The sequence below is a fragment of the Platalea leucorodia genome, assembly GCF_965183815.1.
Source record: "Platalea leucorodia genome assembly, contig: HAP1_HAP1_SCAFFOLD_330, whole genome shotgun sequence".
Classification (NCBI taxonomy): domain Eukaryota; kingdom Metazoa; phylum Chordata; class Aves; order Pelecaniformes; family Threskiornithidae; genus Platalea; species Platalea leucorodia.
Genome location: NW_028121247.1, coordinates 1 through 64432, shown reverse-complemented (window position 1 = coordinate 64432; position 64432 = coordinate 1). Strand labels below are relative to the sequence as shown.

The window sequence follows — 64432 nt, the reverse complement described above, 5'->3', positions numbered from 1 at the left end:
GGCCCCTGCGCCCCCCTTCTCCCCACAGGCCCGGCGGGGGGGTAGCGGGGGGGGGGGGTCGCTCGCTGAACCGGGGACGGGGGGGACCCCAGCAGAAAGGGGGGCGTCTCACCTCTCGTTCTCGGCCCCCTCCTCCGCGGGGTGCTGCTCGGCGGCAGGGGGCTCCGGGGGGCAGAGGCCTCGCGGGGGGGGGTCTCCCAGCTCCGAGGAGCCCGGGGGGTCCGAGCCTACGGGGCGGGAGGGGGGGGGATGAGCCGGGGGAACGCTGAGGCCCCTCGCGCCCCAAACCGGCGGCCCCCCCCCCTCACCTGCGTCGCCCTCGGCGGCCTCCCCCGGCGGGGGGTTGATGGTGACGGCCACGCTGGGGGGGTCGGGGGTCCCGGCCGCCCCTGCCCTGGGCCGCGCGGCCCCCCCGTCCGTCCTCTCGGCGGCCTTCGGGCCCTTCCTCTCGGGGTGCGGCGCCTTCTCGGCTGGGGGGTGCCGGGGCAGGGGTCAGTAACACCCCTCACCCCCCGATCCCTCCCCCGAACCCTGCCCGCCCCCCCGAACGCGGCCCCCTCCGCCCCCCGAGGGCCCAGGCGGTGGGGAGGGGGTGTCGGCATGCGGGGCGGGGGGTACTGGGGCGAGGGGCTGCGCCCCCCGGGGCCGGGGGTCCCGGGCGGGGGGCGGGGGGGGGGTACCTTCGCCCTCGGGGACTTTGCTTTGCCTGAAATCAGCATCTGCAAGAGAGAAAACGGGGAGGGGGGAGCTGAGGGGGCAGGGGCGAGGGGGGGCGGGGCCAAGCCCCCCGGCGTCTCCCCCCAGGCTTGCAGCAGGGGCCTCCGGCGGGCGGCTGCGGGCAGAAATGGGGAGGGGGGCGTGAAGAAGGGGGAAGCGCCCCCCCCCCCCCCCGCGGCCCCCCACTTACTGTGGGCATCCCGGCCCCAGAGGGCCGCCCCCGGCAGGGTGAAGCCCTTGCGCGACTTCGCGGGCAGCTCGTCCGCCTTCTTGCTCCCCGAAATCTGCGGGGAGAAGGGGGGGTCAGCGGGAATCGGGGGGGGAGGGGGGTCAGCGGGAACTGGGGGGGGCCCTCCCTGCCCCGGAGGGGGCCTCACCTTTTTGCGGAAGAAGTTGGACTTGGATTTCTTGCCGTCGCCCAGTTTGGTTTTAACCCCCAGGTACTTCATGTAGGTGACGATGGCGCCGAAGATGGCGGAGCTGGGAGGGGGGCCGGGGGTGAGCGAGGCTGGGGTGGGCCGGGGGGCCGCCGTCCCACCCCGGCGGGGGACAAGTGTCGCCCCCCGTGACCCCACGCCTGCGGCCCCCACGGGGCTGGGGGGCAGAGAGCCCCCCCCGCTCTGTCAGGGACCCCCAGGAGCCCCCCCGAAAGACGCCCCCCCCCCCCAGCCCAACCGTCCCGAAAACGCTCCCCTCACCTCTTCTCCTCGTCGGAAGAAATGGTGAGGCTGGGGAAAGGAGGAGAGCGTGAACCCCGGCGTCCGGGGAGGCCGACCCCCCCCCAAACCGCGCCTCGGCCCCCCCGCGCCCCGCGGCAGCACCGGGGTCCCGCCGCCGGCCCCTCACCGGCAGGCCAGCCCCATGTCGGCGCGTCAGGGCCGGGCGCTGGAGCATGATCCGGTGAGGAGACGCGTGCGTGTGCTGGGACGGACTGGGACGGACTGGGCTGGGGTGGGGGGGCGCGGGGGGGGTTTATACCCAGCCGGGGCTGATGCAATCGGGAGCAATACCCGGGAAAAGCGGGGTGGGAGGGAAAAGGGGGGGTCTCCCCCCACCAGCCCGCCGCAGCTGGCTCCGGTCTGGGACCGGTGCCCGGCAGGGGAGGGCCGCCAGATGTGGCGGAGGGAAGGGACCGCCGAAAAGCCGGGATGGGGCTTCGGGGGGTTACCCGGCGTCGCGGGGGGGTTACCCGGCGTCGGGGGGGGTTACCCGGCGTCGGGGGGGGGTTACCCGGGGCGCCCCACTCACTGCATCTCCTCCAGGCGGGCCAGCAGCACCTCCGCCAGCTGCTTCTCCTTGGCCTCGCGGATGCCGTGGTCGCGGGTGCGGTAGGACTCCAGCTCCGTCAGCTCCTGCTCCCCCGGCGTCATCCCCATCAGCCGCTTGGACCTGCGGGAGGGGGCGTCAGCCGGCGGGGCCCCCCCGAGCCCCCCGCCCCTCCCGGGGCCTCCCCCCCACCTGAAGTCCTCCAGCTGCCGGGAGATCTCGGGCTCCTGGAAGGCCTGGATCTCCTGCAGGTACCGGCGCTGCACCTCGTCCGACAGCAGCTCGGGGCGCGTCCGGTCTGGCGGGGAGGGGGCGTCAGCCGGCGGCGCCCCCGGCCCCTCAGGGGGACCCCCGCGGCCCCCCGGGAGGCGGCGCTGCCTCGGCTGCCGGCCCCCCCCCCGGCCCTCGGAGCCGCGGCCCCGTGAGCTCACCCTGGCTGGGGCTTCCCAGGCGGCTTCCGGCCTCGGCCGCAGCCAGCTGGGTGCGGCAGGGAGGAAGGGCTGGGGCGGCGGGGGCCGGCGGGGGCCCCCCCAAAAGGAGGGGGGGGCTCTGGGGGGGGGGGGGGGAGCAGGCCGGCAGCAGGGTTTCACTCACCCAGTTCGAACTGCACCTGGTGGGGGACGGGCACCCGCAGCAGCTGCGAGAGAGGGGGGTGAGGACGGGGGTGCCCCCCCCCCCCCGCCGAGGCCCCTGTGGGGCGGGGGGCTGCGGGGGGGCTGCGGGGGTGTCGGGGGGGCTGCGGGGGTGTCGGGGGGACACACACACTCACCCCCGCCTTGTCCAGGAACATGTGGCAGAACTCCAGGAACTGCTTCTTGCCCTCCTTGGGGTTCATCCTGCGCAGCATGTCCACGTGCAGGTAGCAGAGCTGGGGGGCGGAGGGGGGGGCACGGGCAGGGGTGAAGGCGGGGCGACCCCCCCCTGCCCCCCCAAACCTTCCCCCTCCCCAATAGTTTACCTCAGCTCCAGCCCCTGCCAGCGGGGAGGGGGGAACAGAGAGAAGAGGTTACTCGAGGGGAGGCAGGGGCGCAGCCCCCGGGGGCGTTCGCACACTCGTGGGGGGCCCCCCCCGCGCCCCCCTCCCCGCCGTGACCCCCCCGGGCAGCAGTGGCCCCCCCGGCCGCGCTTACCACGGGGCAGGAGTCGAACTGGAGGACGACGTGCTGCAGGAAGGCCATGAGATAGGCCGGGTGCTGCCGGACCAGCTCCAGGCTCTGGAACAGGCTGTTCTGGTCGTCGGGGTTCTGGGGGGGGCGAGGGGGGGGGGGCGTCAGGCTCGGGGGACCCCCCAGCTCCGCCGGGGTGCCCGGTGCGCCCCCCCCCACCCCCCCCCAGCTCACCGGCTCGATGTCGTTCTCAAAGTCCTCGTCCTCGGCGCCGATGATGGCCACGACCGAGCCGCCGGCGCCGCGAGCGCCCGCCGCCGGGCTCTGGGGAGAGACGGGGCGCTGTGGGGCGCGGGGGGGGGTGCATGGCCCCCCCCCCCCCCCCCCCCCGGGAGAACGGCCTCTCGGGGGGCTCGGGGTCCCCCCCGGAGCACGGCAGCGGGACGGGGGCAACCGCTCACCCCGTTGAAGGCCTCCTCGGGCTCCATGCTGCCCCCGGGGCGCGGGGGGGTCCCGTCCTGCGGCTGGCGGGCTCAGAGCTGCGGGCGGAGGGGGGTCACACCTGAGATGAGTTTGTGGGGTCTCGGGCCGCCCCCCCCCCGGCAGCGGGCGGCCGGTTTGGGGGCACGGGCGGGCGCAGGCGCCGAGGCCTGGGGGGGGGGCCGGGGGGGGCGGCGCCCGCTCTCAAAGGGGCTCTGTGCCGCACAAAGGGCCCCATTGAGAGCCCCGCCGCGGGGGGGGGCCGCACCCCCCTGCTCCGCCGGCGCTTCAGGGGGCAGCCCCGGGGGGGGCGCGATCCACCGCTGCCCCCCCTCCCCAAAAACCACCCCCCACCCCCCCCCCCGCCCTCCCTCCTACCTGCTTCCGAGCTGGCGAAACGCTCCCGGCCGGGCAGGAAATGTGGCAACCCCCCCCGGCCCCCCCGAGGAGCGGGGGGCAGCAGCGGGGGGCCGGGCTCTTCGGGGTCCCCCCCGTCACCCCACGGCGGAAAGGCGTCTCCCCGGGCTGTAAAACAAAGCGGCGGCCCCCAGATTATTTACGGAGCGAGCGAGGCTTCCTGCAGGAAGTGATGTGCGGCGCGGCGGCAACAGCCCCCGGCCTCCCCCCCCCCCCCGCCCCACGGCGCCGTGGGGCCGCGCCGCGGCCCCCGCGCACCCCTCGCCCCACGGCGCCGTGGGGCCGTGCCGCGGCCCCCGCGCGCCCTTTGCCCCACGGCACCCGGTCCCACCCCACGGCGGCGGCAGGGCCTTGGCCCGCGGCGCGGCAGCGCCCCATGGCTGGTGGGACCCCCCCGGCCCGGTTCCTGCCCCACGGCCCCCCCCGGTCCTGCCCCATGGCCCGCCCGCCCCTCACCTCTGCCCCACAGCCCCGCGGCCCAGCTGGCAGCGGTGCCGGCCGCTGCCCTGTCCCCGTTGGCCACTGTCCAGCCGGGCCGCGGGGGGGCTGGCGGCGAGGGGCGGCGGGGGCCCCCCCTGCTTCTTGGGTGGGTGGGGGGCTCCCCGGGGGTGTGGGTGGCACTGGGGGGGCCAGGCCCATCCAAAGGCCTCTGGGACCCCCGGCTCGGCCAGGCTGCCGGGGAGGGCGAGAGCCGTGCCCCCAGCTCGGACCGGGGGGCGAGGCCCCGCTGCAGGGACCCCCCAGTCCCCACCGGCGACAGAGACGCCCCCCGCCACCCTCAGCCCGGCAGCCCCCGGCCCCACGCGTGCCCCCCCCGCAGCCCCACAGGAAGCGGCCACCTCCGCCCCCGCGGGGGCACTCACCGGGCGGGCCGGGCTCCGCTCCCCGCGCCGGGCCGGCCGTACCGGGCTGCACCGGGTCCGGTGGGGCCGTACCGGGTCCGGTGGGGCCGCACCGGGGAGCAGGAACCCGCGTCCCGTCGCGGGCGGGTCCCGCCGTCCGCCCCTTCCTGCGGGAGGAGCGAGGCCGAGACCGCCCCGCGCCCCGCCCGGGGCCACGCGCCCCGGGACCCCCGGGGACCCCCTGCGCCCCGGGACCCCCGAACCCCAAACTCCCGCGCCCCCAGACCCCTGCCCGCCGCACCCCCGGACCCCAACGTCTGCGGGGCGGGATGTGGGGCGACGCCCTGCGCCCCACCCTGCTGCGCGCCCCGCCCGCCGCAGCCCCCCGGGAGGGCGGGCGCGGGCGTCGGGGCGCATCTCCTGCGGCGAGGCCCGGCGCAGACGGCGGCGGCGGCATGGCGGGCGCTCCCCCAAAACGGGGCGCCCCGCTCCCCCTCCTCCTCTGCCTCCTCCCAGGTAGGGGCCGGCGGGGAGGGGGCGCGGGGCCGCGGCGGGACGGGGGTCTCGGGGTACGGGCGCACGGGCGGGGGCGTCCCGCGGCGGCGGCGGCGGCGTCCCACCTCGCGCCTCTAACAGGGGGAACCGCGCTGGCCCCAGCGCGCCCCGCGGCAGCGGTGACCCCCAACGGGCAGGGGGCTGGCGCAGCCCCCCGAAAGGCAGCGGCCCCCGCGGCCCCCCAGTTGCCAGCGTGTCCCCCGAGACGGCCGGGCCCGGCCCCGGCGCTTCCTGTCAACAGCGCCCGGCGGAGGAACCGAAACCGGCCCGGGGCTGGGGGTGTCGGGGCGGGGCCGGGCGGGACCCTCGCCCCCACGGCGGGGGCCCGGGGGGCGGCGGTGACCCCCCGTTGCCGCCCGCAGGGTACCTCTGCTGGACGTCCACCACGGCCTGCCGCGGGGGCAACTGCACGGCCACCCTGCCGCCGGCGCCGGCCCCCTCCCGGCTCTCCCCCAGCCCCCTGACCGTGGAGAGCGGCGGCAGGGCGGCGGCCCGCTGCGCCCCCGGGGCCGGCGCGGTGACGGTGGAGGCCGGCCCCACGTCCCGCACCGCCACCGTGGGGGACCACCTCAGCCTGGAGTGCCGGTTCCAGGCCCCCAAGGAGGCCCGGGTGAGCTGGTACCAGGTCTGCCCGCACCGCAACTGCAGCCAGCCCCGCGCCCCGGTGGAGGCCGGGCAGGCCGGCCGCCAGCTGCAGTACGAGGAAGGCCGCGTCACCCTCACCTTCCTCCACCTCACGCACAACGACAGCGGCCTCTACTACTGCCGGGTGGAGGCCGGCCGGGCCGCCGGGCAGTCCTGCGGCACCTTCCTGCGGGTGCGCGGTGAGTGCCGGGGGGCGTGGGGCGCGGCGGGGCGCGGCGGGGGGCCGGGGCTGACCCCCGCCCGCTCCCCCCTCCCCGCCGCAGACCCCACCGTCGTCCCCTTCCTCAACATGAAGGAGTCCACCAAGAACCGGATCATCACGGCCGAGGGCATCCTGCTGCTGCTCTGCGCCGTGGGGCCCAGCCTCTTCCTCCTCTTCAGGGTGAGGGGGCGCGCGGGGGGGCCGGGGGGGGCGGCGGGGGGGGGGGCCGGGGTGGCCCCCGCCCTCCCTAACTCTGACTCTGCCCCTGCTCGGCGGCGGCAGAAGCGCTGGGCCAACGAGCGGCTGCTGCAGAGCAAGAAGAGCGCCTACGAGGAGGAGAACCTCTACGAGGTGAGCCGGGACCCTGCGCCGCGGCGGGGGGCCGGGGAGGGGGCCGGCGCCCGCCGGCCTGACGCCCCCTCCCGCCCGCCCCCCTCCCCAGGGGCTGAACCTGGACGAGTGCTCCATGTACGAGGACATCTCGCGGGGGCTGCAGCCCACCTACCAGGACGTGGGCAGCCTCCACGCCGCCGACGCCCAGCTGGAGAAGCCCTGAGGGGCGGGGGTCCCGCCGGACCCTCCTCGCCCCCGCCGCCCGCGCGCGCCGCCCCGCCCCGCGCCCCTCGACGCTTCGCTTCGTGTGCGCGAGGCTCGCTCAGCACGCCCCGCCCCCGGGGGGGGGACGGGACACACACGACCCTCCCGCCCCAATAAAGCTAACGAGCTGCCAGCCGCGGCCCGCGCGGTGCTGGGGGGACGCGCGCGCGCCGCGCCCGGGGAAGCCGCCCCCCCCGCGGCGGCGGAGGCGTTAACGAACCACGCGTCGGGAGGGCGAAGGGAGCGTGGGAGGGAGGCGGCGAGCGCGAAGCTTCCGCCGCTTCCTGCCAGCCGGCCGCAGGCCGCGGCGCGGCACGGCGGCAGCCGGGGGGGCTGCTGCTGCCGGGCGGCGGGGAGCAGCGGCGGAGGCACCGGCTGCCCTCCCCTCTCGGCGCGGCTTGGCTGTCCTGGGGGGGGGGGGGGTCGGGGTCTCCCCGTCCTCTGCCCTTGTGCTGCACAAAGCCGTCTCCCTCCCACTGCAGCGCCTCACCTTCCCTCAGCCCCGGGTCCCTGGGGGCTCAGGGTCCCCTCGTCCCTGGGGGCTCACAGTACCCCCCAGCCCCGGGTCCCTGGGGGCTCACAGCCCCCCCAGCCCCGGGTCCCTGGGGGCTCACAGCCCCCCCCAGCCCCGGGTCCCTGGGGTCTCACAGCCCCCCCCCAGCCCCGGGTCCCTGGGGGCTCAGGGTCCCCTCGTCCCTGGGGGCTCACAGTACCCCCCAGCCCCGGGTCCCTGGGGTCTCACAGCCCCCCCCCAGCCCCGGGTCCCTGGGGGCTCACAGCCCCCCCCAGCCCCGGGTCCCTGGGGGCTCACAGCCCCCCCCAGCCCTGGGTCCCTGGGGGCTCACAGCCCCCCCAGCCCCGGGTCCCTGGGGGCTCACAGCCCCCCCCAGCCCCGGGTCCCTGGGCTCAGGGTTCCCTCAGCCCCGAGGTCCCCCCAGCCCCGGGTCCCTGGGGGCTCACAGCCCCCCCCCAGCCCCGGGTCCCTGGGGGCTCACAGCCCCCCCCAGACCCGGGTCCCTGGGGGCTCACAGCCCCCCCCCAGCCCCGGGTCCCTGGGGGCTCACAGCCCCCCCCAGCCCCGGGTCCCTGGGCTCAGGGTTCCCTCAGCCCCGAGGTCCCCCCAGACCCGGGTCCCTGGGGGCTCACAGCCCCCCCCCAGCCCCGGGTCCCTGGGGGCTCACAGCCCCCCCCAGACCCGGGTCCCTGGGGGCTCACAGCCCCCCCCCAGCCCCGGGTCCCTGGGCTCAGGGTTCCCTCAGCCCCGAGGTCCCCCCAGCCCCGGGTCCCTGGGGGCTCACAGCCCCCCCCAGCCCCGGGTCCCCGGGGACTCACAGCCCCCCCCCCCCCCAGCCCCGGGTCCCTGGGGGCTCACAGCCCCCCCCAGCCCTGGGTCCCTGGGGGCTCACAGCCCCCCCCCAGCCTCGGGTCCCTGGGGGCTCACAGCCCCCCCCCAGCCCCGGGTCCCTGGGGGCTCACAGCCCCCCCCAGCCCCGGGTCCCCGGGGACTCACAGCCCCCCCCCCCCCCAGCCCCGGGTCCCTGGGGGCTCACAGCCCCCCCCAGCCCTGGGTCCCTGGGGGCTCACAGCCCCCCCCCAGCCTCGGGTCCCTGGGGGCTCACAGCCCCCCCAGACCCGGGTCCCTGGGGGCTCACAGCCCCCCCCCAGCCCCGGGTCCCTGGGGGCTCACAGCCCCCCCCCAGCCCCGGGTCCCTGCGCTCAGGGTTCCCTCAGCCCCGAGGTCCCCCCAGCCCCGGGTCCCTGGGGGCTCACAGCCCCCCCCCAGCCCCGGGTCCCTGGGGGGCTCACAGCTCCCCCCAGCCCCGGGTCCCCGGGGTCTCACAGCCCCCCCCAGCCTCGGGTCCCTGGGGGCTCACAGCCCCGGGTCCCCGGGAGCTCACGACCCCCCCCGGCCCCGGGTCTCCGGGGGCTCGGGGTCCCCCCGGCCCCGGGTCCCTGGGGGCTCACAGCCCCGGGTCCCCGGGAGCTCACGACCCCCCGGGTCTCCGGGAGCTCGGGGTCCCCCCGGCCCCGGCCCCGGCCCAAGCCCGCCGCTCACCTCAAGGCCGCCGCGCCCTCTCCGCCTGCGCGTGCTCTTCCCGCCGGCGGGCCGCCAGCCAATCAGCGGCGGGCGCCTCGAGGCGGCGGGCCAATCCGCGGGCAGGGCGGGAAAGGCGAACTCGTCCCGGGGCTCCAACGGCCGAGGCGCGAGGAGCGGCCCCGCCGCGCGCCGCCCGCAGGCCCCGCCCCTCTCCGCTGGTGGGCGGGGCCTGTCGGGCCGTTGGCAGCGGGCGGAGGTGGGCGGGGGGCGCGGGGGGGGCGCTGGGGATACTGGGAATACTGGGGATACTGGGGGGAAACGGGGGGTCCTGGGGGGGAACGAGTGGGAAATGGGGGCGCTTGGGGGGGTCCTGAGGGGGAAAAGGGGCCCCGTGGGGGGGTCCTGGGGATATTGGGGGGGCTGAGGGGGAAATGGGGTCCCTTGGGGGGGTCCTGGGGATATTGGGGGGGCTGAGGGGGAAATGGGGGCCCTTGTGGGGGTCCTGGGGATATTGGGGGGGCTGAGGGGGAAATGGGGGCCCTTGTGGGGGTCCTGGGGATATTGGGGGGTCCTGAGGGGGAAATGGGGGCCCTTGGGGGGGGTCCTGTGGATATTGGGGGGGCTGAGGGGGAAATGGGGGCCCTTGGGGGGGTCCTGGGGATATTGGGGGTCCTGAGGGGGAAATGGGGGCCCTTGGGGGGCGTCCTGGGGATATTGGTGGGTCCTGAGGGGGAAATGGGGGCCCTTGTGGGGGGTCCTGGGGATATTGGGGGTCCTGAGGGGGAAATGGGGGCCCTTGTGGGGGGTCCTGGGGATATTGGGGGTCCTGAGGGGGAAATGGGGGCCCTTGTGGGGGGTTCTGTGGATATTGGGGGGTCCTGAGGGGGAAATGGGGGCCCTTGGGGGGGTCCTGTGGATATTGGGGGTCCTGAGGGGGAAATGGGGGCCCTTGTGGGGGTCCTGGGGATATTGAGGGATCCTGAGAGCGGAAAAAGGGGCCCTTGGGGGGGGTCCTGGGGATATTGGGGGTCCTGAGCGGGGAATGGGGGTCTGAGGGGGAAATGGGGGCCCTTGTGGGGGGTCCTGGGGATGTTGGTGGGTCCTGAGGGGAAAATGGGGGTCCGGGAGGGGGGTCCTGAGGGGGAAATGGGGGCCCTTGGGGGGGGGGTCCTGAGGATATTGGGGGGTCTGAGGGGGAAATGGGGGCCCTTGAGGGGGCCCTGGGGATATTGAGGGATCCTGAAGGGGGAAATGGGGGCCTTTGGGGGGGTCCTGGGGATATTGAGGGATCCTGAAGGGGGAAGTGGGGGCCTTTGGGGGGGTCCTGGGGATATTGGGGGGTCTGAGGGGGAAATGGGGGTCTGGGCAATACTGGGGGGGGGAATGAGGGGCCCTTGAAGGAGGACCTCAAGGAAAATGGGGGTCCTGGGCAGGGGGGGTCTGATGGGGAGACCTCGAGGGGGACTTGGGGGTATCGGGGGGTCCTGAGGGGGAAGTGGGGGGCCTGGTGGGGTTTGAGGGGGGAAACGGGGGCCCCTTGAGGGGAGCCTGAGGATATTGGGAGGGGTTGAGGGGGAAACGGGGGTGCTGGGGATACCAGAGGGGTCCCGGGGTGGAAATGGGGGCCCTTGAGGGGGGTCCTAGTTAACAGGGTGCCCCAAAACCTCCACCCTCGGCGCCTGCTGGGCACTTCTCCCCCTTCCGCCCACCCTTTGCTAAAAAAGAGCCTTTTTCTGTATTTTCCTAGTTGGCAGCCGGTGCCATGAGCCACCGCAGCGGCAGAGGGGACGTCGGGGATGCAGGGGGCCCCCGCCTGAGGGGGGGTCCTCACCCCCCCAGACCTGGACCTGGCCGCGTCAAGCGCCGGAAAACCAAGCGGGAGCGCGACACCGCCAAATTCGGCAGGAAGGTCCCCGGCGGGGGGTGGCGGGGGGCCAGACCCCCGCCCCACAGGCTGCCCCCCCTGTGGGGGCGACGCCCCGCTGCCAGCCCCCTCCCGGCCCCCAAAACCGTCGTTATCACCCAGAACCGCCTGTGCCAGCACCGGGGCATGTTCAACCGGGAGGTGAAGTCGGTCGACGTCGAGCGGCTGCTAAGCCCCGGGCAGGACGCGGCCCCCCGCAGCGAAACCCCCCTCCCGGGGGGCCCCTCCGCGGCGCCCGAGGGAGACCCCCGCCCCGCGGAGCGGCCGCCGCCGAGCCGCCCCGAGGCCCCCCGAAGCGAGGGGGAGAGGGGGGTCCCTGCGGAGCCGCCCCCGCGGGAGCTGGCCGGCCGGCTCTGCGCCCTCCTGGGGGGCACCCACGCTTTCCCGGGGCGCGATCTGGTGGGCGAGCGGCGCCGGGCCATCCTGGCCGCCCTGCTCCACCGCCACCGCGCCTTGCCCGACCTCTCCGTCCTCCTGGCCCACCGGACTCGGGGGGCGGACGCTGCGCCCCCAGGTACGGCAGCCCCACGGGGGGGGGTGTGTGTGTGTGTGGTTCCCCCCCCCCGAGTCTCAGCCGCGTTGCCCCTCGCAGGTCGCTGGAGCCCCCGGACCCCCGAGTGGGAGCTGAGCAGGAGTGCAGAGCGGGGCGATTTTGGGGAGCAGAAACGGAGCTGGGACCCAACGCCTCCCTACAGCAGCACCCCCGGCCCCCTGCAAGCCATCGTGGATAGGGTGAGTGCCCAAAAACCCGCCTTTGCTCCCCAAAACAGGGACGTCCTTTCCTTCCCGCCCCTTCACCGGCTGCAACCCCACGCTCTTCCCCGTCAGACCCCGACCTACGCTGCCAGGCCGGACACCCCCAGCCCCATTTTCAGAGGCGACGGAACGAAGAGGGAGGTGAGTCCGAAAGCGGGGTGACGGCCCCGGGGGTCCCCGGGGGGGTTTATTGACGCGCCGCCTCCCCGCAGACCCCCTTCTCCTGGACCTCGGGCGAGGAGGACGACCCGCGCCCCGGCAGCCCGGCCCCGCTGCTCCAGGCCTGGGGAGAGAGGACGCCGTCCTGGGGGGATCCCTGCCGGCGCGGGGGGCCCCTGCCCCACGGGGGGCTCCCGCCCGGCTCCCCCCCTGCCCGCGTCCCCCCCGGCTGCACCTGCGGGGGTCCCTCCTTCGGGCGGTCCCGCGCCATCCCGCAGCCCAACCCGGCGGCTTTGGAGGAGGACGCCGGCGAGGGCTGCAGCTGGAGCCGCCAGCCGCCCATCGCCCCGCCGGCTTTCAGCCCGGTCGCGCCGAGGCGTCGTCATCCGCCCCGCCGCTCCTTTGCGGCGCGGTTTGCTCCCCAGTGCCCAGACCCGTGCCGCAGGGCGAGCCCGGACCCCCAGACCCCCGACGCCTGGAGTCCAGAGGCTTCGTGCCGGCTGGGCTTCGCGCCGGGCTGGCCGTATGCCGAGCACCGAGTACCGCGCTGCCACCGCCACCACCCGCTCCAGCCCGACCCCTTCCAGCCCGACCCGCTCCGGCACGACCCGTTGCGGCACGACCCGCTCCAGCATGGCTCCCACCGCCTCAGGCGGCCGCCGGCACCCCCGAGCCCCGGCACCTGCTGCTGCCAGCCGTCGCTGGAGCACAGAGCCCCCCCCGAAAACCGCCGGCGCTGGGACCGGGAGGACTGGATGGCCGCGCCGGAGCCGGGGTGCCGGCGGGGCCACGGGGAGCCGGGCTGGCTGCGGGCGCTCCGGCGCCTGCCGCTCTCCTGCTTCGCCCCCTCGGAGGCGCGGGAGCGGGGCGGCTCCCCGCTGCCCGGCCCCGGGACCTGGGGCTGCCCCTGCGCGGGGCCGTACTGAGGCGGGGGGCCCTCGCGCTGGTGGGGCGCGGGTGGGGTCCCCCCTGCCCGGGCGCCCCGCGGATCAATAAAGGCTGTTTCTCCCGGCCGCGGCGTCACCGCTGTTCCCTCCGGGAGCCCCCCGCGGCGAGAGGAGCTGCCGGGTCGGCACCCAGATGGGCCCGGGAAGGGAAGCGCGGCCGGCGGTTTGGGGTGAGAAGAGCCCTTTCCAGGCCGTTTCCCGGCGCTCGGAGGGGAACCGGCGGTTTTGAGGGGCCCGGCAGAAAGCCATTTCCCCTTTCCAGCGCTTCCGCTCGCGGCCGGTCCCGGCGCCGCCGGAGCACCTGGAAGTGCTGCGGGGCGGGGTGTCCCCGGGGGTCGCCGGTCACACCGCGCGGGGGGGGGGGGGGGGCCGCCCTAGAGCAGCTTGCTGCCCTCCCCGCAGCCTTCCTCCTCCTTCTCCATCTCCTCCTCCTCGCCCTCGGCGTAGCCGCTCCGGAGGGCGCGCTTCAGCTTGGCCCAGAAGAGCTGCTGGGCCTGGGGCTCGGGGGGCCAGCGCAGGTAGGTCCGCTTGAGCAGCACCCGGCGCATGCGGTGGTAGGCGGAGAGCTCGGCGTCGGGGATGGCTTCCAGGAAGACGAGGACCAGGACGTCCTTGAGCTCGTCGAAGAGGCGGTAGCTGGCCAGCTGGATCTCCAGGGAGCACCACTCGCTGCGCAGGTAGCTGCGGCTGACCACGCAGACCGTCTTGCGGCTGTTGTAGATGCTGTCGACGATGTTGTCGATGATGGCCCTGCCCGGGCTGAAGTCGCGGTGGTGCAGGCAGAGGCGCAGGGAGCCCCGCTCCAGCTCGGGCACCAGCTCCCCCAGCACCCAGCCCTCGTCGGCCGAGTTGTAGGAGACGAAGCTGTCGTAGGCGTAGCGGCGCTCCTCCCGCCGCCAGCGCCCGTTGGCCCAGGCGCGCAGCAGGTAGAAGTGGTACCGGAGGCGCCAGTAGGCGCGGTGGTAGAGCAGCGGCAGCGCCAGCAGCAGCAGCACCGCCGGGGCGGTGCCGGCGAAGAGGTAGAGCCCCACGTCCAGGAAGCAGACGCGGGTGTCGAAGCTGTGCAGATAGGCGGGCGGCCCGCTGCCGCCGCCGCAGCTGTAGTTGTAGAGGTAGACCACCTGCACCCGGCTGCGGCCCAGCCAGCCCGGCAGCCAGGCGTTGGCGCAGGCGCAGCTCAGCGGGCACTTGCGCAGGTCGAGGTAGCGCAGGGCGGGCAGCTGGCCGTCCAGGCGCGGGTCGAGGGTGCGCAGCTCGTTCTTGGCCAGCTGCAGCCACTCCAGCCGGCTGAGGTTGCCGAAGACCTCGGGGCCCAGGCTGCGCAGCCCCGCGTTCTCCAGGTCCAGGCTGCGCAGGCTGCTCAGGTTCTTGAAGACGCCGGCGGGCAGGTCGCCCATCCCGCCGCTGCTGTCGGCCAGCGTCAGGTAGCGCAGCTGGGCCAGGTCGTCGAAGGCGTCGGCGGGGATGGCCAGTAGCCAGTTCTGGGCCAGGAAGAGGGAGCGGAGGGCGGTCAGGCCCTGGAAGAAGCGGTGGGGGATGATCCTCAGCCCGTAGGGCTGCTGCGCCTGCAGCTTCAGGTCGTAGAGGCGCCGGAGGTGCCGGAAGGGCGGCTGCTGGCGCGGGCGCCGGCTGATGTACCGCAGGGCGTTGGCGCGCAGGTCCAGCACGCCCAGGGAGCCCTGCACCGGGCGGAAGGCCTCGGCGCTCACCTCCTGCAGCCGGTTGCGGTCCAGGTAGAGGCGGCGCAGCTTCCCCAGCCCCTGCAGCGCGGCGGCCGCCAGGTGCCGCAGGTTGTTGCCCCCCAGGTCCAGCGTCTGCAGCCGGGCCAGCCCGGCGAAGGCGCCGGGGAAGAGGACGGAGACGCGGTTGTTGCGCAGGTTGAGGGTGCGCAGCTGGCCCAGGTCGGTGAAGGAGCCGGGGTAGAGGTCGGTCAGCAGGTTGTTGTCCAGCCGCAGCTCCCGCAGCTCCCGCAGCCCCCACAGCGCCCGCCGGTCCAGCCGCGCCAGCCCGTTGACGTCCAGGCGCAGCAGCCGCAGGCGGGGCGCGTCGGCGAAGGCCCGCGGCCCCACCACCAGGATACGGTTGAAGCGGAGCGAGACGTTGTGCAGGCGGTGCAGGGCCGGGGCCGCCTGGCAGGAGGACAGCCGGCGCAGCAGGTTGTGCTCCACCACCAGCCCCTCCAGCTCCTGCTGCTGCTCCGGCCCCAGCAGCCGCCCCGCGCAGCCCAGCCGCCGCAGCCGGTTCCCGGAGAGGTCCAGCGTGCCGATGGGCGGGCAGGCGGCCAGCGCCTCGTCCGGCAGCGTCTCGATGCCGTTGCGTTGCAGCCGCAGGCGTTGCAGCCGGGGGCCCGCCAGGCGCCGGCACACCTCGCCCACCCCGTCGGGCCCCAGCCACAGCCCCGAGAAGTCCAGGCTGCGCGGCCGCACGTCCGAGACCTCCAGCAGCGAGAAGACGTCCAGGGGGTTGCCGGCCAGCCGCAGCCGGCTGAGGTTGCGCAGGCAGAGCCGGGCGAAGGGCGCCGCCTCCGAGATGTTGTTGTAGGAGAGGTCGAGCGTCCGCAGGGCGGGCAGCAGCCCGGGGGTCCCGCCGGCCAGCCCCCGCAGCGAGTTGTTGCAGAGGCGCAGGTCGAGCAGCGAGGGGGGCAGCGGCGGCCCCGGCCCCAGCGCTGACATGTTGTTGCCGCAGAGGTCCAGCAGCCGCAGCCGCGGCAGGCGCCGGACGGCCAACGCCACCGGCCCCAGGGCGGGCAGGCGGCCGCTCCGCAGGGACAGGCAGCGCAGGTTGGCCAGCGGCAGGAGGGCGCCGGGTGCCAGGCTGGCCAGCGGGTTGTGGTCCAGCCGCAGCGAGGAGAGGTTGCCCAGCCCGGTGAAGGTGCCCTCGGCCAGCCCGGCCAGGCGGTTGTGGGACAGGTCGAGGGTGGCCAGTGCCCCCAGCCCGGCGAAGGCCCCCGGGGCGACGCTGGCCAGGCGGTTGTGGGCCAGGTCGAGGGTCTGCAGGAGGGGCAGGCGGGCGAAGGCGGCGGGCAGCAGGCAGCGGACGGTGTTGTGGGAGAGGTTGAGGGAGGTGGCGGCCGGCGGCAGGTCGTCCACCGCGCCGGCCACCGACTCCAGGAAGCGCTGGACGCAGCGGAAGATTCCGGGTTTGAAGGGCGACTGGATGCAGTTGCGGAAGCTGTAGGCTGAGCCCCCCGGCGCTGCCAGCAGCAGCAGCAGCAGCGGCAGCAGCGGCAGCAGCGGCAGCAACGGCGGCAGCCGGCGTGGCGGCGGGGCGGGGGGACGCATCCTGCCCCCTGCCCGGGGACGGCCGGACGCCCCGGTCCCCCTGGAGAGGAGGGGGGCGACGGGGACGGGGCTGCTCGGATGGGCGGGAGGTTGGGGACAGGGACCCCCGCGCAGGCAGGGCTGGGGGGGATTGGGGACAGGGACCCCCGCGCAGGCAGGGCAGGGGGGGACTGGGGAGAGGGACCCCCGCACAGGCAGGGCAGGGGGGATTGGGGACAGGGACCCCCGCGCAGGCAGGGCAGGGGGGATTGGGGACAGGGACCCCCGCGCAGGCAGGGCAGGGGGGGATTGGGGACAGGGACCCCCGCGCAGGCAGGGCAGGGGGGGATTGGGGACAGGGACCCCCGCGCAGGCAGGGCAGGGGGGGATTGGGGACAGGGACCCCCGCGCAGGCAGGGCAGGGGGGGACTGGGGAGAGGGACCCCCGCACAGGCAGGGCAGGGGGGATTGGGGACAGGGACCCCCGTGCAGGCAGGGCAGGGGGGGATTGGGGACAGGGACCCCCGCGCAGGCAGGGCAGGGGGGTTTGGGGGCCCTGTGCAGGCAGGGGGGTTTGGGGACCCTCTCCCCCCCCTTGGGGTCCTACCGTGCCGTCGCTGTGCCGGCTTCCCTCCTGTTCGGACGTTTTCACCGGTTTGGGGCAGAAAAGGGAAGTGTGGGGTATCGCTTCGCATCATCGCTGCCCCCCGTGACGTGGGCGGGGGGGGGGCTCTCCCAGGCCGGGCACGGGGGTCCCGGGGGGGCCGAGGCCGCACACCTGGGTCCCCTCCCCACGCGCTGGGGCCCGCAGACCCCTGGGGAGGGGGGCGTCCCCGTGCCCCCCGCCCCGCGCCCCCCCGTGCCGCCACGTGCTGCTCTCGCTTCCCCTTCCCCCCCCCCCCGGCTTTGCCGCCCGGTTTTGGTTCCCCCGGGGGGGCACTGGGGCTCCTACTGGGCTGAGCGGGTGGGCTGGGGCGTACTGGGCTGTGCTGGGAGGAAGAGCGCTGGGGTGCGGGGGGGTGGCACTGGGTTACACTGGGAGAAGGTGGTGTGTTGCACAGGGCTGTCCGTGTTGGTTATACTGGGTTATACTGGGAGAAGGCACTGGGTTATACTGGGAGAAGGTGGTGTGTTGCACAGGGCTGCCTGTGATGGTTATACTGGGTTATACTGGGAGAAGGCACTGGGTTACACTGGGAGAAGGTGGTGTGTTGCACAGGGCTGCCCGTGTTGGTTATACTGGGTTATACTGGGAGAAGGCACTGGGTTACACTGGGAGAAGGTGGTGTGTTGCACAGGGCTGCCTGTGATGGTTATACTGGGTTATACTGGGTTATACTGGGAGAAGGCACTGGGTTACACTGGGAGAAGGCACTGGGTTATACTGGGAGAAGGTGGTGTGTTGCACAGGGCTGCCCGTGATGGTTATACTGGGTTATACTGGGAGAAGGCACTGGGTTACACTGGGAGAAGGCACTGGGTTACACTGGGAGAAGGTGGTGTGTTGCACAGGGCTGCCCGTGATGGTTATACTGGGTTATACTGGGTTATACTGGGAGAAGGCACTGGGTTACACTGGGAGAAGGTGGTGTGTTGCACAGGGCTGCCCGTGTTGGTTATACTGGGTTATACTGGGAGAAGGCACTGGGTTACACTGGGAGAAGGTGGTGTGTTGCACAGGGCTGCCTGTGATGGTTATACTGGGTTATACTGGGTTATACTGGGAGAAGGCACTGGGTTACACTGGGAGAAGGCACTGGGTTATACTGGGAGAAGGTGGTGTGTTGCACAGGGCTGCCCGTGATGGTTATACTGGGTTATACTGGGAGAAGGCACTGGGTTACACTGGGAGAAGGTGGTGTGTTGCACAGGGCTGCCCGTGTTGGTTATACTGGGTTATACTGGGAGAAGGCACTGGGTTACACTGGGAGAAGGCACTGGGTTACACTGGGAGAAGGTGGTGTGTTGCACAGGGCTGCCTGTGATGGTTATACTGGGTTATACTGGGTTATACTGGGAGAAGGCACTGGGTTACACTGGGAGAAGGCACTGGGTTATACTGGGAGAAGGTGGTGCGTTGCACAGGGCTGCCCGTGTTGGTTATACTGGGTTACACTGGGAGAAGGCACTGGGTTATACTGGGAGAAGGCACTGGGTTGCACTGGGAGAAGGTGGTGTGTTGCACAGGGCTGCCTGTGATGGTTATACTGGGTTATACTGGGTTATACTGGGAGAAGGCACTGGGTTACACTGGGAGAAGGCACTGGGTTATACTGGGAGAAGGTGGTGCGTTGCACAGGGCTGCCTGTGTTGGTTATACTGGGTTATACTGGGTTATACTGGGAGAAGGCACTGGGTTACACTGGGAGAAGGCACTGGGTTACACTGGGAGAAGGTGGTGTGTTGCACAGGGCTGCCCGTGATGGTTATACTGGGTTATACTGGGTTATACTGGGAGAAGGCACTGGGTTATACTGGGAGAAGGTGGTGTGTTGCACAGGGCTGCCCGTGATGGTTATACTGGGTTATACTGGGTTACACTGGGTTGTACTGGGAGAAGGCACTGTGCGGTGCCGGGGGCGTGGCCTGTGCGGTGCCGGGGGCGTGGCCTGCTCGGGGGCGTGGCCTGGGCGGGGCCGGGGGCGGGGCCTGCGCCGGCGGCGGGGCCGCGCCCGGGAGCGCGCGGGGCCGGGGGCGATGGGGCGGCGGCGGCGGCGGGGGGGCGCGGGGGGGGCGCGGCCCGGGGGGGGGCGCGGGGGGGGGGCGCGGGGGGGCCCCGCCGCTGCTGCCGCTGCTGCCGCTGCTGCTGCTGCTGCTGCTGCCCGCGGGCGGCGGCGCCAAGTACGTGCGGGGCCGCATCAGCACCAAGGAGGTGAGCGGGGACCCCCCCGGGATGCACCGCGACCCCCCCTTTTGCACCGGGACCCCCCCCCGGGATGCACCGGGACCCCCCTTTTTGCACAGGGACCCCTCCCCTGTTTGCACCGGCATCTCCCCCCCCCCCCGCCCCGGTTTGCACCGGGACCCCCCCCCCCGGGATGCACCGGGACCCCCCCTTTTGCACCGCGACCCCCTCCCCCTTTTGCACCGGCACCCCATTTTGCATCGCGACCCCCCCCTCCCTTTTGCACAGCCCCCCCCCCCCCCCGTTTGCACCGGGACCCCCTTTTTGCACGGGGCCCCCTCCCCGGTTTGCATCAGGATCTCCCCCCCCCCCCCCCGGTTTGCACCGGGACCCCCCCCCCCCGTTTTGCACCCAGGCCCCTCATTTGCACCCGCCCCCCCGTTTCTCTTGGGGGGGTCCTGGGAGGCTGCGGGGCCGGGGGGGGCTCTGGGGACCCCCCCCTTCCAGCTCCCCCCCCGGGCCTGCGCGGCCGTTGCCGTGGAAACCCGGAGCAGGGCCGTTGCCGTGACAACGGCGGGGATGCGGGGGGTCCTGGGGATGGGGGTGCCCCCCCCCCCGTGTCCCCCCCGTCCCCCGTGGGGGCCCCAGGCCCTGCCGGGACGCGGCGTCCCCATGGCCGCGGCCGGTTCGGGTGGCCTGGGTCCCCTGGGGAGGGGGGGTCCCTGGGGTGCAGTGGGGGGTCCTAGGGGTCCCTGGGGGTCCCTGGGGTGCAGTGGGGGTCCCTGGGGTGCAATGGGGGGTCCTGGGTGCGGTGGGGTCCCTGGGGTGCAGTGGGGGGTGCAGTGGGGGTCCCTGGGGTGCAATGGGGGGTCCTGGGTGCGGTGGGGGTCCCTGGGGTGCAGTGGGGGTCCCTGGGGTGCAATGGGGGGTCCTGGGTGCAGTGGGGGGTCCTAGGGGTCCCTGGGGGTCCCTGGGGTGCAGTGGGGGTCCCTGGGGTGCAATGGGGGGTCCTGGGTGCGGTGGGGGTCCCTGGGGTGCAGTGGGGGGTGCAGTGGGGGTCCCTGGGGTGCAATGGGGGGTCCTGGGTGCGGTGGGGGTCCCTGGGGTGCAGTGGGGGTCCCTGGGGTGCAATGGGGGGTCCTGGGTGCAGTGGGGGGTCCTAGGGGTCCCTGGGGGTCCCTGGGGTGCAGTGGGGGTCCCTGGGGTGCAATGGGGGGTCCTGGGTGCGGTGGGGGTCCCTGGGGTGCAGTGGGGGGGTGCAGTGGGGGTCCCTGGGGTGCAATGGGGGGTCCTGGGTGCGGTGGGGGTCCCTGGGGTGCAGTGGGGGTCCCTGGGGTGCAATGGGGGGTCCTGGGTGCAGTGGGGGGTCCTAGGGGTCCCTGGGGGTCCCTGGGGTGCAGTGGGGGTCTCTGGGCTGCAGTGGGGGTCCTTGGGGTGCAATGGGGGGGTCCTGGGGGTCCCTGGGGTGCAGTGGGGGTCCCTGGGGTGCAATGGGGGGGTCCTGGGTGCGGTGGGGGTCCCTGGGGTGCAATGGGGGGGTCCTGGGGTCCCTGGGGACCCCTGGGGTGCAATAGGGAGGTTCTGGGGGTCCCTGGGGTGCAGTGGGGGGTCCTAGGGGTCCCTGGGGGGGTCCCTGGGGTGCGGTGGGGGTCCCTGGGGTGCAATGGGGGGGTCCTGGGGGTCCCTGGGGGACCCCTGGGGTGCAATAGGGGGGTTCTGGGGGGCGGGGTGCTTCAGGAGCCTGGGTCCCCTGGGGATGGGGGGGGGTCCCTGGGGTGCAATGGGGGGGTTCTGGGGGTCCCTGGGGTGCAATGGGGGGGTCCTGGGGGCTGGGGGAGGGTCCTGGATGCCTGGGTCCCCTGGGGAGGGGGGGGTGTGTGTCCCTGGGGACCCCTGGGGTGCAATGGGGGGTCCTGGGGGCCCCTGGGGGTCTCTGGGGTGCAGTGGGGGTCCCTGGCGTGCAATGGGGAGTCCTGGGGGTCCCTGGGGTGCAATGGGGGGTCCTGGGGGTCCCTGGGGACCCCTGGGGTGCAATAGGGGGGTTCTGGGGGGCGGGGTGCTTCAGGAGCCTGGGTCCCCTGGGGATGGGGGGGTCCCTGGGGTGCAATGGGGGGTCCTGGGGGTCCCTGGGGTGCAATAGGGGGGTTCTGGGGGGCGGGGTGCTTCAGGAGCCTGGGTCCCCTGGGGATGGGGGGGGTCCCTGGGGTGCAATGGGGGTCCCTGGGGTGCAATGGGGGGGTCCTGGGGGTCCCTGGGGACCCTTGGGGTGCAATGGGGCGGCCGGGGGGGCTCCCGGACGCCTGGGTCCCCAGGCAGCAGGGCGGGAGGAGCAGGGCGGGGGGTCCCAGCCGCCGGGGACCCCCCCTGACCCCCGCTGCCCCCCAGGACTGGGTGTTCCTCACCCGCTTCTGCTTCCTCTCCGACTACGGGCGCCTCGATTTCCACTTCCGATACCCCGAGGTGAGTGGGGGGGCTCCCGCCCGCCCCCGCGCCGGGGACCCCCGCGCCGCTGACCCCCGGCCCCCCCAGGCCAAGTGCTGCGAGAACATCCTGCTCTACTTCGACGACCCCTCCCAATGGCCGGCCGTCTACAAGAGGGGCAACAAGGTGGGCTGGGGGCGCGGGGGCTCTGGGGGCACGGGGGTCTGCAGGGGTCGGGGTGCAGCGGGGTCTGGGGGGGGGTGCTGGGCTCTGGGGGGGTTATATTGGGGTCTGGGGGGGTACAGGGGCTATGCAGGGGTTGGGGTGCATCAGAGTCTGGGGTGTGTTTGGGTCTGGGGGGGGTTATTGGGGTCTGGGGGGGGTTATATTGGGGTCTGGGGGGGTACAGGGGCTATGCAGAGATTGGGGTGTATTGGGGTCTGGGGGGGGTTATTGGGGTTTGGGGTGTTGTTGGGGTCTGGGGGGGTTGCTGGGGTCTAGGGGGGGTTATTGGGGTCTGGGGGGGGTTATATTGGGGTCTGGGGGGGTACAGGGGGTCTGCAGGGGTTGGGGTGCAGCGGGGTCTGGGGTGTATTGGGGTCTGGGGGGGGTTATTGGGGTCTGGGGGGTTGTTGGGGTCTGGGGGGGTACAGGGGCTATGCAGGCCTTGGGGTGCAGTGGGGTCTGGGGTGGTTTATGGGGGTCTGGGGGGGTTTCTTGGGGTCTGGGGGGGTTGCTGGGGTCTAGGGGGGGTTATTGGGGTCTGGGGGAGTATAATGGGGTCTGGGGGGTACAGGGGGTCTGCAGGGGTTGGGGTGCAGCGGGGTCTGGGGTGTATTGGGGTCTGGGGGGGGTTATTGGGGTCTGGGGGGGGTTATTGGGGTCTGGGGGAGTATAATGGGGTCTGGGGGTATGTTGGGGTCTGGGGGCTCTGGTTGCGTTGGGGTGCGGGAGGCCTGGGGGGCTGCCTGGGGTGCGGGGGGGGGTCCGGGTGCTGGGGGGGCGGTCCGAGCCCACGCCGTGCCCCCCAGGACTGCCTGGCCAAGGAGTCGGTGATCCGCCCCGAGAACAACCAGGTCATCAACCTCACCACCCAGTACGCCTGGTCGGGCTGCCAGGTACGGGGGTCCCGGGGGGTCCGGGGGGGTCCCGGGGGGGGTCCCGGGGGTCCCGGGCTGACGCTCTCCCCCCAGGTGCTGCTGGAGGACTCGGTGCGGTACCTGAGCTGCGCCAGCGGCCGCAGCTTCCGCTCGGTCCGCGAGCGCTGGTGGTACGTGGCCCTCAGCAAATGCGGGGTGAGTACCCCCCCCCGGGCCCCCCCCCGCCGCGCCCAGGCCCCCCCCTGACCCCGGGACCCCCCCAGGGCGACGGGCTGGAGCTGGAGTACGAGATGGTGCTGACCAACGGGAAATCCTTCTGGACCCGGCACTTCTCCGCCGATGAGTTCGGTGCGGCCTCAGCCGGGGGGGGGCGAGCGGGGGGGCGCGAATGGGGGGGCTGCAACGTGGAGGGGGGAATGGGGGGGATACGGGGGGCTGCAGGGCGGGGGGGACATGGGGGGCTGCAATGTAGGGGTGCGAATGGGGGGGCTGTAACGTGGAGGGGGGAATGGGGGGGATACGGGGGGGCTGCAGGGCGGGGGGGAATGGGGGGGATACGGGGGGCTGCAGTGTGGGGGGGACATGGGGGGCTGCAATGTGGGGGTGCGAATGGGGGGGCTGCAATGCGGGGGGGACATGGGGGGCTGCAATGTGGGGGTGCGAATGGGGGGGCCGCAGGGCAGGGGATGATGGGGGGGATCCTGTGGGGTGCCCTGGTCGGTGTCGGGGGTCTCGCGGGGGACGGGCAGGGGGTAAATCCCACCCCCCCAGGCATCCTGGAGACGGACATCACCTTCCTCCTCATCTTCATCCTCATCTTCCTCGTCTCCTGCTACTTCGGCTGTGAGTGGGGGGGGGCCGGGGGGGCCGTGGCGGGGGGGGGGTCACAGTGCTGACGCCCCCCCGGCCCCCCCAGACCTGCTGAAGGGCCGGCAGCTGCTCCACACCACCTACAAGATGTTCATGGCGGCCGCCGGCGTGGAGGGTGAGGGGCGGCCGGGAGGGGCCGGGGGCTCGGGGGGGCCTGGGGGGGCCGGGGTCCCCGCACTCACCCCCCCCGCGCCCCCCAGTCCTCAGCCTCCTCTTCTGCTGCGTCTACTGGGGCCAGTACGCCTGCGACGGGGTCGGCAGCGGCAGCCTCAAGATCCTGGGTGGGTGGCGCGTGCGCGGCCCTCGTGCGCGGGTGTGCGACGCACGGGGGTGTGCGGCTCCTCGTGCGCGGTGTGTGCGACGCACGGGGGTGTGCGGCTCCTTGTGCGCGGGTGTGCGACGCACGGGGGTGTGCGGCTCCTCGTGCGCGGGTGTGCGACGCACGGGGGGTGTGCGGCTCCTCGTGCACGGGTGTGCGACGCACGGGGGTGTGCGGCTCCTTGTGCGCAGGTGTGCGACGCACGGGGGGTGCAGGGCTCCTCGTGCGCGGGTGTGCGACGCACGGGGGTGTGCGGCTCCTTGTGCGCGGGTGTGCGACGCATGGGGGTGTGCAGCTCCTCGTGCGCGGGTGTGCGACGCATGGGGGGTGCACAGTCCTCGTGTGATGCATGGGAGGTGCAGGGCTCCTTGTGCGCGGGTGTGCGACGCACGGAAGGTGTGCGGCTCCTCGTGCGTGGGTGTGCGACGCACAGGGGGTGTGCAGCTCCTTGTGCATGGGTGTGCGACGCATGGGGGGTGCAGGGCTCCTCGTGCGCGGGTGTGCGATGCACGGGGGGTGTGCGGCTCCTCGTGCGCGGGGTGTGCGACGCACGGGGGGTGTGCGGCTCCTCGTGCGCGGGTGTGCGACGCATGGGGGTGTGCGGCTCCTTGTGCGCAGGTGTGCGACGCACGGGGGGTGCAGGGCTCCTCGTGCACTGGTGCGCGACGCACGGGGGGTGCACAGCCCTCGTGTGATGCATGGGAGGTGCAGGGCTCCTCGTGCGCGCGTGTGCGCGCACGGCCCCTCGTGCGCAGCCCTCGTGCGCAGGCGTGCCTGCGCGGCCCCCCGGCGCGGGGCAGCGTCGCACGAGCACCCCGGCACGCGCTGGTGCGAGCTCTCCTCTCCCCCAGCCAAACTGCTGTTCTCCGTCAGCTTCCTCATCTTCCTCCTCATGCTCATCCTCCTGGGCAAGGGCTTCACCGTCACCAGGTACCGGGGGGCCCAGGGGGGTCCGGGGGGCACAGGGGGGTCTGAGGGGCCCAGGGGGGTCTGACGGGCACAGGGGGGTCCGGGGGGCCCAGGGGGGTCCGGGGGGCACAGGGGGGGTCCGGGGGTGGCTTTGGGGACGCAGGGGTGGCCCCGAGCCGCTGGGGCAGAGCCCCCCGGGGCCACCATGGGGCTGCCCCCCCCCCCCCACCGCCGGTGCCCCCCCAGGGGCCGCATCAGCCACGCGGGCTCGGTCCGGCTCTCAGTCTACATGACGCTGTACAGCATCACCCACGTCGTCCTCCTCACCTACGAGGCCGAGGTGAGACCCCTCCGGTCCCCCCCGCCCCGCCGGGCGCCCCCCGGCCCCGCTGACCCCGGGGGGGTATTTTTTTTGGGGGGGGGGGGCAGTTCTTCGACCCCGCGCAGGTGCTGTACACCTACGAGTCGCCGGCCGGCTACGGGCTGATCGGGCTGCAGTTCCTCGCCTACCTCTGGTTCTGCTACGCCGTCCTGGTCACCCTCAAGCAGGTCCCCGAGAAGCAGCCCTTCTACCTGCCCTTCTTCGCCGCCTACACCCTCTGGTGAGCGCACGCCTCGCACGAGGGCCGCCGGGGCGTGCACGGGGCGCGAGCGGAGCGGGAGGCGGCGAAGGGACGGGGCTGGCGCGGGGCGGCGAGGCGGGACGGGTGTGCAAAGGGCTGGGGCTTGCACGGGGATGGGGGCTGCACGGGGCTTGCACAGCTGCATGGGCGTGCAAAGGGCTGGGGTTTGCACGGGGATGGGGGCTGCACGGGGCTTGCACAGCTGCATGGGTGTGCAAAGGGCTGGGGCTTGCACAGCTGCATGGGTGCGCACAGGGCTGGGGTTTGCACGGGGATGGGGGCTGCACGGGGCTTGCACAGCTGCATGGGTGTGCAAAGGGCTGGGGCTTGCACAGCTGCATGGGTGCGCACAGGGCTGGGGTTTGCACGGGGATGGGGGCTGCACGGGGCTTGCACAGCTGCATGGGTGTGCAAAGGGCTGGGGCTTGCACGGGGATGGGGGCTCCATGGGGCTTGCACAGCTGCATGGGTGTGCAAAGGGCTGGGGCTTGCACGGGGATGGGGCTGCACGGGGCTTGCACAGCTGCATGGGTGTGCAAAGGGCTGGGGCTTGCACGGGGATGGGGGCTCCATGGGGCTTGCACAGCTGCATGGGTGTGCAAAGGGCTGGGGCTTGCACGGGGATGGGGGCTGCACGGGGCTTGCACAGCTGCATGGGTGTGCAAAGGGCTGGGGTTTGCACGGGGATGGGGGCTGCATGGGGCTTGCACAGCTGCATGGGCGTGCAAAGGGCTGGGGTTTGCACGGGGATGGGGGCTCCATGGGGCTTGCACAGCTGCATGGGTGTGCAAAGGGCTGGGGCTTGCACGGGGATGGGGGCTGCACGGGGCTTGCACAGCTGCATGGGCGTGCAAAGGGCTGGGGTTTGCACGGGGATGGGGGCTGCATGGGGCTTGCACAGCTGCATGGGCGTGCAAAGGGCTGGGGTTTGCACGGGGATGGGGGCTGCATGGGGCTTGCACAGCTGCATGGGCGTGCAAAGGGCTGGGGTTTGCACGGGGATGGGGGCTGCACGGGGCTTGCACAGCTGCACGGGTGCGCACAGGGCTGGGGTTTGCACGGGGATGGGGGCTGCACGGGGCTTGCACAGCTGCACGGGTGCGCACAGGGATGGGGTTTGCACAAGGGCGCAGTTTGCACGGGGCCAGGATTTGCACGGGGCTTGCACAGCTGCGTGGGCGTGCAAAAGGATGGGGTTTGCACGGGGCCAGGATTTGCACGGGGCTTGCACAGCTGCGTGGGCGTGCAAAAGGATGGGGTTTGCACGGGGACGAGGTTTGCAGAGGGCTCGCGTGGCCAGATGGGCTTGCACGGGGCTTGCGCAGCTCGAGGGGTGTGCGCCGGGATGGGTTTGCACAGGGACGCAGCTTGCACGGGGCTCACGCGGCTGGACGAGCGTGCGAAGGGCCGGAGTTTGCACAGGGGCCGGGTTAGCAGAGCGCTCGCGCGCCAGGCCAGCTCTGCACGTTTGCACGGGGCCGGCACGCCAGGCGAGCGTGCGAAGGGCCGGGTCTGGCACGCCAGCGGTTTGCACGACGGGGCCGGGGCGGGCGCGCGAAGGGCCCGGCGCGAGCGTCGCACGAGGGCCCCGCCGCCCCCAGGTTCTTCGCGGTGCCGGTGACGGCGCTGATCGCCAACTTCGGGATCCCCAAGTGGGCGCGGGAGAAGATCGTCAACGGGATCCAGCTGGGGATCCACCTCTACGCCCACGCCGTCTTCCTGGTGAGCCCCGGGGGGGCCGGGGGCGGCGGGGACCCCCCTCACCCCCGCTGTCCCCCCAGGTGATGACGAGACCCTCGGCCGCCAACAAGAACTTCCCCTACCACGTCCGCACCTCCCAGATCGGCTCGGCCGAGGGGGGGGCACCCGCCAAGTTCCCCCCCCGCCACGGCTACGGCAACGTCACCTTCATCAGCGACTCCGTCCCCAACTTCACCGAGCTCTTCTCCATCCCCCCCCCCGGCGTGAGTCGGGGACCCCCCCCGGGGGGCGGGAGGGGGCCCCGAAACCGGCTGGGTGCCAGGGGTGGGGGGGGCCCCCCAAAACGGGCTGGGTGCAGGGGTGGGGGGGGGCCCAAAACCAGGTGGGTGCCAGGGATGGGGGGGGCCCAAAACCGGCTGGGTGCCAGGGGTGGGGGGGCCCCCCTCCAAAACCACCGGGGCTCCTGGGTCGGGAGGGGGCTCCCCAAAACCATCCAGGCTCCAGGAGTGGGAGGGGGCTCCCCAAAACCGGCTGGGTCCCAGGGATGGGGGGGGGGGGGGGGGGGGGGCCCGAAACCGGCTGGGTGCCAGGGATGGGGGGGCCCCCCTCCAAAACCACCGGGGCTCCCGGGTCGGGAGGGGGCTCCCCAAAACCGGCTGGGTCCCAGGGATGGGGGGCCCCCCAAAACCACCGGGGCTCCAGGAATGGGAAGGGGCCCCCCAAAACCATCTGCATCCCAGGGATGGGAGGGGGGACCCCCCCAAAACCACCAGGGCTCCAGGGTTGGGAGGGGGCTCCCTGAAACCAGCTGGGTCCCAGGGATGGGGGGGGCCCCCAAAACCATCTGCGTCCCAGGAATGGGAGGGGGGACCCCCAAAACCACCCGGGTCCCACCCACTTGAGGGGACCCCCCCCAAGCCCCCAGGCACTGGGAGCGGGGGGGACCCCCACATCTCCCCGCGCCCCCAGCAGGCGCGGCAGCAGGCGGAGGAGACGCGGGCGGCGGAGCGGGGGCCCCCCCCCCGGGCACCTGGTGACCACGGCGGATCTGGGGGCCCCCCGCGCGCCCCCCAAGAGCGGCGGGGCGGGGGGCGAGGGCCGGGGCCCCCCCTCCCAGCTGCAGGCGCCCCCGCCCCAGGCCAACGGCGGCCCCGAGTACTTCAGCATGCAGACGGGCGGGGGGCGGCACCTGTAGCCCCCGCCGAGGGGGGCTGCCCCCCGGCCACCCCTGCCCGCCCCCCGGGACCCCATCCTGCCCCGGGGGGACCCCGAACCCTGCCCCACAGGGAGCCCAAGTATTGCCCCAGGGGGACCCCAAATCCCCCCCCAGGACCCCATCCTGCCCCAGGGGGACCCCAAATCCCCCCCCGGACCCCATCCTGCCCCGGGGGCACCCCAAATCCCCAACAGGGACCCCAAATCCTGCCCCGGGGGACCCCAAATCCCCAACAGGGACCCCAAATCCCCCCCCGGGACCCCATCCTGCCCCGGGGGGACCCCAAATCCCTCAGAAATACCCCAAACCCTGCCCCAGGGGGACCCCGAATCCCCCACAGGGTCCCCAAATTCTGCCCCAAGGGGACCCCAAGTCCTGCCCCAGGGACCCCGAATCCTGCCCCAGGGGGACCCCAAGTATTGCTCCACGAAGACCCCCGATCCTGCCCCACAGGGACCCCAAATCCCCCAGAGACACCCCAAATCCTGCCCCAGGGCCCCCGAATCCCCCCCAGGGACCCCGAATCCTGCCCTGGGGGACCCCGAATCCTGCCCCAGGGCCCCCGAATCCCCCCCAGGGACCCCGAATCCTGCCCCGGGGGACCCCGAATCCTGCCCCAGGGCCCCCGAATCCAGCCCCACAGGAATGCCCCATCCTGCCCCACGGACACTCCGAGTATTGCCCCACAAGGACCCCGAATCCTGCCCCAGGGACCCCACATCTCCCGCAGGGACCCGAAGCGCCCCCGGGGCCCCCCCCCCCGCGCCCCTCCCCGGGGTTGGGCCCTCGCCCCCCCGCCCCCCCCCCCGGGCGTAGCGGGCCCCCCACGCCCCCCAGTTTCTGCAGAGAAGGATTTTGCCAAAATAAAGCGATTTCTCGTGTTTCCACCGGCTGCGGAGTGACGGGGGGGGACCGGGAGCCGCCGGAGGCCGCGCCGCGCCGGCCCGCTCTGGCCGCTCGTCTCGCTGGTGCGGCGGCGCGCTGCCCCGCTCGCGCCCCCCCTCGCTGCCCCCGGCGGCGCCACTCTGGCCCCGCGTCTCGCTGCTCCGCGCCGCCGCCGTAGCCCCGCCCCCGCGGCGCGGCCGCTCTGGCCCCTCCCCTCGCTGCTCCGCGCCGCCGCTCTGGCCCCGCCCCTCCTCTCCGCTGCGGCCGCTCTGGCCCCTCCCTTCGCTGCTCCGCGCCGCCGCTCTGGCCCCGCCCCTCCTCTCCGCTGCGGCCGCTCTGGCCCCTCGTCTCGCTGCTCCGCGGCGCCGCTCTGGCCCCGCCCCTCCGCTCCGCTGCGGCCGCTCTGGCCCCTCGTCTCGCTGCTCCGGGCCTGGGATTCCGCCTCCGCCCTGAGGAGCCGCCGCCGGCGGGTGAGGGGCGGGGGGGGATGTATGGGGGCCCTATGGGGGCCCTATGGGGGCCCTATAGGCGCCCTGTGGGGGCCGGGGGGACCCCGCAGAGCCCCCCCAGCGCCCCGGCAGCCCTCGGCCCCCCCCCAGCCCCTTCAGACCCCGGCAGAGGCCCCTGGGACCCCCGTGGGGGTGCGCCGGGCCTGGGAGGCCCCGTGGGGGGCCCCGCTCCGCCCCACGGGGGACCTATGGGGAGGGGGGGGGGGCCCTGCAGCATCCTATAGCGGCGGGGAGGGGCCCCATAGCATCCCGTGGGGGGCTGGGGGTCCCCGTGGGGCTGGGGGGGCTCTGTGGGGCTGAGGGGTTCCCATGGGGTCCCCGTGGGGCTGGGGGGGCTCTGTGGGGCTGGGGGGTTCCCATGGGGTCCCTGTGGGGCTGGGGGGGCTCTGTGGGGCTGGGGGGTTCCCATGGGGTCCCTGTGGGGCTGGGGGGGGTCCCATGGGGTCCCTGTGAGGTTGGGGGGTTCCGGTGGGGCTGGGGTGACCCTGTGGGGCTTGGGAGTCCCGTGGGGTCCCTGTGGGGCAGGGGAGGTCCCATGGGGTCTCTGTGGGGCAGGAGGCTCTCGTGGGGTCCCTGTGGGGATGGGGGGTCCCTGTGGGGCAGGGGCTTCTCCTGGGGTCCCTGTGGGTCAGCAGCTCCCCACGGGGTCCCCACAGTGCCAGGGCTCCCCATAAGGTCCCTGTGGGGCTCCCCAGGGGGTCCCTGTGGGGCTGGGGAGGTTCTGTGGGGCAAGGGGTTCTTGTGGGGTCCCTGTGGGGCTGGGGGGGTTTCTACGGGGTCCCTGTGGGTCAGCAGCTCCCCACGGGGTCCCCACGGTGCCAGGGCTCCCCATAAGGTCCCTGTGGGGCTCCCCAGGGGGTCGCTGTGGGGCTGGGGTCCCCTCAGGGGCCGGGTCACCCCGGCCAGGCCCCCCGGGCTCACCCCGCTCCCCCCGCAGGCGGCGAGGCCCGCGCCCCGCCATGGCGGCCCCCCCGGCGCTGCTGGCGCTGGCCCTGGCGCTGAGCGGGGTGCGCGGGGCCGGCGCTGGTGACTGCAAGGGGCAGCGGCGGGTGCTGCGGGGTCCCTCCGGCTTCGTCACCGACGGCCCCGGCAACTACTCGGTCAACGGCAACTGCGAGTGGCTGGTGGAAGGTGAGGCGGGCACGGGACCCCGGGGCGACCCCTGGGCGCCCCGAACCCCCCAGCATCCCTAGATCCCCCCCAGAGGCACCCCAAAACACCTAGGGCACCCCAAAGACCCCCCCCGTATCCCTGTGGTCCCTCCTGAGGCACCCCAAACCCCCTCGGGGCACCTCAAGGAACCCCCAGTCATCCTAAAGCCCCCCCAGAGGCACCCCAAAACACCTGGGGCACCCCAAAGACCCCCCCCCGTATCCCTGTAGTCCCTCCTGAGGCACCCCAAACCCCCTCGGGGCACCCCAAGGAACCCCCAGTCATCCTAAAGCACCCCCAGAGACACCCCAAAACACCTGGGGCACCCCAGAGACCCCCCCGTATCCCTGTAGTTGCTCCTGAGGCACCCCAAACCCCCTCGGGGCACCCCAAGGAACCCCCAGTCATCCTAAAGCCCCCCCAGAGACACCCCAAAACACCTGGGGCACCCCAAAGACCCCCCCCATATCCCTGTGGTCCCTCCTGAGGCACCCCAAACCCCCTCGGGGCACCCCAAGGAACCCCCAGTCATCCTAAAGCCCCCCCAGAGGCACCCCAAAACACCTGGGGCACCCTAAAGACCCCCCCCATATCCCTGTGGTCCCTCCTGAGGCACCCCAAACCCCCTCGGGGCACCCCAGGTTCCCCCAAATATTCCTTTAGCTGGCTCTGAGACACCCCAGAGCCCCCTGGGGTATCACAGGTCCCCCACAATATCCCTATAGGGCCCCAGCGACACCCCAGACCCCCTCGGGCGCCCCAAGACCCCCTCCCATATCCCTGTAAGCCTCCCCCCCCTGTATCCCGGGGACCCCCAAAGCATCGCAGTCACCCCAAAGCCCCCCTGAGACACCCCACTCCCCCTGGGCCGCCTCATCCTGGGTCCCCATGGTTTGGGGGGGGGGTCGGCATCGTGCCCGTGCGGTTTGGGGGGGGCCCTGATGGTTTGGGGCCCTCGTATGCCCCGGGGCCATGCTGCCCCCCCGTCCCCGGGGTTTGGGGGCCCCCCCGTGACGCCCCGTCCCCGCAGCCCCCAGCCCACGGCACCGGGTGCTGCTGACCTTCACGTTCATGGACACGGAGTGCACCTACGACTACCTCTTCGTCTACGACGGGGACTCCCCCCGCAGCCCCCTCCTCGCCAGCCTCAGCGGCAGCACCCTGCCCGCCCCCCTGGAGGCCACCTCGGGCAAGGTGCCCCCGGGCGGGGGGCCGTGGGGCGGCCGTGGGGTGCAGGGGGAGGCCGTGGGGCAGCTATAGGGTGCAGGAGGAGGCTATAGGGTGGTCATGGGGTGCACAAGGAGACTTTGGGGTGCAGGGGGAGGCTGTGGGGTGCGCAACAAGGCTTTGAGGTGCATGAGGTGGCCATGGGGCAGCTGTGGGGTGCAGGGGGAGGCCGTGGGGCAGCTATAGGGTGCAGGAGGAGGCTATAGGGTGGTTATGGGGTGCACAAGGAGGCTGTGGGCTGCAGGGGGAGGCTGTGGGGTGCAGGGGGAGGCCATGGGGCAGCTGTGGGGTGCAGGGGGAGGCCGTGGGGCAGCTATAGGGTGCAGGAGGAGGCTATAGGGTGGTCATGGGGTGCACAAGGAGACTTTGGGGTGCAGGGGGAGGCTGTGGGGTGCGCAACAAGGCTTTGAGGTGCATGAGGTGGCCATGGGGCAGCTGTGGGGTGCAGGGGGAGGCCGTGGGGCAGCTATAGGGTGCAGGAGGAGGCTATAGGGTGGTTATGGGGTGCACAAGGAGGCTGTGGGCTGCAGGGGGAGGCTGTGGGGTGCAGGGGGAGGCCATGGGGCAGCCGTGGGGTGCACGGGGAGGCTGTGGGGCAGCTATAGGGTGCAGGAGGAGGCTATAGGGTGGTTGTGGGGTGCATGAGAAGACTTTGGGGTGCAGGGGGAGGCCGTGGGGCAGCTGTGGGGTGCAGGGGGAGGCCGAGGGGCAGCTATAGGGTGCAGGAGGAGGCTATAGGGTGGTTGTGGGGTGCATGAGAAGACTTTGGGGTGCAGGGGGAGGCTGTGGGGCAGCCGTGGGGTGCAGGAGGAGGCTATAGGGTGGTTGTGGGGTGCGTGAGAAGACTTTGGGGTGCAGGGGGCAGCTGCAGGGCGCAGGAGGCTGCGAGGTGGCTGTGGGGAGGTGCAGGATGGCTGTGGGGTGGTTGTGGGGTGCAGGGGGCGGCTATGGGGTGCCCTGACCCCTCTCTGCCCCCCAGATGCTGCTGCACCTCTTCAGCGACGCCAACTACAACCTGCTGGGCTTCAACGCGACCTACAGCGTCTCGCTGTGCCCGCGGGGCTGCTCGGGGCGGGGGGGCTGCGACCCCCAGGGCCGCTGCCAGTGCCAGCCCGGCTGGGGGGGCCCCGACTGCGCCCAGCCCCACTGCGCGACCTACTGCCAGGCCCACGGCGGCACCTGCAACCAGGTGGGGACCCCGAGCCTGTGGGGATGGGGCTGGGGGACCCCCGAGCCTGGGGGACTGGGGCTGGGAGACCCCCGTACCCCCGGGATGGGGCTGGGGACCCCAGCCTTGCAGGGATAGGGCCGGGAGACCCCCGTACCCCCCGGGATGGGGCTGGGGACCCCGGCCTTGCAGGGACGGGGCCGGGAGACCCCCGTACCCCCAGGCATGGGGCTGGGGACCCCAGCCTTGCAGGGATGGGGCCGGGAGACCCCCGTACCCCCAGGGATGGGGCTGGGGACCCCGGCCTTGCAGGGATGGGGATGAGAGACCCCCGTACCCCCCCGGGATGGGGCTGGGGACCCCGGCCTTGCAGGGATGGGGCCGGGAGACCCCCGTACCCCCAGGGATGGGGCTGGGGACCCCAGCCTTGCAGGGATGGGGATGAGAGACCCCCGTACCCCCAGGGATGGGGCTGGGGACCCCAGCCTTGCAGGGATGGGGATGAGAGACCCCTGTACCCCCCGGGATGGGGCTGGGGACCCCAGCCTTGCAGGGATGGGGCCGGGAGACCCCCGTACCCCCCGGGATGGGGCTGGGGACCCCAGCCTTGCAGGGATGGGGATGAGAGACCCCCGTACCCCCAGGGATGGGGCTGGGGACCCCAGCCTTGCAGGGATGGGGATGAGAGACCCCTGTACCCCCCGGGATGGGGCTGGGGACCCCAGCCTTGCAGGGATGGGGCCGGGAGACCCCCGTACCCCCCGGGATGGGGCTGGGGACCCCAGCCTTGCAGGGATGGGGCTGGGAGACCCCCGTACCCCCCGGGATGGGGCTGGGGGACCCCCAAGGCCTGCTGGGGCCGGTTTGGGGTCCCACGGGGGGAGCCATGTCCCCCCATATCCCCCCTTCGCCCCCAGGCCACGGGGCGCTGCGAGTGCCGGCCGGGCTTCGTGGGGCGGGCGTGCGACCTGGCGCTGGGGGAGAACCGGGGGGGCGGCCGCTGGTACAACGTCAGCGAGGGGGACCCCGGCTTCCCGCCCCGCACCGCCGCCGCCGGCGCCGTCCTGCCCCGCGCCGGGGCCCTCTACGTCTTCGGGGGTGAGCCGGGGGGCAGCTGGGGTCTCGGGGGGGCTATAGGGTGCGATACTGGATCCTGGGGGGCTCTGGGGAGGGGCGTGGGATCCTGGGGGGCTCTGGAGGCCTATGGGGTGGGATGGGGGGCTGCGGGGGGCTGTTAGAAGGCTATGGGGAAAGATAGGGGGCTGTAGAGGAGCTATAGAGGGGTATGGGGGGGATGTAGGGCCATGGGGGGCTATGGGGGGCTGTGGGGGTTACAGGCAGGGATGTGGGACCGTGGGGGGGCTATAGAGCGTGGGAGGGGTGATATGGGGCTGGGGGACATAGGGGGGGACGGCGTGTGGGGGGCCGGGGGGCCAGGGGAGGGCTTGGGGGGCCGTCACAGGGACGCAGGCAAGGAGGGGTTGTGGGGCCCTCGGGGGGCTGCAGGGGAAGGGGCAGGGCCCCGATGCGGGGGTCCCCACCCGATGCGGGGGTCCCCACCCCGTGCGTGTCCGTTTCCCCCCCCCCCCCCAGGTCTGGACCTCAACACGGCGCTGGGCGACCTCGTGGTTTACAACTTCACCACCAACCGCTGGTCCCGGCTGGAGCTGAGCCCGGCCCCGGTGCGTGTCCCCCTCCCCGCGTCCCCCCAGGCCCCCGAAGCCGGGGGTCCCCGTCCCCCCGCGCTGACGCCTCCCTGCAGGCCCCCCGGCACTCGCACGTGGCCGTGTGCTGGCGCGAGGCCCTGGTGCTGAGCGGGGGCGAGCTGGCCGGGGGGACGCTGGCCCACGACGTCTGGCTCTTCGACCCCCTCCTGGGGGGCTGGCGGGAGCTGCGGCCCCAGAACGGCACCCGGCCCCCCGGGCTGGCCGGCCACGCCGCCGCCCTCGTCGACGACTGGCTCTACATCTTCGGAGGTGGGGGGCAGCGGAGGGGCTGTGGGGCTGGGGTCCCCTGTGGCTGGGGGGTCGGGCAGGGGGCGATGGGGTCGGACCATTCCTCCAAGCTCTGGGGCCTGTGCGTCGGCCCATGGGGGGGCTGTGGGGCTGGATATGGGGTCCCTCCTGTCTGTAGGGTCCGTGGGGGGGCTGTGGGGCTGGATACGGGGTCCCTCCTGTCTATAGGGTCCATGGGGGGTCTGTGGGGCTGGATATGGGGTCCCTCCTGTCTATAGGGTCCGTGGGGGGGCTGTGGGGCTGGATATGGGGTCCCTCCTGTCTATAGGGTCCGTGGGGGGGCTGTGGGGCTGGATATGGGGTCCCTCCTGTCTGTAGGGTCCGTGGGGGGGCTGTGGGGCTGGATATGGGGTCCCTCCTGTCTATAGGGTCCGTGGGGGGGCTGTGGGGCTGGATATGGGGTCCCTCCTGTCTGTAGGGTCCGTGGGGGGGCTGTGGGGCTGGATATGGGGTCCCTCCTGTCTGTAGGGTCCGTGGGGGGACTGTGGGGCTGGATACGGGGTCCCTCCTGTCTGTAGGGTCTGTGGGGGGGGCTGTGGGGCTGGATATGGGGTCCCTCCTGTCTGTAGGGTCCGTGGGGGGACTGTGGGGCTGGATATGGGGTCCCTCCTGTCTATAGGGTCTGTGGGGCGCTGTGGGGCTGGATACGGGGTCCCTCCTGTCTATAGGGTCCGTGGGTCAGCCTGTGGCGGGGCAGAGGGGCCAGGCACCCCACAGTGGGGGTCCCGGACGCCAGGGTCCCCGTCTGAGCGTGGTTCCCCCCCCAGGTCGCACGGCCGAGGACGTCTTCTCCTCCCAGCTCTTCCGCTTCCACCTGGAGACGTGGGGCTGGGAGCAAGTGGTCCCGTGGGGCGGGAAGCCCCCCGCCGCCGCCGGCCACTCCATGGTCTTCCACCCCCCCTCCCGCACCCTCCTCGTCTACGGGGGGCACCGGCCCTCCACCGCACGGTAGGGGGGGGTGAGGGGGCTGGGGGGCAGCATCGTGGGGGGCTGGGGGGTCCTGGGCCAGGCCAGGGGGCTCTGGGGTGTCCGTGGCCATGGGGGGACCCTGTGGGGGCTCCCGGGTATGTCCCTGCCCCACCTCCTGTCCAGCCCCACGTCCCTGTGTCCCGTCCTGTCCCCCTGTCCCTGCGACCCCCGGCGCTGTCCCCGTGACCCCCAGCGCTGCCCCCCACGGCTGCCCCCCAGGTTCAGCATGCGGGTGAACACCACCGACCTCTTCCACGTCGACCTGCGGCACTGGACCACGCTGCGGGCTCGGGACGGCGCCCGCGGCCCCCGCGAGCGCGCTTTCCACACCGCCACCGTCGTCGGCGACTACATGGTGGTCTACGGTGAGCAGGGACCCCCGGGACCCCCGTCGGGGTGGCGGGGCGCTCCAGGGCGAGCCCCGAGACCCCCAGGGACCCGCCTGCCGTCACGGTGGTGGTGGCACCCGGTGAACGGGATCCCCGGGTCCCCGCTGCTCCCCGGGGGGTCCCCACGCCCCCAGGCGGGGGTCCGGCCCCCCCCAGGGGCTGACCCCCACCCCATCCCCGCAGGGGGGAACGTGCACATCCACTACCACGAGGAGAAGTGCTACGAGGACGAGATCTTCTTCTACCACCTCGGCTGCCACCAGTGGGTCCCCAGCGCCGAGCTGGCCCACGGGCTGCCCCACGGTGAGGGGCGCGTGGGGCTGCCCCACGGCAGGGGGGACACGGGGGCAGGTGTGATACGCGGTGCAGGGACAGCAGGGGGTTGGGGATCTGGGGGTCCCATGATGGCGATGTCCCCCCAGACTGGGGGGGGGGGGGGTGTCTGTGGATTCCTGAGGGGCTTGGGGGCCCCTCCATGCTGATGTCTGCGCCCAGACTGGGGGTCCTGGGGGTCCCGGGGCATCCTGGGGTCCCTCTATGCTGACGTCTGCCCCCAGACCAGGGGTCCCGGGGGTCCCCGGGGCAGGGCCGCTACGCCCACGTGGCCGGGGTGCTGCGGGGCAGCGTGCTGCTGGTGGCGGGGGGCTTCAGCGGGGCCCCCCGAGGCGACCTCCTGGCCTACAAGGTGCCGGCCTTCGTCTTCCAGGTGCCTGCCCAGAACGTGAGTGCCCCCTCTCCAGGGTCCCTGGAGCCCCCAGCCCACCCCTGGGGTCCCTGAGCCCACCCGGGGGGGTCCCTGGAGCCCCCAGCCCACCCCTGGGGTCCCTGAGCCCACCCGGGGGGGTCCCTGGAGCCCCCAGCCCACCCCTGGGGTCCCTGAGCCCATCTGCGGGTGTCCCTGGAGCCCCCAGCCCACCCCTGGGGCCCCTGCACCCATCTGGGGCATCCCTGGAGCCCCTAGCCCACCCCTGGGGTCCCTGAGCCCATCCAGGGGGGTCCCTGGAGCCCCCAGCCCACCCCTGGGGCCCCTGCACCCATAGTGGGGGTCCCTGGAGCCCCCAGCCCACCCCTGGGGCCCCTGCACCCATCTGGGGGTGTCCCTGGAGCCCCTGGTTCCCCCCAGGAGTCCTTGAGCCTATCTTTGGGGGGTCCTCAGTCTATCTATGGGGTCTCTGCTCCCATTTATGGGGTCCCTGCTCCCATCTAGGGTGGTCCCCAGGTCCCCCAGCCCACCCCAGGGGTCTCCGCTCCAGTCGGGGGGGTCCTCAGGTCCTCCATCATCCTTGGTGGCCCCTACTCCTATCCGGGGGGTCCCCAGGGTCCCCACTCCATCTGTGGGGTCCCAGCTCCAGTCCGGGGGGTCCCCCAGCCCCTTCCACCCCTCCCTATGGGGTTCCCGCTTCCCCCTGTGCCATGGGGTCCCCGGCCCCCCCGTGCCGGGGGTCTCCATCCCGCTGTCCCCCCAGTACCACCTGGACTACTGCTCGCTCTACGCCGAGAGGGGCACCTGCACCAAGGACCCCCAGTGCACCTGGTGCCTCGGGGGGTGCCAGAGCCCCGCGCCCCACAGCAACGTGAGTGGGGGGTCCCAGGGTCCCCTGGGGAAATGGGGGGGGGTCATGGACGCTGGGGTCCCCTGGGGAAATGGGGAGGGGGCGGGTGGATGCCGGGATCCCCTGGGGAAATGGGGGGGGTCACGGATGCCGGGGTCCCCTGGGGAAATGGGGGGGGGGGTCACGGACGCTGGGGTCCCCTGGGGAAGTGGGGGGGGTCACGGATGTCGGGGTCCCCTGGGGAAATGGGGGGGGTCACGGACGCTGGGGTCCCCTGGGGAAATAGGAGGGAGCAGCGTTGGGGGTCGGGGTGTTGGGGTCCCCTTGGTGGGGGCAGCTGGGGGGGGCCAGGACCCCTGGGTCTGTTGCGGGGGGGGGGGGGCAGTTTTGGGTCAGGGTGCGTAGATGCATTGCGGGGAGCTCAGCGCCCCATGTAGCCCCGTTATGGGGTGCGGGGGTCCCCGCTGACCCGGCGTCCCCCCCCCCCCCCCCGCAGTGCCCCAGCACTGGCTGCCTGGGCCTGGCTCGTCTGCTGGTGGACTGCGAGTCCTGCCTGGCTTTCGGGGGGGCCGGGCCGGGCCCCCCCCGCGCCCCCGGCCCCTTCGGCTGGTGCGTGCAGAACGACACCTGCATGCCCGTGGCGGGTGAGTGGGGGTCTGCGCCGGGGCTGGGGGGTCCGCAGGGGGCACGCAGCCCCCCCCCCCCGGGCGCCCCCACCACCGCCATGGCGTCCCCCCCTCCAGAGCAGAGCCGCTGCCGCGTGGGGCAGATCTCGGGGACCTACGGCTGGTGGGGCCCGCGCCCCGTCTTCGTCACGGCGCTGCAGCAGTGCCGCACCGCCAATTTCCTCCCCGGCCTCCACCTCGTCACCTACCAGCAGCCCCGCAACGACTCCCAGCCCGACAAGGTGGGTGCCCCGTGCCCCTCCTCGGGGGTCCCCCGCGTCCGGGCCGGGGGGGTCCCGGCGGCAGCCGCCGCCCCTCCCAGGTCTCCATCGTCCGCAGCACCACCATCACGCTCAGCCCCAGCGGCGACACCGACGTCTCCCTCGTCTACCGGGGCTTCATCTACCCGCTGCTGGGACCCTCCCCGGCCCCCGGCCCCGACCCCGGCCCCAGCGTCTGGGCTCGCATCCAGCGCCTCTACGTCGTCGCCCGCCTCGGCCGGCACCCCAACTCCCCTGAGCTGGTAACGGGGTGCGGGGGGGGGGGGCATCCAGGGGGTCTGGGGTCCCTCCTTGCGGGAGGAGGGGGGATAACGGGGTTTGGGAGGGGTCCCGGGGGGGCTGGGGGTCCTCCCTTTGCAGGGAGAAGTAGGATAATGAGGTTTGGGGGAGCTGGGGGTCCTCCCCATGGCTTTGGGGTCTCCCTCGTCCCCCCTTGCAGTGGAGGCGGGGCGCTGGGCTGTGCTGGGGTCCCGGCAGGGCTCAGGGTCCCGCGGGTTTTGGGGTCCCCCTTGCAGGAGGAGGTGGGGCGCTGGTCGGTGCAGCAGGAGCGGGAGACGCGTCCCCTGCAGCGCCCGCGCCCCGAGCGGCTTTTCCGGGCGCCCGAGCGGGGCAACAAGTACGCGGTGCAGGTGGAGGGGCACTTCAACAGCTCGGGCAGCGGGCAGAGCAGCGAGCTCACCCTCGTCTGGGACCGCACCGGCGTCCCGGGGGGCAGCGTGAGTGCGGGGGTCCCTGCGGGGGGTCTGCGGGGGGGTGTGGGTTGGGGCAGGGGGTCTCTGTGGGGCAGAGAATTGGCGTAAGGGGCTCCTTGGGGTAGAGGATTAAGGTAAGAGGTCCCTTGCGGGGCACAGGTTGGGGTTGGAGGTCCCTGTGGGGGGTCCCTATGGGGTGCAGAATTGGGGTGGGGGGGTCTCGGGGGGCCGCAGGTTGGAGTTGGGAGTCTCTGGGGGTTGCAGAGCTGGTCTAAGAGGTCTGTATGGGGCTGTGGTTTGGGGTGGGGGGGGTCCCTATGGACTGCGGGGTGCGGTAGGGAGTCTGTGGGGTGCGGGCTGGGGTGGGGGGGGTCCCTATGGGGTGCAAGTTGGGGTAGGGGGTCTCTGTGGGGTGTGGGCTAGGGTGGGGGGGTCCCTGTGGGGCGCATAGGGCTCTGCGTGGGGCTGCGGCAGGGGCTCCCCTCGGGGTGCTCTGTCCGTCCGGGGGTCGGGGGGCGCGGGCGCAGCTCGGGGGGTACCCCCCGCCCCGACACCCCCCGTGCCCCCCAGGAGATCTCCTTCTTCTTCCTGGAGCCCTTCCGCTCCCCGCCGGGGCGCTGCCCCTCCTACCCCTCCTGCCTGGCCTGCCTGGCCGACCAGGGCTGCGGCTGGTGCCCCCCCAGCGCCTCCTGCCACGGCCGCCTGCACCCCCCGGGGGGGCTCTGCGGAGGGGGGGGCCCCCGCCTCGTCCTGGCCCCCGCCAACTGCGTCCTCTGCGAGGACTACCGCGACTGCCAGGCCTGCGCCGCCGTGAGAGCCGGGGGGCTTGGGGGGCCGGGGAGGGGGCTTGAGGGGTGCAGAGGGGTCTGAGGAGGGGTTTGGGGTCTGCAGGGGGGTTTGGGGGGTGCAGAGGGGTCTGGGGAGGGGTTTGGGGTCTGCAGGGGGGTTTGGGGGGTGCAGAGGGGTCTGGGGAGGGGTTTGGGGTCTGCAGGGGGGTTTGCGGGGTGCAGAGGGGTTTGGGGAGGGGATTTGGGGGGTGCAGAGGGGGTTTGGGGGGTGCAGAGGGGTTTGGGGAGGGGTTTGGGGTCTGCAGGGGGGTTTGGGAGGTACAGAGGGGTTTGGGGAGGGGTTTGGGGGGTGCAGGGCGGTTTGGGGGGTGCAGAGGGGTCTGGGGAGGGGTTTGGGGGGTGCAGGGGGTTTGGGAGGTACAGAGGGGTTTGGGGAGGGTTTTGGGGTCTGCAGGGGGGTTTGGGGGGTACAGAGGGGTTTGGGGAGGGGATTTGGGGGGTACAGAGGGGTCTGCAGAAGGGTTTGGGGTCTGAGGAGGGGGCTTGAGAGGTGCAAAGGGGTTTGGGGAGGGTTTTGGGGTCTTCAGAGGGGTTTGGGGAGGCCTTGGGGTCTGCGGAGGTGTCTGAGGGGTGCAGAGGGGTCTGGGGAGGGGTTTGGGGTCTGCAGGGGGGTTTGCGGGGTGCAGAGGGGTTTGGGGAGGGGGTTTGGGGGGTACAGAGGGGTCTGCAGAGGTGTCTGGGGAGGGGGCTTGAAGGGTGCAGAGGGGTTTGGGGAGGGTTTTGGGGTCTTCAGAGAGGTTTGGGGAGGCCTTGGGGTCTGCAGAGGGGTTGGGGGCTGCAGAGGGTCTCGCGGAGGGGTTGGGGGCTGCAGAGGGGCTCGGGGAGGGGTTGGGGGCTGCGCAGGGTCTCGGGGAGGGGTTGGGGGCTGCAGAGGGTCTCGGGGAGGGCCGGGGGCCGCGCAGGGTCTCGGGGAGGGGTTGGGGTCTGCAGAGGGGCTCGGGGAGGGGTTGGGGTCTGCACAGGGTTTTGGGGAGGGGTTGGGGTCTGCAGAGGGGCTCGGGGAGGGCCGGGGGCCGCGCAGGGTTTTGGGGAGGGGTTGGGGTCTGCAGAGGGGCTCGGGGAGGGGTTGGGGTCTGCACAGGGTTTTGGGGAGGGGTTGGGGTCTGCAGAGGGGCTCGGGGAGGGGTTGGGGTCTGCACAGGGTTTTGGGGAGGGGTTGGGGTCTGCAGAGGGGCTCGGGGAGGGCCGGGGGCAGCGCAGGGTTTTGGGGAGGGGTTGGGGGCTGCAGAGGGGCTCGGGGAGGGCCGGGGGCAGCGCAGGGTTTTGGGGAGGGGTTGGGGGCTGCAGAGGGGCTCGGGGAGGGCCGGGGGCCGCGCAGGGGCTGACCCCCCCCAGGACCCCTTCTGCGAGTGGCAGGTGCACAGCAGCAAGAAGGGCGACTTCGTCTGCAGCCGCCGGGGGCGGCAGGCGGGGGCCGTCCGCGCCCCCCAGCACTGCCCCAGCCTCTGCAGCCAGTGAGTGCCGGGGCGGGGGGCCGGGGGCCGGGGGGCGGCGGGCGGGGGTCTGACGTTGCCCCCGCAGGCGCCGCTCCTGCTCGGCCTGCCTCTCCAACTCCAGCCAGTGCGCCTGGTGCCAGTCCACCCGCAGCTGCTTCTTCTTCGCCGCCTACCTGGCCAAGTACCCCTACGGAGACTGCCGGGGCTGGTACGACAGGTGAGCCTGGGGGGCCTGGGGGGGTCCTGGGGGGCAGAGGGGGGTCCTGGGGGGTCCTGGGAGAGTTCTGGGGGGCACACGGGCACCCTGGAGGTTCAGGGGGGGTCTGGGGGGCATAGGGGTGTCCTAGGGGTCCTGGATATGTCCTAGAGGGTCCTGGGGGGCACAGGGGTGTCCTGGGGGGTCCTGGGGGGATCCTGGGGGGCTCACGGGCACCCTGGAGGTTCAGGGGGGGTCTGGGGGGCATAGGGGTGTCCTAGGGGTCCTGGATATGTCCTAGAGGGTCCTGGGGGGCACAGGGGTGTCCTGGGGGGATCCTGGGGGGCTCACGGGCACCCTGGAGGTTCAGGGGGTGTCTGGGGGGCATAGGGGTGTCCTAGGGATCCTGGGTATGTCCTAGACGGTCCTGGGGGGCACAGGGGTGTCCTGGGGGGTCCTGGGGGGATCCTGGGGGGCTCACGGGCACCCTGGAGGTTCAGGGGTGTCTGGGGGGCATAGGGGTGTCCTAGGGATCCTGGATATGTCCTAGAGGGTCTTGGGGGGCACAGGGGTATCCTGGAGGGTCCTGAGGGGATCCTGGGGGGCACACGGGCATCTTGGAGGTTCAGGGGGGTGTGGGGGGCATAGGGGTGTTCTAGGGGTCCTGGATATGTCCTAGAGGGTCCTGGGGGGCACAGGGGTGTCCTGGGGGGTCCTGGGGGGATCCTGGGGGGCTCACGGGCACCCTGGAGTTTCAGGGGGTGTCTGGGGGGCATAGGAGTGTCCTAGGGATCCTGGATATGTCCTAGAGAGCCCTGGGGGGCACAGGGACATCCTGGGGGGCATAGGGGTGTCCTGGGCGGGGGGGGCACAGGGTTATCCTGGACGTCCTGGATATATCCTAGAGAGTCCTGTGGGGCACAGGGGTATCCTGAAGGGTCCTGGGGGGATCCTGGGGGCTCACGGGCATCTTGGAGGTTCAGGGGGGTGTGGGGGGCATAGGGGTGTTTTAGGGGTCCTGGATATGTCCTAGAGGGTCCTGGGGGGCACAGGGCTATCCTGGGAGGTCCTGAGGGGGTCCTGGGGGGCACACGGGCGTCTTGGAGCTCCTGGATATGTCCTAGAGGGTCCTGGGGGGCACAGGGGTATTCTGGATATGTCCTGGGGGGATCCTGGGGGGCTCACGGGCACCCTGGAGCTTCAGGGGGTGTCTGGGGGGCATAGGGGTGTCCTAGGGATCCTGGATATGTCCTAGAGGGTCCTGGGGGGCACAGGGGTGTCCTGGGGGGTCCTGGGGGAGTTCTGGGGGGCACACGGGCATCTTGCAGGTTCAGGGGGGTGTGGGGGGCATAGGGGTGTCCTAGGGGTCCTGGATATGTCCTAGAGGATCCTGGGGGGCACAGGGGTGTCCTGGGGGGTCCTGGGGGGATCCTGGGGGGCTCACGGGCACCCTGGAGTTTCAGGGGGGGGTCTGGGGAGCATAGGGGTTTCCGGGGGGTCCTGGATATGTCCTAGAGGGTCCTGGGGGGCACAGGGGTGTCCTGGGGGGTCCTGGGGGGATCCTGGGGGGCTCACGGGCATCTTGGAGGTTCAGGGGGGTGTGGGGGGCATAGGGGTGTCCTAGGGGTCCTGGATATGTCCTAGAGGGTCCTGGGGGGCACAGGGGTGTCCTGGAGGGTCCTGGGGGGATCCTGGGGGGCACAGGGGCATCTTGGAGGTTCAGGGGTGTCTGGGGGGCATAGGGGTGTCCTAGGGGTCCTGGATATGTCCTAGAGGGTCCTGGGGGGCACAGGGGTATCCTGGGGGGTCCTGGGGGGATCCTGGGGTCTCACGGGCATCTTGGAGGTTCAGGGGGTGTGGGGGGCATAGGGGTGTCCTAGAGGGTCCTGGGGGGCACAGGGGTATCCTGGAGGGTCCTGGCGGGGTCCTGGGGGGCACAGGGGCATCTTGGAGGTTCAGGGGGGGTCTGGGGGATATAGGGGTGTCCTAGGGGTCCTGGATATGTCCTAGAGGGTCCTGGGGGGCACAGGGGTATCCTGTGGGGTCCTGTCGGGATCCTGGGGGGCACACGGGCATCTTGCAGGTTCAGGGGGGTCTGGGAAGCATAGGGGGGTCCTGGATATGTCGTAGGTGGTCCTGGGGGGCACAGGGGTATCCTGGAGGGTCCTGGGGGGATCCTGGGGGGCACACGGGCACCTTGGAGGTTCAGGGGGGTGTGGGGGGCATAGGGGTGTCCTAGGGATCCTGGATATGTCCTAGAGGGTCCTGGATATGTCCTAGAGGGTCCTGGGGGGCACAGGGGTGTCCTGGGGGGTCCTGGGGGGCACACGGGCATCTTGGAGGTTCAGGGGGGTGTGGGGGGCATAGGGGTGTCCTAGGGGTCCTGGATATGTCCTAGAAGGTCCTGGGGGGCACAGGGGTGTCCTGGGGGGGGTCCGGGGAGCACAGGGGCATCTTGGGGGGCATGGGGGCATCCTGGAGGTCCTGGCTATGTCCCAGAGGGTCCCTGCGGACACAGGGGCATCCCGGGGTCATGGGCCTGTCCTGGAGGGTCCTGGGGGGCCCAGGGGTGTCCCAGAGGGTCCTGGGGAGCAACGGGACGACATCCCGGGGGTCCCGCGGCTGCGTGGGTGACTCCGGGGGTCCCGGCAGCGTCCACTCGGCGCCCCAGTGCCTGGACTGCTCCCGCTTCAACACGTGCCGCGAGTGCCTGCAGAACCTGGAGTGCGGCTGGTGCGGCGACGCCGACAACCCCACGCTGGGACGGTGAGGGGGGCCGGGGGGCGAGGGCACCCCGGAGCCGCGGGGCGCGGCGGCTGAGCCCCCCTCCGTCCCTCCAGGTGCCTGGAGGGGGACTTCTCCGGGCTGCGGGGGTACCCCAACTGCTCGGTGGCTCTGGGGGAGCCGGGGGGGCTCCCCCCCGGGCAGGCGGCCGCCTGGTCCTACGGGCAGTGCCCTGACGTGGACGAGTGCCGCCTGGGCATGGCCACTTGCCACCCCTTCGCCGCCTGCCACAACACCCCCCAGGCCTTCGAGTGCCGCTGCCGCCGCGGCTACGCCGGGGATGGGACCACCCACTGCAACCGCACGTGAGCCGGGCATGGGGGGCGAGGGGGGCGGCCGGCCCAGGGGCTCGGGGCCATTTGGGGGACGCGGGGACCGCGTGTGGCCATCCCACGGGATGGGGACATCTGGGGGGCCTGGGGACCACACGTGGCCATCCCACGGGATGGGGACATCTGGGGGGCCTGGGGACCACACGTGGCCATCCCACGGGATGGGGACATCTGGGGGACGTGGGGACCACACGTGGCCATCCCACGGGATGGGGACATCTGGGGGACACGGGGACCACACGTGGCCATCCCACGGGATGGGGACATCTGGGGGACACGGGGACCACACGTGGCCATCCCACGGGATGGGGACATCTGGGGGACGTGGGGACCACGCGTGGCCATCCCACGGGATAGGGACATTTGGGGGATGCGGGGACCACGCGTGGCCATCCCACGGGATGGGGACATTTGGGGGATGCGGGGACCACGCGTGGCCATCCCATGGGATGGGGATGTCTGGGGGGATGCGGGGACCACGCACGCCCATCCCGTGTGTCGGGGACAGGGAGGGGACACAGGAGATGGCTCCCGCCGTCCCGGTGCTGGGGGGACGCGTGGGGACCTGGGCGCCGCTGTCGAGGGTCCCCACGCCCCCCTGCGTGTCCCCCTCCAGGTGCTACGAGGACTGCGGCCACGGCTACTGCAGCGGGGCCCCCAACTACACCTGCGTCTGCCACCTGGGCTGGACCTCGCCGCCGGCCAACGCCACCGGCCGCGGGGACGCCACGGGGGACGCGGCCGTGGGGGACGGCGCCGGGGACACCGCGGGGGACGCGGCCGCCCTCTGCTCCGTGGACTGCGGCTGCAACTTCCACAGCAGCTGCGAGGCGGCCGGACCCGGCGTCTGCGACCGCTGCCAGAGTGAGTCCCCGGAGGGACTGTGGCGTCCCCCCGGCCACGGCGCGTCCCCCCGCGTCCCCACGCGTCCCCACGCGTCCTCTGTCCCCGCAGACTGGACCCACGGGGAGCGCTGCCACCTCTGCCGCCCCGGCAGCTTCGGGGACGCCACGGGGCCGGGGGGCTGCCGGCAGTGCCAGTGCCATGGCCACGGCCAGCCCGAGCGGGGCCACTGCGACCGGGCCACCGGCGCCTGCTTCTGCGCCCCCCCCACCGAGGGGCCCCGCTGCGAGCGCTGCGCCCCCGGCTACTTCGGGGACCCCAGGTGAGGACGGGGGGGCAGCACCCCCTTGTGCCCACCCCCAACAGGACCCAGACCCCCGTACACCAGCCCCTGACCCCCGTGCAAGCCCCCAGCCCCAATTCACTGGCCCCAGACCCCCGTACACCAGCCCCTGACCCCCGTGCAAGCCCCCAGCCCCAATTCACTGGCCCTAGACCCCCATACACCAGCCCCTGACCCCCATGCAAGCCCCCAGCCCCAATTCACTGGCCCCAGGCCCCCATACACCAGCCCCTGACCCCCGTGCAAGCCCCCAGCCCCAATTCACTGGCCCTAGACCCCCATACACCAGCCCCTGACCCCCATGCAAGCCCCCAGCCCCAATTCACTGGCCCCAGGCCCCCGTACACCAGCCCCTGACCCCTGTGCAAGCCCCCAGCCCCAATTCACTGGCCCTAGACCCCCCCTGTACACCAGCCCCTGACCCCCATGCAAGCCCCCAGCCCCAATTCGCTAGCCCCTGCCCCCCCCCCCAAGCCCCCGGCCCCGCTCAGCCCCCTTTCGCCCCCCCAGGGATGGGGGCACGTGCTACCGGGAGTGCGGGGGCCGCTCACTGCTGGCCAACCTCTCCTCGCCGGTGGCCCTGGGGTCCCGGCTGGCCGGGGGGCACCTGGCAGCCGGGGGGGGCCTCTCCTACTGCGTGTGGGTGCTGTCGGCCACGGGGGGCCTGGAGCCCTGCCCCCCCGGGGAGCCCTGCCCCTCCATCAGCCTGACCCTGCAGCCCGACCTGCGCACGCCCTGCACGGTGAGGGGGACACGGGGGGCTTTTGGGGTGCTGGGGGGGGCACGGGGGGTGCTGGGGACTTGGGGGGTGCATGGGGGGGCACGGGGGGTGCATGGGGGGGAGATGGGGGTGCTGGGGACTTGGGGGGTCCATGGGGGGGGAGATGGGGAGATGGGGGGGAGATGGGGGTGCTGGGGACTTGGGGGGTGCATGGGGGGGGCATGGGGGGTGCTGGGGACTTGAGGGGTGCATGGGGGGCACGGGGGGTGCTGGGGACTTGGGGGGTGCATGGGGGAGAGATGGGGAGATGGGGGGTGCATGGGGGGGAGATGGGGGTGCATGGGGGACACAGGGGACACGGGGGTGCTGGGGACTTCGGGGGTGCATTGGGGGGTGCATGGGGGGGAGATGGGGGTGCTGGGGACTTGGGGGGTGCATGGGGGGGAAATGGGGTGCCGCTGGTGCCGCCCCCCCCAGAGCCCCGTGCCCCCCCAGACCAGCTACGCCTACGCCTTCGACGGGGTGCCGGCCTTCCTGGACAGCGGGGTGCTGCAGGGGGACCCCGCGCTGCTGGGGGCCTTCTGCGGGCACGGCCGCCCCGAGCCCCTCACCCTGGAGGCCCACTCAGGTAGGGGGGGACGTGGCGCGGATTTCGGGGGGTCCGGGGCGCCCCGGCCCCCCCCCCCCCCAACCCGCCGTGCCCCCCCAGGGGTGCTGGTGCTGTACTACGAGGCCAACGGCAGCGAGCCGACGGGGTTCAACGCCAGCGCGGAGGTCCTGAGCTGCCGGCCGCCCTGCGCCGGGGGGCAGGAGTGCCGGGGGGGCCGCTGCCTCTGCCGGCTGGGGCAGGGGGGGGCCCGGCTGCCGCCAGCGCCTCTGCCCCGGGGACTGCGGCGCCCGCGCCGGGCAGGGCGCCTGCAACGCGGTGAGTTTGGGGGCGCAGGGGGTTTGGGGGTGCAGGGGGGGTGCTGCAAGGGGGGACACGGGGGGTTTGGGGGTGCAGGGGGGTGCTGGGAGGTGCTGCAGGGGGCACAGGGGTTTGGGGGTGCAGGGGGATGCTGCAGGGGGGACACAGGGGGTTTGGGGGTGCAGGAGGTTGCAGGGGGGACACAGGGTTTGGGGGTGCAGGGGGATGGTGGGAGGTGCTGCAGGGGGGACACAGTGTTTGGGGGTGCAGGGGGGTGCTGGGAGGTGCTGCAGGGGGGACACAGGGGTTTGGGGGTGCTGGGAGGTGCTGCAGGGGGGACACAGGGGTTTGGGGTGCTGGGAGGTGCTGCAAGGGGGACACAGGGGTTTGGGGGTGCTGGGAGGTGCTGCAAGGGGGGACACAGGGGTTTGGGGGTGCAGGGGAGTGCTGGGAGGTGCTGCAAGGGGGACACGGGGTTTGGGGGTGCAGGGGGATGCTGGGAGGTGCTGCAAGGGGGACACAGGGGTTTGGGGGTGCAGGGGGGTGCTGGGAGGTGCTGCAGGGGGGACACAGGGGTTTGGGGGTGCAGGAGCTTGTAGGGGGGACACGGGGGTTTGGGGGTGCAGGGGGATGCTGCTGGCAGCCCCCCCTCACCCCCGCCCCCAGACCCTGGGGCTCTGCGTCTGCAGCGAGGGCTTTGCCGGCCCCGACTGCTCGGTGCCGCTGCGGCCGGGCAGCATCGTCTGGGAGACCCTCGTCGACGGGCACCTGGCCTCCGTGAGTGCCCCCCGCGCCCCACGCTTGGGGGGCCAGGCACCACCCTCCACCCTGGGGGAGCCCCTGGGGACTGGAACCCCCCCAGATCCCCCTTCTGCCCCCACGGATCCTGCCCCACGGGTCTGGGGGGCCCCTTGTCTCCTTCCCCAGTGCCCCATAGACCCCGATATCCCCCCGTCTGCCCCAGTGCCCCCCGGTGCCCCATAGACCCCGATACCCCCCCGGTCTGCCCCAGTGCCCCCCGGTGCCCCATAGACCCCCGATACCCCCCCAGGACTGCCCCTAGTGCCCCCCGGTGCCCCATAGACCCCCGATACCCCCCCAGGACTGCCCCTAGTGCCCCCCGGTGCCCCATAGACCCCCGATACCCCCCCAGGACTGCCCCAGTGCCCCCCGGTGCCCCATAGACCCCGATACCCCCCCAGGACTGCCCCTAGTGCCCCCCGGTGCCCCATAGACCCCCGATACCCCCCCAGGACTGCCCCTAGTGCCCCCCGGTGCCCCATAGACACCTGATGCCCCCCCAGGACTGCTCCTAGTGCTCCATAGCCCCCCGATACCCCCCAGGACTGCCCCCAGTGCCCCCTGGTGCCCCATAGACCCCTGATACCCCCCCAGGATTTCCCCCAGTGCCCCATAGCCCCCCGATACCCCCCCGGACCACCCCTAGTGCCCCCCGGTGCCCCATAGACCCCCAATAGCACCCCAGGCTTTCCCCCAGTGCCCCATAGACCCCCGATACCCCCCCAGGACTGCCCCTAGTGCCCCCCGGTGCCCCATAGACCCCCGATACCCCCCAGGACTGCCCCTAGTGCCCCCCGGTGCCCCATAGACCCCTGATGCCCCCCCAGGACTGCCCCTAGTGCTCCATAGCCCCCCGATACCCCCCAGGACTGCCCCCAGTGCCCCCTGGTGCCCCATAGACCCCTGATACCCCCCCAGGATTTCCCCCAGTGCCCCATAGCCCCCCGATACCCCCCCAGGACTGCCCCAGTGCCCCCCGGTGCCCCATAGCCCCCCGATACCCCCCCAGGACTGCCCCTGTCGCCCCCCGGTGCCCCACAGACCCCCGATACCCCCTAGGACCCGTCCCCCCGGGGCTGACCCCGCTGTCCCTGTGCCCCCCAGGACACAGCCAGCCGGTTCCTGCACCGCCTGGGCCACAGCCTGGTGGAGGGTCCGGAGGGGACGCTCTGGATGTTCGGGGGGCTCTCGCTGCCCCAGGGGCTGCTGGGAAGCGTCTACAGGTGAGGAGGCCCCGCTCCCCGGCCCCGCCCCGGCCCCGCCCCGGCCCCGCCCCGCAGATCCCCTTTACTCTGCCCGCAGGTACTCCATCCCCGAGCGCCGCTGGACCCAGATGCTGGCGGGGACGGAGGACGGGGGTCCCGGCCCCTCGCCCCGCTACTTCCACGCGGCCCGCCCCCCTGCCCGCCCGCCGCGCCATGCTGGTGCTGGGGGGGCTGACGGCCGCAGGGGTGGCCAGCGACGCCTGGGTGCTCAACCTCACCACGCTGCAGTGGCGCCAGGAGCAGGTAGGGACCCCCCGGGCCCCCTGCCCCGTGCTGGTCCCGGGGGGGGGCTCAGTGTCACCCGCACCCCCCAACCCTGTCCCCCCCCAGGATCCCCTGCTGCCGGCGGTGGCGGGGCACACGCTGACCCCCCGGCGGGGGACCTCGCTGCTGCTCATCGGGGGGTACTCGCCCGAAAACGGCTTCAACAAGAAGCTGCTGGAGTACCGGGTGGAGACGGAGAGCTGGGAGGTGGGGCAGCAGGCCGGGACCCCCCCCACAGGTAACGGGGACCCCGGGTCTCGGCGGTGGCGGGTAGCAAGCTGGGACCCCCGGGTGATAGGGCTGGGACCTCCCAGGTTCTTACAGTAAGGGGTGCCAAGCTGGGACCCCCAGGTAAGGGGGCTGGGACCCCCAGATCCTTAGGGTAGCAGGTATCCCCCGGGCAAGGGGGCTGGGCCCCCCCCGCGCCGCCCGGGCCCCCCCGCGCCGGGCCCAGCCCTGTCTCGCCCCCTCCCCAGGCCTCTACGGCCACTCGGCCGTCTACCACGAGGACACGGACGCCATCTACGTCTTCGGGGGCCACCGCTTCCACGTGGAGACTGTCTCGGCCTCGCCGGAGCTCTACAGCCTCTACTGCCCCAACCTCACCTGGAGCCTCCTCGCCCCCTCCCAGGGCCGCAAGGTGCGGGGTGGGGGGCTGGGGGGGGATCCGTGGGTGGCTGGGGGTCCTTTGGGGGCATCCGTGGGTGGCTGGGGGTCCTTTGGGGGGATCCGTGGGTGGCTGGGGGTCCTTTGGGGGCATCCGTGGGTGGCTGGGGGTCCTTTGGGGGGATCCGTGGGTGGCTGGGGGTCCTTTGGGGGCATCCGTGGGTGGCTGGGGGTCTTTTGGGGACATCCGTGGGTGGCTGGGGGTCCTTTGGGGACATCTGGGGGTGTTAGGGGGTGTCTAGGCGCCCTTTGGGGACATCTGGGTGTTGGGGGTGTCTGGGGGTCCTTGAGGGGTGTCTGGGGGTGTTAGGGAATGGGGACCACGTTGGGGGCATCCGTGGGGCACTGGAGGGGATCCGTGGGGCATCGACGGAGCGTTTGGGGGGCCCCCGTGGGGTGTCTGGGGGGGGTTTCTTTGGCATTAGGGCATGCGGGGCTTTGGGGGGATGTGGGGGGCCCCTCTGTGACCCCTGTGCATCCCCCTCAGCCCCAGCCCCACTTCTTCCATGCGGCGGCGGTGGTGGGGGACGTGATGGTGGTCCTGGGGGGCCGGACGGAGACCCACGACTTCAGCAACCACCTGCTGCTCTACCAGCTGCGCTGCAACGCCTGGGTGCTGCCGCCCCACACCGGTGAGGGGCTGGGGCGGCGCTGGGCACCCCGAGATGGGGAGGGGACCCCGAAACCGGGGGGGGGTGGGACCGCACCCCCGGTAACAGGGGGAATGGGGCTGGGGACCCTGCAAGGGGATCGGGGACCCCGAAACGCTCAGGGAGCGGGTACTCCGTGGGGAAGGGGCTGCAGCCCGGGACAGGGGGACCCCAGGACTGATGCTGTCTGTCCGTCCGTCCGTCCCCAGAGGCGGCGGTGGTGGGCGAGCCCATGAACCGGTCGGTGGCCCACGCGGTGGCAGTGGCGGGGGGCCGGGTCTACGTCTCGGGGGGCTTCAACGGGGTGGCCCTGGGGCGGCTGTCGGCCCTGCGGCTGCCCGCGGACCCCTGCCTGTCCCTGCCCGGCCCCGAGGCCTGCAACCGCTCGGGCGCTGCCTGCGCCTGGTGCCACGGCAGCTGCCTGTCCGCTGACGCTGCCCAGCGGTAAGGGGGGGCTCGGGGGGCGGGAGGGGGTCTGGGGGGGCCCGGGGGGGCGTACGGGGTGCCGTGGGGCGGGAGGGGGTCTGGGGGGGCCCGGGGGGGCGTACGGGGTGCCGTGGGGCGGGAGGGGGTCTGGGGGAGCCCGGGGGGGCGTACGGGGTGCCGTGGGGCGGGAGGGGGTCTGGGGGGGCCCGGGGGGACGTACGGGGTGCTGTGGGGCGGGAGGGGGTCTGGGGGGGCCCGGGGGGGCGTACGGGGTGCCGTGGGGCGGGAGGGGGTCTGGGGGGGCCCGGGGGGACGTACGGGGTGCCGTGGGGCGGGAGGGGGTCTGGGGGGGTACGGGGGGACGTACGGGGTGGGGGGGTCTGGGGGGCAGCTGTGGGGCGGGGGTATGAATTAGGGTTGAGGGTGGGTGGTGTGGGGCGAGCGGGCGGGGCATGCAAATGAGATGCAAATGCCCCCAGCCTGGGCTGCGCCCCGGGCCCCGCCACCTGCTCCCCGACGCCGCGCTCCCCCGAGGACTGCCGACGCCTGCGGACCTGCAGCGAGTGCCTGGCCCAGCACCCCCGCGCCCTGCGGCTGGGCGCCCCGGTGAGCGGGGGGACGCCGGGACGGGGCTGGGGGACCCCCGGGACGCCCCCCCCCCTCACCCTGCGCCCCCGCCCCAGGCCCCGCCGCAGTGCAAGTGGTGCACCAACTGCCCCGAGGGCGCCTGCATCGGCAGCGGCGGCAGCTGCACCTCGGAGAACGACTGTCGCATCAACCAGCGGGAGATCTTCGCCGCCGCCAACTGCTCCGAGGTGTCGTGCGAGGCCTCCGACTGCCCCAAGTGCACCGCCTCCGGCAAGTGCATGTGGACGCGGCAGTTCAAGCGCACCGGTACGGGGCCGGGGGGCAGCGGGGCTGAGATGGGGGGGGGGGGGCGGGGGGCTGCACTGAGCCCTCTCGCCGGCTCGGGGGGCGCAGCGCGGGGCGCCCCACCAGCCCCCCGCGCCCCCCCAGGCGAGACCCGCCGCATCCTGAGCGTGCAGCCCACCTACGACTGGACCTGCTTCAGCCACTCGCTGCTCAACGTCTCCCCCATGCCCGTGGAGTCCTCGCCCCCCCTGCCCTGCCCCACGCCCTGCCACAACCACAGCTCCTGCGGGCTCTGCCTGGCCTCCAAGGGGGCCGACGGGGGCTGGCAGCACTGCGTCTGGAGCGTCAGCCTGCAGCAGGTGGGGGGCTTGGGGGGGGCTTGGGGGGCTGGGGAGGTCTGGGGGTCTGAGGAGGAAGGTCCTGGGGGGGGGCCGGTCGTGGGGCGTATGGGGAGTTGGAGTGCCACGGCATCGGGGGGTGACTGGGGGGGACAGGCATGGGGGGCTTGGGGTGGTCTGTGGGGCACGGGGGGCAGGCTGGGGGCCGTGGGGGGCCTGGGGCAGGCTGTGGGCACGGGGGCCCCCCTGACCCCCTTCTCCCCTCTCCCCAGTGCATGAGCCCCAGCTACGTCCCCCTGCGCTGCGCGGCCGGGGCGTGCGGGCGGCTGCTGCGGGGGGCCGAGAGCTGCACCCCGGGGTGCGCGGGGGCCCCCCAGTGCTCCCGCTGCCTCCGCCAGCCCCGCTGCGGCTGGTGCGCCCGCCGCGGGCACAACGGCAGCGGCCGCTGCCTGGAGGGTGGCCTCCACGGCCCCCGCCACGGTACGCTGTGGGGCAGGGGCGGGGGGCTCGGGGTGGGGGCTCTGGGGTGCCTGGGGGTGGGCTACGGGGTGCCTGGGGCAGGGATGGGGTGCCTGGGGGTGGGCTATGGGGTACCTGGGGCAAGGATGGGGTGCGTGGGGCAGGCTGTGTGGTGCCTGGGCTGGGCTGTGGGGTGCATGGGGCAGGGATGGGGTGTGTGGGGTGGGCTATGGGGCGCTTGGGGTGGGCTATGGGGCATGTGGGGCAGGGATGGGGTGCCTGGGGTGGGCTATGGGGTGCCTGGGGCAGGGATGGGGTGCGTGGGGTGGGCTATGGGGTGGGCTATGAGGTGTGTGGGGCAGGGATGGGGTGCATGGGGTGGGCTATGGGGTGCATGGGGTGGGCTGTGGGGTATCAGGGGCATGGATGGGGTGCCTGGGGTGGGCTATGGGGTGCCTGGGGCAGGGACAGAGGGCTGGGGGGGGGGTACAGCGTGCTGGGGGGGGGCTGTGGGGAGCCTGGGGGGGGCTATGGGGCAGGGGAAGCGGCGTCCCCCCCCCAGCCCCTTTCCTGCCGGCCCAGGGCTGGCGCAGGCGTGTGGGGCAGAGGCAGAGTGGGCTTTCCTGGGCTGCCCCCCCGAGAACGAGTGTCTCAACGGGCACCACGACTGCAACGAGACGCAGGACTGCCACGACCTCCCGCACGGCTACCGCTGCGCGTGCAAGAGCGGCTACACGCTGGACAAGTGAGTGGGCGTGCGAGGGGGGGGGCTGGTGCAAACCCCCCCAAGCACGCGCCGGCGGGGCCTGGCGCTGGCTCTGGCGCGCGCGGAGCGAACGGCCCTTGTAAGCGTGCATGGGTGAGCTTGCACGAGGGCGTCGCACGAGTCGTGCTGGGTCACCCGCCTGAGTTTGTGGGGCAGCACACGCGCGGCTTTTGCACTACCGTGATGCCCCCGTCGTGCAAGTGAGCCCTGGGAGCACGCAGAGAGCGGGTTTGCACACACAACGTGCCCCGTGCATCCTCGTGAATCCTCGCGAGCATGTTTGCGCACACATGAGCGTGCAGGGAGCGGGTTTGCACGCACAGGGAGTCCCCCGGCCCCCCGGGAGCGAGAGGGGCACCCCCCCGTGCCCCCCGTGCCCCCATGCCGGCCCTCCCCGCAGCGCCACGGGGCTGTGCCGGCCGGTGTGCGAGCAGGGCTGCGTCAACGGGACGTGCGTGGAGCCCAACCGCTGCCGCTGCCACTTCGGCTACGTGGGGCACAACTGCTCGGTGCAGTGCCAGTGCAACGGGCACAGCAAGTGCCTCAGCCCCACCGCCCGCGACCAGTGCCTCCAGTGCTTCAACAACACCAAGGTGGGGCGGCTGTGGGGCGGCACGGGGGGCTGCCTGGGGCAGGGATGGAGGAGGGGAGGCGGGAGGGATGCGGGGCGGGATGCGGGGGGGCTGCGGGGCGCGCACGGAGGGCGTGGGGCAGGCTGCGGCGCGGGCTGAGCCTGCCCCACGGCAGGGCCCGCAGTGCGAGCGGTGCCGGCCCCTCTTCGTGGGCTCGGCACGGGCGGGGGGCTCGTGCCGGCCCTGCCGCAGCTTCTGCCGCCACAACGCTGCCGTCTGCATCTCGCGGGAGGAGTACGAGCGTGCCCGCCGGGACCCTGCCCGCTTCCCCCTGGAGCCCGCCATGGTCAGTGGGGCGCCCCATGGCGCGGGGCTGGGGCTGCGGGCGGGGGGGGGGCCCCAGGGGCTGCCCCGCAGCGGCCGGGCGGAGGGGCTCCGCTCCCCGATCCCATGTCCCGGGGTTTGGGGGGCGTCCCCTCGCCTGCCCCGCGTCCTGGGGGGCCCCATCTCGCCCTGCCCCACATCCTGGGGGGCCTGGGGCTCCCCGTTTCCCCCTGCCCCCCAGATCCCCACGTGGGTGTCGGAGGGGCCGAGCGAGGAGGCGGCCGTCTGCGTCAACTGCCAGAACAACAGCGTGGGCGAGCGCTGCGACGGCTGCCGGCCCGGCTTCTTCCTGCTCGACGGCGCCTGCACCAAGTACGGGCCCTCGCGCGCGGCGCGGTCCTCGCGCAAGGGCGGGTGGGGGGACGCCCTCGTGCGAGGGGATCCCCTCGTGCGAGCCTCGTGCGACGGCCCCCAGGTGCCAGTGCAACGGGCACGCGGACACGTGCAACGAGCTGGACGGGACGGGGTGTCCCTGCCAGAACAACACCGAGACGGGCAGCTGCCAGGGCAACAGCCCCGCCGACAAGAAGGACTGCTACAAGCAGCAGGTCAGGGCCCCGGCACCGCCTCGCCGGCACCCCCTCCCCCACCCCTGCGTCCCCGCAGCCCCGCGGGACCCCCCGGGTCCCCACGCCGTCCCCGCGCCCGCATCCTCGCGCCAACAGCCCCGTTGTCCCCGCGCCTGCGTCCTCGCGCCCCGCTGCGCCCCTGTGCTCGCGGCCCTGTCCCCACCGCTGTCCCCGCGATCGTCCCCGTGCTCCTGTCCCCACCGCTGTCCCCGCGATCGTCCCCGTGCCCCTGTCCCGCCCCGCTCCCGTCCCCGCGATCGTCCCCGTGCCCCTGTCCCTACCGCTGTCCCCGCGATCGTCCCCGTGCCCCTGTCCCCACCGCTGTCCCCGCGATCGTCCCCCTGTCCCCCCTGCTGTCCCCGCGATCGTCCCCCTGTCCCCACCGCTGTCCCCGCGATCGTCCCCGTGCCCCTGTCCCGCCCCGCTCCCGTCCCCGCGATCGTCCCCGTGCCCCTGTCCCCCCTGCTGTCCCCGCGATCGTCCCCCTGCCCCTGTCCCCACCGCTGTCCCCGCGATCGTCCCCGTGCCCCTGTCCCCACCGCTGTCCCTGTGATCGTCCCCCTGCCCCTGTCCCCACCGCTGTCCCCGCGATCGTCCCCGTGCCCCTGTCCCTCCCGCTGTCCCCGCGATCGTCCCCCTGCCCCTGTCCCCACCGCTGTCGCCGCGATCGTCCCCCTGCCCCTGTCCCCCCTGCTGTCCCCGCGATCGTCCCCCTGCCCCTGTCCCCACCACTGTCCCCGCGATCGTCCCCCTGCCCCTGTCCCCCCTGCTGTCCCCATGATCGTCCCCGTGCCCCTGTCCCCACCGCTGTCCCCGCGATCGTCCCCCTGCCCCTGTCCCCACCGCTGTCCCCGCGATCGTCCCCGTGCCCCTGTCCCCACCGCTGTCGCCGCGATCGTCCCCCTGCCCCTGTCCCGCCTGCTGTCCCCGCGATCGTCCCCGTGCCCCTGTCCCCACCGCTGTCGCCGCGATCGTCCCCATGCTCCTGTCCCCCCTGCTGTCCCCGCGATCGTCCCCGTGCCCCTGTCCCGCCCCGCCCCCGTCCCCGCGTTTCGCCCCGGCGCCATCCCCGCGGCGGCTGCTGACGCCCCGCGTCCCCCCGTCCCCCTCAGTGCGCCAAGTGCCGCGACTCCTTCCACGGGCACCCGGTGGGGGGACAGCAGTGCTACCGGCTGATGGCGGTGGAGCAGGAGTACTGCCTGGACCCCACCTCGCAGAGCAACTGCTTCCACCAGCCCCAGCTCCAGCACCTGGGGCCCGGCCGCACCGTCCTCTTCGGCGTCCAGCCCAAGTTCACCAACGTCGACATCCGCATCACGCTGGATGTCACCTTCGGCGGCGTCGACCTCTTCGTCTCCACCGCCTACGACACCTTCGCCGTCGACGTCGACCCCGCCACCGGCCGCCACCTCGTCCGCCTCCAGACCCCCCACCCCGCCGGGGCCGGGGCCGGCGCCGCCAACGCCACGCGGCTGCGGGAGGAGCGCGCCGGCGGGCTGGTGACCTACCTGACGGTGCGGGAGGCGGCGGCAGCGCTGGTGGTGCGGGGGGTGCGGGACCGGCTGGTGCTGACCTACCCCCACGCCCTGCACCCCCTCAAGTCCAGCCGCTTCTACCTGCTGCTGCTGGGGGTGGGGGGCCCGCGGGGCGGCCCCTCGCAGGGGCTGCTCTTCTTCCGCCAGGACCAGGCCCACATCGACCTCTTCGTCTTCTTCTCCGTCTTCTTCTCCTGCTTCTTCCTCTTCCTCGCCCTCTGCGTCCTGCTCTGGAAGGCCAAGCAGGGGCTGGACGCCCGCCACGAGCAGCGCCGGCACCTCCAGGAGATGAGCAAGATGGCCAGCCGCCCCTTCGCCAAGGTCACCGTCTGCTTCGAGCGGGGGGCGCCCCCCGGGCCCCCCCGCCGCCGCCCCGCCGCCGCCCCGGCCCCCCCGCTGCCCGGCGCCGGCCCGGTGACGCTGGAGCCCACCGAGGACGGGGTGGCGGCGGTGGCCACCCTGCTGCTGCAGCTGCCGGGGGGCCCGCGGGGCCCCCACCGCGCCGCCCTGGCCTCCGCCCTGGTGACGCTGCGGCAGGGGCTGCAGGAGTACGGGGGGGGGCCCCCCGGCGCGCAAGGGGGGGCTGGCCCACGAGCTCACCTCCATGGCGCTCTGAGGGGGGACGCCCCGCTTTCGGGGCGGCTCTCGGCCCCGGGGCTGGAAGGGGGGAGCTGCGTGGGGGACCCCCGGTGCGTGGGGGGGGGGGCGCCCCGCTGCCACGCACGGCCCCCGGTATCGGGGGGAGAAGGGGGTGCAGCAGCCCCGCGCTCGCAGGGGGGCACGGGCGCTGCCCCCCGTGCTCGGGTGCAAGGCGTTACCCCAACATCGGGGGGGGGGGGGGCAGGGGCCGCCCCCACCTTTCACAACCCAAAACACTCCAGTATTTATGGGGGGCGGCGTGTTGCCCCCCGTTTTGGGGAGGGGGTGTCAGGGTGCTGCCCCCCTCCCCTTTACACCTGTATTTATTGGGGGGGGGGAATGGGGGTGCTGCCTCCGGCCCTTTGCCGTGGGGCTCACTCGGGGGGGGGGGGGGGGGGGAGCTCCTTGCACCCCGTTTTGTGCCCCCCCGGCCGTCGCGGGGGGGTTAATAAACAGCGTTTGCCCCCCCAGTCTGTCCCCGAAATCAGGCAGGACGCAGGGGCGGGGGGCGAGCGCTTTATTGGGGGGCTGAGAGGGGAACGCGCCACGTTTGGGGCGAATCTCTGCCGTTTTGGGGTGGGACTCGCCATTCCCTTGCGGAGAGCCCCACTTTGGGGTGAATCTCCCCGTTTCGGGGTGTCTCTGCTGTCCTGGGGTGCCTCGCCCTGGGTTGTGGGCAAGTTCCCCCGTTCGGGGCCGGCGGCAGCCCGTGGGCCACCTGGCAGACAGCTGCCAGGCCCGGGGGGCAGCGGGGGCCCCGAAGCCCCCGGGGTGCCCCCCCCGCCCCCCGGAGCCCCCAGCCCCGGGAGGAGGGGCTGCGCCAAACCCCCCGCCCCCCCCGGCGCTCTCAGCAGGTCTTTCTTGCCCCGGCCCGGGGGCTCAGGACCCCACCTCGCGCCCCGCGGGGCCGCTGGGGCGGCGGGCGAGCGGCTGGGCCCCGCTGTGCCGCCGTCCGGGGGGCGCCTGCGGGGGGCCGGGGCCGTCCGGGGGGCTGGGGGCCCCCCCCTCTGCCAGGGCCCCGCAGCAGAGGGGCGGCTGGGGGGGAGCCCCGGCCCCGGGGGCCGGCAGGGACCCTGCGCCGTGGGGCAGGGCGGCCGCGGGCCCGTGGGGCAGGGCGGCGCCGTTGCCGTGGGTCAAAGTGGCCCCAGTGCTGCGGGCTGGGATAGGGCCGTCAACGTGGGTCAACGCGGTGCCGGTGCCACGTGTCGGGGCAGCGCCGGTGCCGTGGGTCGGGGCGGTGCCGTGGGTCGGGGCAGCGCCGGTGCCGTGGGTTGAGGTGGCCCCAGTGTCATGGGTTGTGGCAGTGCTGGTGCCGTGGGTTGAGGTGGCCCCGGTGCGGTCGGTTGGGGCAATGCTGGTGCTGTTGGCTGTGCCGGTGCCGGTGCCATGGGTTGAGGTGGCCATGGTGCGGTCGTTTGGGGCAATGCTGGTGCTGTTGGCGGTGCCGGTGCCGGTGCCATGGGTTGAGGTGGCCCTGGTGCGGTCGGTTGGGGCAATGCTGGTGCTGTTGGCGGTGCCGGTGCCGGGGGTGGAGGCGGCCCCAATGCCGGGGGTCGGGGCAGTGCCGGTGCTGCGCGTCGGGGCAGCGCTGCCGCCTTCGACCCTGGTGTCGCGGGTCGGAGCGGTGCTGGAGCCGGTCGCTGGTGCAGCGCTGCCGTCGTGGATCGGGGCGGTGCCATCGTCGCTGGTGGTCGCAGTGGCAGAGCCGTGGGTCGGGGCGGTGCCGTCACCGTGGGTTGATGCGCTCCCCGTGCCGGGGTTGGCTGCAGCCGCTGAGCCGTGGGTCGGGGCAGCTCCAGGGCCCCCCGCGCCCCCCGTGCTGTGGGTCGCTGCAGCCAGGGAGCCAAGGCTTGCCGTGCCCCCCGTGCCGGGAGTCGCCAAGCTCTCCTGGCGGCCCCCCGGCAGCACCGACCCACGGCGGGGGCTGTCCTGTGGGGCCAGGCTGTCCCTGCGGGTCCCCAACAGCACCGACCCACGGCGGGGGCTGTCCTGTGGGGCCAGGCTGTCCCTGCGGGTCCCCAACAGCACCGACCCACGGCGGAGGCCGTCCTGTGGGGCCAGGCTGTCCCTGCGGGTCCCCAGCAGCACCGACCCACGGCGGAGGCCGTCCTGTGGGGCCAGGCTGTCCCTGCGGGTCCCCAACAGCACCGACCCACGGCGCAGCCCGTCCTGTGGGGCCAGGCTCTCCCTGCGGGACCCCAGCAGCACCGACCCACGGCGCAGCCCGTCCTGGGGGGCCAGGCTGTCCCTGCGGGGGCCCAGCAGCAGCGACCCACGGCGGAGGCCGTCCTGTGGGGCCAGGCTGTCCCTGCGGGGGCCCAGCAGCAGCGACCCACGGCGGAGGCCGTCCGGGGGGGCGCTGGGGGGCTGGAGGATGTCGCGGATGAGGCGGGTGCAGATGGCGGTGGCCTGGCGGGTCTCGGGGCTGAGGGGGCCCAGGCTGAGGAAGCCGTGGGGCAGGTCGGGCAGCACCCGCAGCGTCACCGGCCGCCCCAGCGCCCGCAGCCGCCGGGCCAGCGCCACCGAGTCGTCCAGCAGCGGGTCCAGCTCGCAGGCCTGGGGGGGACGTGGGGGTCGGGGGGGTGTTCGGGGCACGGGGGGTCGGGGGGGACACGGGCCATCCGCGGGGATGTGGGGTACCGGGGACGTGGGGGTGCCCGTGGGGACACATCGGGGGGCCGGGGGGGTCCGTGTCCCCTCCCGCGGGGGGCCGGGGGGTCTCGGGGGACTCACCACCAGGTGGATGGGGGGCAGCCCCCCCAGCAGCCCGTCGGGGGCCAGCAGCGGGGACATGTAGGGGTTCCTGGCCAGCGGGGCGGGGGGCAGGTCGAAGCGGGCGGGGGGCCCCCGGCTGCGCAGGGGCTGGAACTCGTCCGGGTACTCGGGGGCCTCGGCCCCGTCCTCGGGGTCCCCCTCGCCGGGGGGGGGCTCCTCCTCCCGCCGCGCCCCCCCCCGCCTCCGCGATGCTCTTGCGGGGCAGGTCTGCGGGGCGGGACCCCAGATCCTCTCCCCCATGTCCCCAGCGCCCCCCATGTCCCCAGACACCCTGGGGTCCCCAACACCCCCCCAAGTCCCTCCCCGTCTCCCCCAAACTCCCGGTGTCTCACCCCCGCCCCCCCCCCGTGCCCCCCAGTGCTCCCCATCACCCCAAATGCCCCCTGCCCACCCCCCCCCCCCATGTCCCCAGTGCCCCCCCGTGTCCCCATATCCCCCCGGCGCCCCCCAACCCGCTGATGCAGGGCAGGCTCGCCCCGCTGCCCCCCAGCGCCCCCAGCCCGCTCCCCATTACCGCCGTACTGGGGTGGGCGGGGGGCCCGCGGAAGAGCCCCCCCAGCCAGGCGGCCGCCCCCCGGCGCAGGTCGCGCAGCAGCAGGGCCGTGTCGCGGCGCAGCAGCCGTGTGGGGCTGAGGGTCTCCAGGGCGGGGGTCTCGGCCTCCCCCTCCGTCCCTGGGGGGGCGCAGGGGGTCCCCAACCGTCCCCCAGCAGCCCTGCCGGGGGTCCCCACCTCCCCCCACCCCCCCATGCCATCCCGTGCCCCCACCTTTCCCCAGCCCCCCACGTCCCCCCGAACGCCCATCTCCCCCCGCACCCATCTCCCCCATGTCCCCCCATGCCCCCCCAACCACTCATCTCCCCCATGTCCCCCCGTGTCCCTCCCACCTCCCCATGTCCCCCCGTGTCCCCCCATGTCCCCCCGTGTCCCCCCCACCTCCCCACGTCCCCCCGCGTCCCCCCAACCCCCATCTCCCTACGTATCCCCCTGACCCCCCATCTCCCCCCGACCCCCAGCTCCCTCCCACCTCCCCCACGTCCCCCCGCGTCCCCCCAACCCCCATCTCCCTACGTATCCCCCCGACCCCCCAGCTCCCCCCGACCCCCAGCTCCCTCCCACCTCCCCACGTCCCCCCGCGTCCCCCCAACCCCATCTCCCTACGTATCCCCCCGACCCCCCAGCTCCCCCCGACCCCCAGCTCCCTCCCACCTCCCCACATCCCCCCGCGTCCCCCCGACCCCCATCTCCCTACGTATCCCCCCGACCCCCCATCTCCCCCCGACCCCCAGCTCCCCCTGACCCCCAGCTCCCTCCCACCTCCCCACGTCCCCCCGCGTCCCCCCGACCCCCATCTCCCTACGTATCCCCCCGACCCCCCAGCTCCCCCCGACCCCCAGCTCCCTCCCACCTCCCCACGTCCCCCTGACCCCCGTCTCCCCCCGGCCCCCACCTGCGTAGGCGCTGAGGCACTTGCAGAGGACGGCGAGGGGCAGGAGCGGGTCCAGCAGCGTCAGCAGGCGGGAGGGGGACACGGCCGCCTGCACCAGGGTGACGGGGTAGGCCGCCACGATGCCGTCGGGCGCCTGCACCCCGACGGTGGCCGCCCGCATGGACACCGTCAGGCAGAGGTTGCCGCCCGCGCTGTCGCCCGCCAGGCACACGCGCTGCGCCGTCGAGCCTGCGGCGGGGACGGGGCGGGGGTCACCCCGCCAGCCACCCCGGGGGGCTCGGCCGCCTCGGCCGGGGGCGTCTACCGACGGCGGCGGTGGGGGGTACGGGGGGTTGTGCCCGCATCACCCGCAGCGCGACGGGGGGTTCCCGGCAACCTGCAGCAGCCCCTGCACCCCCCTGCCCCATAGCCACCCCCAGCACCCCACCACCCCCATGGCCGCCCCCTGCTCCCCCCACAGCCGCCCCCTGCACCCCATCGCCCCCATAGCCATCCGCAGCACCCCCCTGCCCCATAGCCACCCCCTGCACCCCGCTTGCCCCAGAGCAGGTCCCCCTGCACCCCCCTGCCCCATAGCGACCCCCCAGCACCCCCACAGCCGCCCCCTGCACCCCATCGCCCCCATAGCCATCCGCAGCACCCCCCTGCCCCATAGCCACCCCCTGCACCCCGCTTGCCCCAGAGCAGGTCCCCTGCACCCCCCCTGCCCCATAGCGACCCCCAGCACCCCCACAGCCGCCCCCTGCACCCCATCGCCCCCATAGCCATCCGCAGCACCCCCCCTGCCCCATAGCCACCCCCTGCACCCCGCTTGCCCAGAGCAGGTCCCCTGCACCCCCCTGCCCCATAGCGGACCCCCAGCACCCCCACAGCCGCCCCCTGCACCCCATAGCCATCCGCAGCACCCCCCTGCCCCATAGCCACCCCCTGCACCCCATCGCCCCCATAGCCATCCGCAGCACCCCCCCTGCCCCATAGCCACCCCCTGCACCCCGCTTGCCCCAGAGCAGGTCCCCAGCACCCCGCTGCCCCCGGCGGCCCCCCGGCGGCCCCCCGGCAGCCCACCCAGCAGGCGGCAGTTGCGCAGGGCCCAGCAGTAGGCGTAGAAGCACTCCTCCAGCGCCCGGGGGAAGGGGGCCTCGGGGGGCCAGGGCGTAGTCGACGGAGAGGATGGGGGCCCCCAGCTCGCGGGCCCAGCCCCGCAGGTAGGGCTCGTGGGAGCGGGAGGTCTGCGCCACGAAGCCCCCCCCGTGGAAGTGCACCAGCAGGGCGGGCGAGGGGGGCAGGGGGGGCCCCCGCCACCACCGCAGCGGCGCCCGCGGCCCCTCGGCGCGCGTCAGGGCGCTCAGCGCCGCGCTGTCCTGGGGGGAGCGGGATGAGCCCTGCTGCGGGGGCCCCAGCAGACAGACCCCCCCCCCCAACCCTGCAGGGACCCCCGTGTGCCCCCCAGCAGACAGACACCCCCCCCCAACCCTGCAGGGACCCCCGTGTGCCCCCCAGCAGACAGACCCCCCCCCAACCCTGCAGGGACCCCCGTGTGCCCCCCAGCAGACAGACCCCCCCCCCCAACCCTGCAGGGACCCCCGTGTGCCCCCCAGCAGACAGACCCCCCCCCAACCCTGCAGGGACCCCCGTGTGCCCCCCAGCAGACAGACACCCCCCCCCCAACCCTGCAGGGACCCCCGTGTACCCCCAGCAGACAGACCCCCCCCCCCCAACCCTGCAGGGACCCCCGTGTGCCCCCCAGCAGACAGACCCCCCCCCCAACCCTGCAGGGACCCCCGTGTGCCCCCCAGCAGACAGACCCCCCCCCAACCCTGCAGGGACCCCCGTGTGCCCCCCAGCAGACAGACACCCCCCCCCCAACCCTGCAGGGACCCCCGTGTGCCCCCCAGCAGACACCCCCCCCCCAACCCTGCAGGGACCCCCGTGTACCCCCAGCAGACAGACCCCCCTGCCCGCCCCCGCAGGGACCCTCGGTTTACCCCCCCCCGCCCCAGGACCCCCCAGTGTCCCACCCGCCCCAGGGACACCCCCCTGTACCCCCCATAGCGGGGGGGGCTCACCTCTCCCCCCCCATATCCCCCCCCCCCGAGTCTGCCCCCCCAGCGCCCCCCGCCCCTCACCTGCCCCTCGCGCAGCTGGTAGGAGAGCAGCCGCATGTGGACGGGG

The 64432-nt window shown here is 73.7% G+C and overlaps 6 protein-coding genes across 7 annotated transcripts in view; 3 read left to right on the top strand and 3 right to left on the bottom strand.

The window, feature by feature from the left end:
• Positions 1-4984, bottom strand: part of ARHGEF1 (Rho guanine nucleotide exchange factor 1) — a 12059-nt gene extending 7075 nt beyond the window's left edge. For both annotated transcript variants that reach the window (XM_082338988.1, XM_082338989.1), the window contains exons 1-15: positions 4850-4984; positions 3948-4094; positions 3551-3628; positions 3324-3413; positions 3114-3227; positions 2753-2851; positions 2578-2620; positions 2176-2281; positions 1966-2106; positions 1416-1445; positions 1095-1197; positions 908-1001; positions 681-719; positions 309-470; positions 113-227 (exon numbers count right to left, since the gene is read on the bottom strand). In XM_082338988.1, coding sequence (XP_082195114.1) covers positions 113-227; positions 309-470; positions 681-719; positions 908-1001; positions 1095-1197; positions 1416-1445; positions 1966-2106; positions 2176-2281; positions 2578-2620; positions 2753-2851; positions 3114-3227; positions 3324-3413; positions 3551-3577 — 1163 coding nt within the window. In that variant the 5' untranslated portion in view covers positions 3578-3628; positions 3948-4094; positions 4850-4984. The remainder of the gene's footprint in view (positions 1-112; positions 228-308; positions 471-680; positions 720-907; positions 1002-1094; positions 1198-1415; positions 1446-1965; positions 2107-2175; positions 2282-2577; positions 2621-2752; positions 2852-3113; positions 3228-3323; positions 3414-3550; positions 3629-3947; positions 4095-4849) is intronic.
• A 79-nt stretch (positions 4985-5063) lies between these two features.
• CD79A (CD79a molecule) lies at positions 5064-6836 on the top strand. Its single transcript, XM_082338990.1, has 5 exons — positions 5064-5344; positions 5746-6207; positions 6292-6410; positions 6513-6581; positions 6673-6836. Exons 1-5 carry the CDS (start codon positions 5158-5160, stop codon positions 6784-6786), a joined length of 951 nt encoding a protein of 316 aa, XP_082195116.1. The 5' UTR covers positions 5064-5157; the 3' UTR covers positions 6787-6836.
• A 6189-nt stretch (positions 6837-13025) lies between these two features.
• On the bottom strand, positions 13026-15932 carry LOC309604074 (uncharacterized protein; the record flags this gene model as incomplete). Its single annotated transcript, XM_082338993.1, has 1 exon — positions 13026-15932. One exon carries the CDS (start codon positions 15930-15932, stop codon positions 13026-13028), a length of 2907 nt encoding a protein of 968 aa, XP_082195119.1.
• A 2740-nt stretch (positions 15933-18672) lies between these two features.
• On the top strand, positions 18673-28817 carry TMEM145 (transmembrane protein 145; the record flags this gene model as incomplete). Its single annotated transcript, XM_082338992.1, has 15 exons — positions 18673-18783; positions 21142-21216; positions 21286-21363; positions 22209-22295; positions 22371-22472; positions 22541-22625; positions 23049-23120; positions 23194-23262; positions 23348-23428; positions 24318-24396; positions 24622-24715; positions 24805-24977; positions 26600-26720; positions 26780-26962; positions 27672-28817. Coding segments are annotated over 15 exons (2556 nt in total), but the record flags the coding sequence as incomplete, so codon positions are not given.
• A 388-nt stretch (positions 28818-29205) lies between these two features.
• On the top strand, positions 29206-58569 carry MEGF8 (multiple EGF like domains 8; the record flags this gene model as incomplete). Its single annotated transcript, XM_082338991.1, is given in 46 exon segments — positions 29206-29270; positions 30247-30440; positions 31492-31655; positions 32668-32877; positions 33774-33954; positions 34450-34538; positions 34619-34832; positions 35639-35819; positions 36060-36205; positions 36413-36532; positions 36787-36950; positions 37696-37803; positions 38279-38426; positions 38526-38689; positions 38770-38970; positions 39244-39444; positions 39991-40230; positions 41604-41722; positions 41790-41921; positions 44553-44666; positions 44741-44989; positions 45633-45880; positions 45971-46181; positions 46713-46944; positions 47419-47551; positions 47633-47763; positions 47765-47848; positions 48497-48607; positions 49736-49854; positions 49934-50024; positions 50026-50139; positions 50227-50398; positions 50637-50800; positions 51314-51458; positions 51686-51920; positions 52382-52508; positions 52586-52796; positions 52920-53134; positions 53386-53593; positions 54155-54317; positions 54739-54931; positions 55086-55256; positions 55476-55606; positions 55710-55842; positions 56976-58087; positions 58509-58569. Coding segments are annotated over 45 exon segments (8232 nt in total). The 5' UTR covers positions 29206-29270; positions 30247-30268.
• Positions 58570-58580: 11 nt separating this feature from the next.
• LIPE (lipase E, hormone sensitive type) lies at positions 58581-64426 on the bottom strand. Its single transcript, XM_082338987.1, is given in 7 exon segments — positions 58581-60593; positions 60771-61059; positions 61265-61484; positions 62261-62488; positions 63326-63404; positions 63406-63621; positions 64387-64426. Coding segments are annotated over 7 exon segments (2745 nt in total). The 5' UTR covers positions 64423-64426; the 3' UTR covers positions 58581-58916.
• Between the last annotated feature and the right edge of the window lie 6 nt (positions 64427-64432).

Excerpts from the sequence above, each read along its gene's own strand:
- CD79A (XM_082338990.1), top strand. The coding sequence starts at position 5,158 with ATGTGGGGCGACGCCCTGCGCCCCACCCTGCTGCGCGCCCCGCCCGCC. Across the intron at positions 6,208-6,291 it reads CACCTTCCTGCGGGTGCGCG|ACCCCACCGTCGTCCCCTTC; the intron begins GTGAGTGCCGGG and ends TCCCCGCCGCAG. Across the intron at positions 6,411-6,512 it reads GCCTCTTCCTCCTCTTCAGG|AAGCGCTGGGCCAACGAGCG; the intron begins GTGAGGGGGCGC and ends CGGCGGCGGCAG.